Source organism: Oryctolagus cuniculus, chromosome 18 (assembly GCF_964237555.1).
Source record: "Oryctolagus cuniculus chromosome 18, mOryCun1.1, whole genome shotgun sequence".
Lineage (NCBI taxonomy): Eukaryota > Metazoa > Chordata > Mammalia > Lagomorpha > Leporidae > Oryctolagus > Oryctolagus cuniculus.
In genome coordinates this window covers 6,077,769-6,149,630 of record NC_091449.1, presented here as the reverse complement: position 1 = coordinate 6,149,630, position 71,862 = coordinate 6,077,769, and the positions used below count along the sequence as shown (strand labels likewise).

Here is a 71,862-nt window from a genome sequence, read left to right as displayed (position 1 = left end):
ACTTTAAAAATTTAACAAGATTTGTTAGTCACAGAATTTGCAAGCCAGGGCAATGCAGCCCTCACTGGAGATCAAAGAACCTCTCCCAAGAGAGGAAGGAATTCTCCTATTGAGGGAGATGTCCTGCTCAGGGTCTCATGGAGTCCTCCTGATGCAAATGAAGGATTTCAGCTTGCTCAGTTCTGACTGGCTTATGCACATGCCCTGTTGGGAACTGTTCAGTTTGACTGGTTGATCACAGACTGCATCAATTTGTCAACTTCAGCTTTTCAGAAGCAAGGATTGTATAAAGGTCAAGCACTTACTTATTGATTTTCATTCTATGTCCAAGAATAGTGCGTGTGACTGTCTCCCTTTGCCTCACTGTCACCCAGCATCTAACTTACTTTTGCCCTCAGTTAACTTGAGAGAATTCATTTTGTTTTGACAAGGTGAAATATCAAAGCTTTGTCAGAGCATTCTGCCGGCTTTGTGGGTAAGAAGTTACTCTGTGAAAATAGAGTTTTTATGATCTGAAATACCAGTTGTTGGCTACCCTTCTGTTGGCTTTGCTGGGGCTTTTAGTCTGGAGAGAGAAGCTAGACCAAAATTCAGAACCAAAAATACTTTTGTGTAGGGTTGCCAATTCACTGTCACTATCTATTAGAAGCCTTTTAATTAAGTGGTCTTTTCTTGGGCAGTGTCCTTTTTTGGCAGTAGGTAAACACTAGAACGTGTTCACAAAATAGGTCAGAATGGGGCATCTATCACAGATCCAAGATGTGGTGGATGCGGGTTAGTACTCAGGAAGTCCCTCCAATCTCTCCTGGGAGAAATAGATGTATGAGGGGCTTGTGTCATACATTTTGAATTTTTGAATTTGTTTCTTTGGACTAGGAAAACCAATGATCAATTAAAGAGCAAGCCCGATCAGAAGCCCAAGGCTATGAATCAGACGGCACGCCATTCAGTATGTCAGCCTCGAAGGCCCCTGAAGGACAATAACCCACAGAGAAGATCGGTGTGCCAGAGGGCTTCCCCACCAGATGGAGAGTTCAGCAAGGTAAGCGGAGGCTTGGGGCTTTCGAGAACAAAGGGGTCCATGAGGAGCTGGCTTAAACACGGGAATCTGTGTGTCCATCTTTCAGTTATTCCTCTTTTGCCAAGCCGGGCTGGTTTGCCTTCTCCTTACCTGGCTGATCGGCACATTCAGAGCCTGTGAGGAACAGCCACTATCATCTCCTTTAGATGTGAAAGTTCTACCTCCTTGGATTCCTGGATTCAATTGGCTCTGGGAGGATCATAATATCTTGAGTTTCTTGGCAAATAAAAATCCATGGGTCTATGACCTCCCACGAAAGAATATTTAATTTCCCTAATCTTCTTTATATCCACTTTTGAAAACTGCCTGTGATTGGTACCCGCTCACCTAATAACCACTTCCCCTACCCACAGGTGAAATGCAAGAACTGTGGAGCCTTTGGGCACTTGGCAAAAAGCAAGAGGTGCCCCATGAAGTCCTGGGGCGGGGCCGTTCCCTTACTGGCCTTGGGTCGCAATCAGGAGAAGGAGAACCTGAAACCCAAGAAACCTGACGAACTTCAGCCTGCAGAATCCTTGAGGAAGACTGAGAGACAAGAGGCAGGAACTCACAGGTAAGGATTCTGCAGGCACAGTCTGAGCCCTGAGCTTTGGCTACCAAGAAGATTGTGCCGTCCCTCTTCTTTCCCTGGAGCTGTCTCTAGGCATAGACAGACAACTGCAGAGAAACAGACAAGTGCTCCAGACCTTCCAGGGGTGCACACCGAGCTCATCCTATTCTAAGAACCACTAAAGGGAAGGGCTGTGGAATACCTTGGAATGCTGCTCCTGGCAGCCAGAACAGCCACAGACTAAATGAAAGTGCACAACACTGAAGTCACACTAGGGAACGCAGCACATCCTGGGGGTGGAGGGGCTTCCCAGACAAGAATTGAACCACTGGGGCCAAGTTCACAGGGGCTTCAGTGCCTGCCTCACTCCTAAACAAGGGCTAGCATGGGGCCCTGGGAGTGCTCTTGGTTTGGTTTGCTGTCCCTCTTAGAGACAGGTAGGAAAGGTACCTCAGACAGATAACAGGATTTGTTCTGCAGGCATGAAGGGCAGCAGAGGAAAGCTGGACCACAGGCAACACAGGGGAGGCCACAGAAGGAGCCGAAGAACTCTGAGGCAGCAACAGAACCATGTGCCTATCTGAGGGTGAGTCCTACTCCCGCTTCTGCAGTGTGATTTTTTCTCTGTGGCCTTTTATTTGCTTCATTCTATGCCCTTCTATGTGGGAATCATATTAAAACCAAGGCTGGCCCACAGAATCCTGTTTTATTTGTCTGTATCCCATGTTCCAGTTGCTTTATTTGAATTTTTATGTCACTATTTGCAAGTTGGCAAGTGAATGCTAGTGGAGGCATGTTGATGCATCCATGAATGATTTGATCATGTGCTGTCTTGTATCCATCCAAGGCATCCTTTACACTTTTATTAATCCCACGTTTCCTTTCCAAAAGATGTTTTTGATTTACACTCTCCATATTGGATAAAGAAAGGATTAGGTAGTTGACATGTGTGTTTCTTTTTAAGATTTTTTTAAAAATTTATTTGAAAGGCAGAGTCACAGAGGGGCAGAGGTACAGAGATAAAGAGAGGTGAGGGAGGGAGTTCTTCCATCCACTGGTTCACTCCCCAGATAGCTGCAACCACAAGCTGTGCAATCTGAAGCCAGGTGCCAGGGGGTTCTTTCTTGTCTCCCAGGTGGGTACAGGGGCCCAAGGACTTGGGCCATCTTCCACTGCTTTTCCAGGTCATAGGAGAGAGCTGCATCTGAAGTGGAGCAGCCTGGATGTGAACCGGTGCCCATATGGCTTGCTGGGACTGCAAGTGGTGGCTTTACCCACTATGCCACAGCACTGGCCCAAGAGAGTTTTCAAAGCTCATCACAGGGTAGTTGTCTTCTGCATTTAACTGCCCCTTAACAATATGATGGTGCTCCATCAGCAATCTACCAACATGCAATCAACCTTTAAAACCTGTAGGAAACATTTTCAAAGTCAGATACAGCTCAGTAGAATTCGCTTCCTATTTAAGTTTCACAACACACTGTGCAACACATGGATCGAAAACCGGAATGTGGTCAGCCCTTCTCACCCCAGCACCACATTCCACAGTGCAGCCACTCCCTTGATCTTAACAACAGACAAGATAATGATAGTCTTGTCCTATCTGCCACACACAAGAATCAGACTGATGTCGTATTCTTTTCCCCTCACTAACCTGAGTAGACAATCTCTGAAGATGTGACTGGATGATTTCAATATTTAGTTCTGTGAAATTTAATTTCACATGTACTGTCTCTTTATATTGGCTGCCTCGTCTCCTTTTGTGGTCCTGATTTAGATGCAATCTTGTATGTGCTACCTGTATGTGCTACTTTCTCTTCCTATTTATATTAGTAATCAATATCCTTTTTTGTTATTAACATGCTGATTTTCCATTTCTGTATGGTTGACTATGTGAGTTCTTCATCCATCTGAGGGGTCTAATGTGAACTTTCTTGCCACAGCATCCTACTAGACCGTTGCCTGTGCAAACATCCAAGAGGAAGTCGCCCCTCGGCTCTGCACTGCCATGTCCACTGCCTAGTGAGACACCTTATAGATCACGCTGCGCTACTGAGGCTCCAAACAAAACACCTCAGCTGAGCACTGATGGCCCAGCCCAAGCATCTGGGGTCAACTTTGCTGACTCCCCTCACCATGTTCTAAAGAAATTCACCCCAGGCCCAGCTGGCAGTGCCAAGCCAACAGCCAAAGGGCCTGATGTTTCCTCTCGTGACACTCTTCAACCTGCCAGGAAGACACCTACCCTGGGTCACAGGTCTAATCCACAGGTGCAGATCAAAGTTGCGGAGGTGGATTCAAAGTTGCCTCCACAGCCAGTCACAAAAAATTGTGTCCAGAACTCCAAACTCAGCACCCAGGCTCCAGGCAAGAGGTCTGCCCAGGACACCATCCAGACCAGCCAGAATCACCCCAAGAAGCCAAGACTCTTCGTTTCTCAACCTCTCTCCAGTACAAATGGACCTGCACACTCTCAGGCATCCGAAGGGTCCACAAAGACGCTAGTCCTGAAGCCAATTTCAAACCCTCAGCCTCCATCTAACTCACATTGTTCAAGCTCAGGCCAGAACTGCCCAATCTTCCAACCTCGAGTGTCCAGTGATGTTCCGTACATGACACAGAGAATCGGCCCCAAGAAACAGGACAGTGCCAGGTCCAGAACCCCTCCCGCATCCAATCCAGGGAAGTCTACAGCTGCTCGTCAGAACACTCATGTCTTAAAGGAGTCTGAGAGGCAGGGTCCCCAGGTCACAAGGAGTGTCCTCTATGAGGATCTTCTGGTCTCTTCCTCCTCTGATGACAGTGACTGAAAGGGAGAACTTGTGTGGGCCAGCATAACCAGCACAACAAAACAAATGGAAGCACAAAGATAACAACATATGTAAGCAACTTTTTGGGGCCTCTGATGGCACAGCTAATTTTCACAGAGCATTCTTGATTATCATCCTTCTTCAGGATGGGAGGATGTGACTTTCTTCTCCCAGGAACTCCACCTGCCAAGACTGGCCTTGATGTGTCTAAAGGCTGCCTACAAGACTCCCACCCCCACCCTGACTCTGGGTCACAGAGGATGGCCTCAGGTCTTCAGGACTGGGAAGTGACTGAGAGGCTTAGGTGGGGGAAGCATCAGGGAGCAGGTCTGCTTTGAGACTCAATGCTGTGATACAGGATCAAATGGTGGAGCCTAACACAATATTGGGGATCAACACAAGACACCACCTATTTAATGGTGTGAGATGGAGCTGCTTGAAATGGGACTTAGGAAACTGTCCTGAAAAGGCTTTTGTAAATTGGATCTAATTATGTGAGAAACTAACTGAACATGAGGAAATTATATGAGCCTCTACTGTCACTAGAAAGCTGTGAAATCCACCTGTCTGTGTGAAGAAAAGACTAGCACTTGTGTAGCTAGCTGTCAAAGGGCCCATATGTGGTTGTTAAAGGTCTATTTTTTAAAAGTCCCCTCTCCGGATCCTTGCATTGTTGAGGAAGAGTTTTAGTGGGAAATTCTTAGCTTTGACTCACTGGGAAAAACTGTCTTTCCTGAAGGAATTTGGTTTTATTGGTGAATTCATTCAAATCCCTCCACAGTGCATGCTCACGTGCTATGAATGGTTCCCAGGTATTAGAAAAGGAAACTGCACACTTTGTGAAGTTGATTGAACACTGACCTGATTGTAACTGCACACTTTCTGAAGATGACTGGACACTGACTTCCACTGTGATAAAGTATCTCAGCTCATCTGTAAAGGAGACATCCACAATACACCCAGGATCAGAGTTACTGAGAAGATTAAATACATTATGTAAAGTATGTAAATAATGAGAGACACATGATAAATTATTCATGCGTTTCTACTTTTTGATCACAAGTAAGCCACAGAGTAGCCTCAATTGTAAGGAACACTATATTTTGTTATTGAAAGTGATTGTAAAACTATGGTTTATTATCAATAAATGTATTGCTAATTTTACAGGTGTTTTGATTTTTATATCACTTCAGCCCAATTCCCTTTTTTTTTTTAACTTTTATTTAATGAATATAAATTTCCAAAGTACGATTTATGGATTACAATGGCTTCCCCCACATACGTCCCTCCCACCCACTACCCTCCCCTTTCCCACTCCCTCTCCCCTTCCATTCACATCAAGATTCATTTTCGATTATCTTAATATACAGAAGATCAGCTTAGTATACATTAAGTAAGGATTTCAACAGTTTGCTCACACAAAAACAAAAAGTGAAAAATAATAGATGATATTTTTAAAATGATGATGAAATCAGATCAGACCTATTGTCATGTTTAATCCCAGTTCCCTTTTTAAAAAAGATACACACACACAGCAGCCTATAATTCATGCACACAGCTGAATCTCACGCAGTGCTTTCATCGATTTTTGCGAAAATCTTGTATTTACTGCAACCTAGGCTGCTAAGGGAAACGTGACATCACACCCCTCTAGGATCCAAAGCTTGTTATTAAAATGAGGCAGGTCGCACACATCAGCGACCTGTGCGTTCGAACGGAACACGAATCCTGTGCATGTTTCCTCATGTTCAGAGGATTCCTCAGTCCTACAGGCGCAGCTGAGAACGGCACTCCCTTTCAACAACCCGCGCTACCTGCACACCCACAAGAGGGTTTTCTAAACCTGAGGGAGTCTTCCGGGCCTCTGCTCTGGTCAGTGTGAGAGAAGCACCTGTGGAAGCCGCTGCAGGGCCCCTGTGGTATCGGAGCCCCTCAAGCTCGGGCATCCACACAGCTCGGGGCCATGCGTGTCTGGGCAGCCATTACCTTGCAAGTAGCTGACCCTGACGACGCCGCCATTGGCGACACAGTCTTTTGGCACCCAGTTCCTCAGGGCTGGAACGCCCGCAAGGCGTGCTGGGAGATGTTGGAAGGTAACTGGAGCACGCCAATGTCCGGCCCTGCACATAGGCATGCGCACTGGTGGTGAGCAAGCCCGAAGGTAGCGTGAAGTCATGAGGACTGGCGAGGCCGTGAGCGGTCTGGGAACCTGCTGGAGGCTCTCCTGCCGCCCTTGCGCGTGCTCCTGGCGTCTCCGTGGCCATCCCTCCTGTCCCTAGTGCCCTGGGAAACGGCCCTGACGGTGTTGAGAAGCACAGAGCTTCCGTCCACTCACTGCACCCTGGGCACTGGGCTGCTCCCTGTGCTGCAGCTGAAGCCAAGCCTCCCGCTCTTAGGACAAGTGCCTGGCTCCTGGGATGGCAGCTCCTCCACACGGGTCCATCCTTCCAGAAATCGCCACGGCCTTCCTGCTTAGTCCATCTGAGGTCCATGGGAAAGCACCCTGGCCCCGAACCTGAGACCTGGGAAACCCTGAGGGATGGGGCCCCTCAGCGTTCCTAGGGTCATTCCTGAGGGCTTCACTGTACTTGGGAATTTATAGAAGAGATTTTTATAGAAGAACTCATCAATGGCTTTGGTTGAAAATGTGTTGCCTCCCTGATTCAAACGTGACAGTCTGAGCCACTTGAAGTCAAAATAGCAGGTAGAATAGGAAGAATTGTACGAGAAAGAAACACATCTGAAGTTGCTGAGGGGAACGAGTGCCCTCATCAACCCTGCAAAATGCAGTGACTGCTTGAACAGCATGCGAGGCTGCCCCTGATTAAAATAAGTCTTTGAGAACGGTCTCAAACTTTTTCTGTTTTTAGAGATAAGTCTCTACTTGTTCTTCCTGGTGACCTGGATCTTGTAGGATTGTGCTGATTTAGTTTTCTGGACCGCGACCCAGACCAGTTTCCAGAGCCTTGCAGAGAAAATAAGCCATTTGTTCAGAGTAATGGGAAGTTCATGTTACAGAGGACTGAAGCTGCTATCACTGGTTTATTCTCCGGGTGACCTCAAAGTGCAGGGCTAGGCCAGGCTGAAGCTGGGTGCTAGGACCTTGTACCTTGCAATGGGGTGAAAGTGCTCCTATGGGATGCTGGCACTGCACATGGCTTAACCCACTGCTCCACAGGCCCCCTCCTTATTGTTTTCAAAGGATTTTTATTTGCTCATTTACTTGAAAGGCTGAGTTTTCGGTGGGAGAGGAGAGAACATTTGCCATCTGCTGGTTCATTCCCCAAGTGGCTACAATGGCTGGTGTTGGTCCAGGCCAAAGATGGAATCTGCAAGTCATCCTGGTCTCTCAGCTAGTCAGCAGGGGCCCAAGCAGGTGGGCCATTTACTTCCCCAGGTGCATTAGCCGAGAGCTGGATTCCAACATGGGATGGTGGTAAGTACAGATGACAGACTAATTCGCAGCATCATTACACTGACCCTGAATTTACTGTTTTTTTTTCTAAACATGGATGTTATCTGGATGGTTCTGAAAATGAAATTAATGTCTCATGGAGTGTACTAGTTATATCTGACTATGGTAACAAATGACCTCATTGAGCATGTTAAAACTGTAAGTTCTCAATAAAATCAAACTTGTTTTTTAATGCATACCCCTGGATATTTCCCTGAAAATGTAACTAAAATAGTGACTAAAATAAGAAATGCATTCCATGTAATTAAATTGATTTGCTCTTAGGCATATGAGAGTACGTTAAAAGTGTTCACTGCAATATAGTTACAAGATAAGTGTGGTGCAACCAATTCTGAAATCCATGCATGATTTTCCATAACACACATTTTGCAATGAGCTTTTGAAGATTCTGCATAAGCATAGATTTCAGAAAAATTTTGGCCCAAGAATAAAATTAATTTTTAATTCACCTTCTACAAATTTTTGAAAATCAGAGTTACACAAAGAGCGAAGGAGAGGCAGAGAGAGAGAGAGAGAGAGAGAGAGAGAGAGAGAAGGGTCTTCCATCTTCTGTTTCAGTACTCAATTGGACACAATGACATAGCTGCGCTGATCCAAAGCCAGGAATCAGGAGCTTCTTCTGTGTCTCCCATCTGAGTGCAGGGGCCCAAAGACTTGGGCCACCTTCCACTGCTTTCCCTGGCCATAGCAGAGAGCTGGATCGGAGGTGGAGCAGCCGGGTCTCCAGCTGGAGCCCCTATGGGATGCCGGCCATGCAGGCATTTGGGGAGTGAACAGCAGATGGGAGCTCTCTGTGTGTCTGTGTCTACCTCTTAAATGAACAAGTCAGAGGACCACTTACAGGATGTGATTCACTGCTATGAAGATCATACATGTGATTGGTTTTTTCCACTAGGCTCTGAGACAGTGTCATGAGTGCCACAGGTCACCCAGCTCGACAAGCCTAATGCAATGTGTCAGAGCATGGGGAAGAATCGCACAGAATCATGACAGTCTTTTCAATAGGATGTATTGTTCAATACGCTCCATAATCTCCATAATATATATTCAGTGTGCACACTTACAGGCCAGTAGCACTCAGTGTACCATTAGTCCACAGGTCATAACACACATCTAGGGGTAAGACAATGTCTACACTATCCAGCAACAGGAACAAGTGTGAATCCTCCACCTGTGGTGCTGGCACACCGGGTTCTAGTTCCGGTTGGGGCACCAGAATCGGTCCCGGTGGCTCCTCTTCCAGTCCAGCTCTCAGCTGTGGCCCAGGAGTGCAGTGGAGGATGGCCCAGGTCCTTGGGCCATGCACCCACATGGTAAATCAGGGGAGGCACTTGACTCCTGGCTAGGGATCAGCGTGGTGCACTGGCTGCAGTGGCCATTGGAAAGTGAACCAACAGAAAAAAGGAAGACCTTTCTCTCTGTCTCTGTCTCTCTCTCTCGCATATCCTATTCTGCCTGTCCACTCTGCCCTGGTCCCCGAGGGGATGAAGGAAGAGTAGTTGTGAGGCTTGCCTTTTTATCTCCCTTCTAGAGTAGGTGGGCATTGAGTGTGTCCCAAGGTGTTAGCAATCAGAGGCTCATCTTTTTGGGTGTCACCATCCAGATGCTGATGTTTGGGTGTGACCAGTGGTGTGTTAGGGGTCTTCTGGGTGTGGCCAATTGTGGTGCAGTAGTGTGGGTGAAGTAATGTAGTAGAAAGCTGGTTGGCTGCTTCTTATGATGTAATGTCGCCCAGTCCTTATCTGGCTTCATCACCTGTGTCTGTTCTGACAGATGGTCTGGGCAGTTCTTGGTGCTTTGTAGCCTTAGCTTAAGAAACTTTCTTTTGGTTTTGTATTTTCTCTTTGTTTTTGGATTAGTGGTGCTCCTTAAGTCATTTGGCACTCCTGTGGGATTCCCCACAGACAGCTGTTAGTTTTCTTTTTAACAAAGATAGTGCATTTAACCACTATGCTATGCTGACAGATAGATTACCTGTATTGAAAACACACACACACACACAAACATGCACACACACACAAACACACACACACATTTTGGGTTTGTTCTCTGTCCCTTTATTTTAGTGTGGTAGGGCATTATTTTATGTTTGCTGGAACAAATTTTGTTTTCCATTTTGTGCAAAGTTTTATTGTCTAGGCCAATATCAAATGAATAAACATTTAGAGATGTTAGTAATAAAATACAAATGCATGGATTGTCGTTTCATATTATAGGAGCATGAATCCTGACAAGTTAGTTGGGTTTAATGAATGCAAGAATGATTCAGTGTTAGAAAATCAAAACTAACAGGCTGGCGCCATGGCTCAATAGGTTAATCCTCCACCTGCGGCACCAGCAACTGGGTTCTAGTCCCGGTCGGGGTGCCAGATTCTGTCATGGTGGCTCCTTTCCAGACCAGCTCTCAGCTATGGCCCGGGAGTGCAGTGGAGGGAGGCCCAAGTGCTTGGGTCTCTCTCAGTGTCCATGCTGCCTGTCAAAAATACAACCAAAAATAACTGTACTGTTTTTTATGCCAAACATGAAAGTGTAATGATAAATGTGACAATCATATGTCTTACTGTAAATGGTGAGACAGAGAGCTTTAAAATGGGATAAAACAGTGTGAGGTAAAAATTTAATCATTAGTCATTTTAGATTATATACTTAACTAACACGTGACTTAAATAATCTTTAAGAAATAGGAAAAGATCTGTTTTTAACTGAAATATGTAAAATAAGTAAATTGTAGACTCTTGAGTGTACATATACTTTTTGTTTTTTTTATTTTTATTTTTTGACAGGCAGAGTGGACAGTGAGAGAGAGAGAGAGAGAGAGAAAGGTCTTCCTTTTTCCTTTGGTTCACTCCCAATGTTTGCTGGGGCCGGTGTGCTGCAGCCAGTGCACAGAGCTGATCCATAGCCAGGATCCAGGTGTTTCTCCTGGTCTCCCTTGCTTGTACAAGGCCCAAGCACTTGGGCCATCCTTCACTGCACTCCCGGGCCATAGCAGAGTGCTGGACTAAAGAATAGCAACCAATACAAAATATGACCCTCCAACCAGGCCTAGAACCCATGTGCCAGTGCCACAGGTGAAGGATTAGCCTATTGAAACTCCTGTGTGTGCACAAATACTTTGAAATTTGGATTCAGACAGTTTAGGATTGTTTGAGAATTTTGTTATGCAGAGAAAATGTCACAGGACATTTGCAAGTGACAGTTGCTATCCTTTTGTATGATTCAAAGTTATAAGCATTTTGCTTTAAAATTTGTTTAACTGAATGGCAGAGAGAGAGAGAGAGAGAGAGAGAGAGCGTGAAACCTATCTTCTGGTTAACTCCCCCAGTGACTGCCATAGCCAGGGCTAGGCAGGCCAAAGCAAGGAGCCAAGAACTCAATCATGGCCTCTCATGTGGGTAGCCAGGCCTCAAGTTCTTGAGACCTCATCTGCTGCTTCTCAGAGCCTCCTGGAATGGACAGCAGAGCTGGGGATCAAACCCAGGCACTGTGATATGTGTGTGAGTTTCCCATGTGGTGGTTTAACTGCTGCTCCAACACTGGCACCATGACAGCTGTTATCTTAAACCCTTTGTTATATTGTCCCATTTTCATTAAATACATCTTCCCTAGCTATAAAAAGGAAAGGGTCTTGTCGGAATGAACAGATGAGAGTGTTTTCAGTAGAGATACAATCACTGTCTCTGGTGAGTCCTCTACACACCTAAGGATAGGGAAAACATTTCCAGCCCAGAAGTAATAGGGTTTAAAACTGAACCATGAAGTTTTGGAACATTTACTATACCCCAGAGAGCATTTACAATGCTTCACATGTGTGTGTGCAAAGATTATTCATGTCAACCTGTCCTCATTTTACAAGCGAGCCAGGCTTCACTCGAATAAGAATGGGAGGAAATAAAGTAGCTGAACCGCAACTCACTAGGCACAGACATCAGAGGCAGAGAAGAGAAACATGGGTTTTCAAGTTCTAAAAATGGTCACGGCTTGCAGCCATCACTCTAACATCAGTGTGGCCCCGGGCTCAAGGAGTGGAGTTGGGGGAGGATTGGCCTGTATTCCTGGTGCAAACACCAGCTTGACTGAGATTTTCTGCAAGTTAAGAAGGTACAAAAGCGATACACATGGAGCAGAAACCACATTTCCAGGTCGGAGTTTGATCTTTTCTCAGGCTGTGGTCCTTGGTACCAGAGTCTCTGGAGTGCCAGGCAGGGAGCCCAGCAACCCATCAGCCACACAATCCTGATGGTCCACAGCGATACTCTCCGGTGTCCCTCATTGGTAAGCTGTGAGGATCAGCAGGTTAGGTGCATTAAACATAATTTTGACCTCTAATATTTTCTAATTAGCATCAGCACATAGCCTCTCTCTAAAACAATGAGAACACTTCGAAGAGTTCATGAAAAATTGAATTACAAGTGAAGTTTATGTCAGTTACCATCATTTTCCAATCCATGCACATGAGGAGTCTTTCAAATGCTTATTGATAATGCCCAGTGTGAGAAAGCATGAATGGATTACATTTTTTTTTTTGCAACAGAAAGTCTTACTTTAAATCCAGTTTTGCATGAGTGGCTTATTTCTGTGAAAGGATTAGCAACAGTCTGAGAAGGAGAGAGAAAGAGGAAGGGAGGGTGAGGAAAGAGAGAGGGGGAGGGGGAGAGATCTTCCATCCACTGATTCACTCCCCAAATGTCTACAAGCCACGAATTCCATCTGGGTCTCTCCTGTGGCTGACCGGGGCCCATCCTCCAATACTTTCCCAGGCACAGTAGCAGGGAGCTGCTCAGAAGCAGAGCAGCATAGACTCCAACATGGGATACCAGTGATGCAGATGGCTTCAGCTTAATCTGCTTAACTTGCTGGGCAAGACCAACTCCTCCGGAAACCCGCCCTTCCCATGAACATTTTTAGGAGCTTTCATATAGTGCTAAAACACACTGTTACATACTAAATTTTTAAAAAATGTTGGGGACGGCACACACCAAACTACAATGTGTTGTTTAAATGCCCACGTATGCGTTGAAGTGAAAAGTGCTATAGGAGTAGCATTCAATAAAGTAGTGAACCAGATCAGAGGCCTGGGTGAAAATCCTCTCAATGTAATTGAGCTGTGGGGATTAGGGTGTGTCACGTGATCATCCTGGGGCTGTGGGACAGTATAAAGCCCAGCAGGACATGGCTCCTCCCCCTCAGTCTACCTCTTCACTGGTCATGCTGGAAGCTTCTGTCTCCAGCAGAATTGCCCTGTGCCCACACCTGAGCAACCTCAGAGCTCGAGAAAGACGACAGGTGAGTTTCCATGATTGTTTTGGTCCTTGGTGTATGAAATGGGAAAAATAGGAGGGTGGGGACAATCCATGGAAAGTGGTGTGAAGAGTTGAGGAAAGGATTAGTTAACTGCTTCATGCTTCCCAAGGTAGAGCCTGATTCAAACCATATTTCAGAAATGTTCATTATTAGATGAAGGCCAACATTTCCTCCTAACTTTCTGATTTAGATGGGGTGGCTAGTGAGCAGTAAAGGGGCCATTGCACCTTTGACTGAGGGCTTCCAAACAGAGTGTTATTCACTTATCTTTTCTTTCAATGTACTCAGTGCCTTGTTAGAAGCTAGTTGAAATTCAGGGCATAAGAATCCAGTGGCTTCCGTTTCTATTTCCCCAGGGAGGCAGATGCCCTTGGCCAGCACCATCCACAATGGACCCCAACACTCTTTCCATGGAACAGGGGAAGGAGCTGTTAAAGCAATGGGGGATCCCACAACAAGATGTGAGTATGGGAGATACTGGGTCAAGTGAGAAGTCGATGGAATGAGATGGCATCAAAGCTGAGGGTCAGTCCGAGGCAGGTACTCCTCCCATGATCAGCTGTAATAGTCAATGTTTAAAACTCTCTGTACATTGCACTGGCCAATTTCAAAGGACATTAGGAGAACACAGGCATATGCAATTGCTATGGATCTTACTTCCCTTCAGCTCACACCAGCATTTCCCCCAGACTCCACTTTCTGTTTTGAAACTTTATTGAAGTTACAAAAGTTTCATGCATTTCATCTAACAGATTTAGGAACATAGTGGCACTTCCCCCTTACCCTCCCTCTCAGATACCCACTCTTGCTTTTTACAGTGATCTATTGTCAGCAAACTTAGTGATCAGAGAGTGAGCCCTACTCTCAGTAAAAGAGTCAACAAATAGTACGAAGAGAATGGAAACAAAGCAAGACCCTGTACCTTCACCCATTGGTACTATTTGGAGGTCACCAGCAAGTTCATTGTTGGCTGTGGAATAACAAAAGTTTAAGGTGCTCCCTGCTGTAGGCATGTGTTGAAACACTTCAGTTGCCCCACAAAGGTTTTCCTTGGAGATTTACTTGTTTGAAATGCAGAGCCACAGAGAGATGGACACACCGACACACACAAACATACACACACACATACACACACACAGAGACTGATTGGTTGATTCCATCTGCTGGTTCACTGCTCAAATAGATGCAAAGGCCATCAGAAGGCAGGAGCAGAAGCCAGGAGCCTGGAACTTCATGCAGGTCTCTCATGTGGGGGCAGGGGTCCACATACTTGAGGCATCTTCTGGTGTTTCCCACAACAGACTAGCAAGGAGAAGGGTCAGAGATGGAGCAGCTAGGAATCAAACTGGTGCCTATATGGATTACCTCTGTGTCTCAAAACCGGCTCCTCCTAAAAGGCTTACAAATACTAACATGGTAATCAAAACATTTTATTATTTTATTTTTTATTTTTTGACAGGCAGAGTGGACAGTGAGAGAGAGAGACAGAGATAAAGGTCTTCCTTTTGCCATTGGTTCACCCTCCAATGGCCGCCCCGGCTGGCGCGCTGAGGCCAGCGCACCGCACTGATCCGATGGCAGGAGCCAGGAGCCAGGTGCTTTTCCTGGTCTCCCATGGGGTGCAGGGCCCAAGCACCTTGGCCATCCTCCACTGCACTCCCTGGCCACAGCAGAGAGCTGGCCTGGAAGAGGGGCAACCGGGGCAGAATCCGTGCCCCGACCGGGACTAGAACCCGGTGTGTGGCGCCGCTAGGCGAAGGATTAGCCTAGCGTGGCGCTGCACTGGCCTAATCAAAACATTTTAAACAGAAAGGAAAAGGGCTGGCACTGTGGTGAGGTGGGTCGTTCCGCTGCCTGCATGCCAGCATCCCATATGGATGCCGCTTTCTTCCTGGCTGCTCCTTTCCTTACACAGCTCTCTGCTATGGCTTGGGAAAGCAGATCACCCAGGTCCTTGGCCCTTTGCACTTGCACAGGTGATCCAGAAGAAGCTCATGGCTCCCAGCTTCAAATCGGCCCAGCTCCAGCCATTGTGGCCATTTGGGGAGTGAATCAGTGGATGCAAGGCTTCTCTTTCTCTCTGCCTCTGTCTCTCTGTAACTCTGCCTTTCAAATAAATTATAAATCTTACACATACTTAAACAAAAAGCCTTCTTTATAAGAAAAAGAAAATGCTCAAGTGACTGGGAGTTTATCTTCTCTTTTCCCAAAGTCACTTCCTGCTTGCAGACTGAAAGTTGAATCTTGATGCCTCTTTTCTCTTTATCAGATCGATTTGATGGTGGAGAAGTGGGTAGTTGTTGCCTCTGTTGAGGCCATGTTACGATTTCCCCTGAAGCCTGGAGAGGATCCCACAGCCCGCTGTGTCTCCCAAGGGAAATGTCAGCTTACGGTGGACCAGCCCCAAGCAACTTCCCAAAGACCAGATGACCCAAAGGACAGGTAAGGCAAATTTGGGGAGTGAGCCATGGGGCCAGGACCTGATTCCCCAAGGGCCCTCCATTTCTGCCTGAACAAGGCTGCAGGACACTCACCTCACAGGGCCTTGACTTTAAAAATTTAACAAGATTTGTTAATCACAGGGTTTGCAAGCCAGGGCAATGCAGCCCTCACTGGAGATCAAAGAACCTCTCCCAAGAGAGGAAGGAATTCTCCTATTGAGGGAGATGTCCTGCTCAAGGTCTCATGGAGTCCTCCTGATGCAAATGAAGGATTTCAGCTTGCTCAGTTCTGACTGGCTTATGCACATGCCCTGTTGGGAACTGTTCAGTTTGACTGGTTGATCACAGACTGCATCAATTTGTCAACTTCAGCTTTTCAGAAGCAAGGATTGTATAAAGGTCAAGCACTTACTTATCAATTTTCATTCTATGTCCAAGAATAGTGCGTGTGACTGTCTCCCTTTGCCTCACTGTCACCCAGCATCTAACTTACTTTTGCCCTCAGTTAACTTGAGAGAATTCATTTTGTTTTGACAAGGTGAAATATCAAAGCTTTGTCAGAGCATTCTGCCGGCTTTGTGGGTAAGAAGTTACTCTGTGAAAATAGAGAGTTTTTATGATCTGAAATACCAGTTGTTGGCTACCCTTCTGTTGGCTTTGCTGGGGCTTTTAGTCTGGAGAGAGAAGCTAGACCAACACTCAGAACCAAAAATACTTTTGTGTAGGGTTGCCAATTCACTATCACCATCTATTAGAAGCCTTTTAATTAAGTGGTCTTTTCTTGGGCAGTGTCCTTTTTTGGCAGTAGGTAAACACTACAACGAGTTCACAAAATAGGTCAGAATGGGGCATCTATCACAGATCCAAGATGTGGTGGATGCGGGTTAGTACTCAGGAAGTCCCTCCAATCTCTCCTGGGAGAAATAGACCTATAAGGGGCTTGTGTCATACATTTTGAATTTTTAAATTTGTTTCTTTGGACTAGGAAAACCAACGATCAATTAAAGAGCAAGCCTCATCAGAAGCCCAAGGCTATGAATCAGATGGCACGCCATTCAGTATGTCATCAGCCTCGAAGGCCCCTGAAGGACAATAACCCACAGAGAAGATCAGTGTGCCAGAGGGCTTCCCCACCAGACGGAGAGTACAGCAAGGTAAGCGGAGGCTTGGGGCTTTCGAGAACAAAGGGGTCCATGAGGAGTTGGTTTAAACGCGGGAATCTGTGTGTCCATCCTTCAGTTATTCCTCTTTAGTCAAGCTGGGCTGGTTTGCCTTCTCTTTACCTGGCTGATCGGCACATTCAGAGCCTGTGGGGAACAGCCACTATCATCTCCTTTAGATGTGAAAGTTCTACCTCCTTGGATTCCTGGATTGAATTAGCTCTGGGAGGATCATAATATCTTGAGTTTCTTGGCAAATAAAAATCCATGGGTCTATGACCTCCCACGAAATAATATTTAATTTCCCTAATCTTCTTTATATCCACTTTTGAAAACTGCCTGTGATTGGTACCCGCTCACCTAATAACCACTTCCCCTACCCACAGGTGAAATGCAAGAACTGTGGAGCCTTTGGGCACTTGGCAAAAAGCAAGAGGTGCCCCATGAAGTCCTGGGGTGGGGCCATTCCCTTACTGGCCTTGGGTCGCAATCAGGAGAAGGAGAACCTGAAACCCAAGAAACCTGACGGACTTCAGCCTGCAGAATCCTTGAGGAAGACTGAGAGACAAGAGGCAGGAACTCACAGGTAAGGATTCTGCAGGCACAGTCTGAGCCCTGAGCTTTGGCTACCAAGAAGATTGTGCCATCCCCTCTTCTTTCCCTGGAGCTGTCTCTAGGCATAGACAGACAACTGCAGAGAAACAGACAAGTGCTCCAGACCTTCCAGGGGTGCACCCCGAGCTCATCCTATTCTAAGAACCACTAAAGGGAAGGGCTGTGGAATACCTTGGAATGCTGCTCCTGGCAGCCAGAACAGCCACAGACCAAATGAAAGTGCACAACACTGAAGTCACACTAGGGAACGCAGCACATCCTGGGGGTGGAGGGGCTTCCCAGACAAGAATTGAACCACTGGGGCCAAGTTCACAGGGGCATCAGTGACTGCCTCACTCCTAAACAAGGGCTAGCATGGGGCCCTGGGAGTGCTCTTAGTTTGGTTTGCTGTCCCTCTTGGAGACAGGCAGGAAAGGTACCTCAGACAGATAACAGGATTTGTTCTGCAGGCATGAAGGGCAGCAGAGGAAAGCTGGACCACAGGCAACACAGGGGAGGCCACAGAAGGAGCCGAAGAACTCTGAGGCAGCAACAGAACCATGTGCCTATCTGAGGGTGAGTCCTACTCCCGCTTCTGCAGTGTGATTTTTTCTCTGTGGCCTTTTATTTGCTTCATTGTATGCCATTCTATGTGGGAATTATATTTAAACCAAGGCTGGCCCACAGAATCCTGTTTTATTTGTCTGTATCCCATGTTCCAGTTGCTTTATTTGAATTTTTATGTCACTATTTGCAAGTTGGCAAGTGAATGCTAGTGGAGGCATGTTGATGCATCCATGAATGATTTGATCATGTGCTGTCTTGTATCCATCCAAGGCATCTTTTACACTTTTATTAATTTCACGTTTCCTTTCCAAAAGTTGTTTTTGATTTACACTCTCCATATTGGATAAAAAAAGGATTAGGTAGTTGACATGTGTTTTTTTTTTTAAGATTTTTAAAATTTATTTGAAAGGCAGAGTCACAGAGGGGCAGAGGTACAGAGATAAAGAGAGGTGTGGGAGGGAGTTCTTCCATCCACTGGTTCACTCCCCAGATGGCTGTAACCACAAGCTGTGCAATCTGAAGCCAGGTGCCAGGAGGTTCTTTCTTGTCTCCCACGTGGGTACAGGGGCCCAAGGACTTGGGCCATCTTCCACTGCTTTTCCAGGTCATAGGAGAGAGCTGCATCTGAAGTGAAGCAGCCTGGAAGTGAACCGGTGCCCATATGGCTTGCTGGGACTGCTGGCGGTGGCTTTACCCACTATGCCACAGCACTGGCCCAAGAGAGTTTTCAAAGCTCATCACAGGGTAGTTGTCTTCTGCATTTAACTGCCCCTTAACAATATGATGGTACTCCATCAGCAATCTACCAACATGCAATCAACCTTTAAAACCTGTAGGAAACATTTTCAAAGTCAGATACAGCTTCGTAGAATTCGCTTCCTATTTAAGTTTCACAACACACTGTGTAACACATGGATCGAAAACCGGAATGTGGTCAGCCCTTCTCACCCCAGCACCACATTCCACAGTGCAGCCACTCCCTTGACCTTAACAACAGACAAGGTAATGATAGTCTTGTCCTATCTGCCACAAACAAGAATCAGACTGATGTCGTATTCTTTTCCCCTCACTAACCTGAGTATACAATCTCTGAAGATTTGACTGGATGATTTCAATATTTAGTTCTGTGAAATTTAATTTCACATGTACTGTCTCTTTATATTGGCTGCCTCATCCCTTTTTGTGGTTCTGATTGAGATGCAATCTTGTATGTGCTACCTGTATGTGCTACTTTCTCTTCCTATTTATATTAGTAATCAATATCCTTTTTCGTTACTAACATGCTGATTTTCCATTTTTGTATGGTTGAATATGTGAGTTCTTCATCCATCTGAGGGGTCTAATGTGAACTTTCTTGCCACAGCATCCTACTAGACCATTGCCTGTGCAAACATCCAAGAGGAAGTCGCCCCTCGGCTCTGCACTGCCATGTCCACTGCCTAGTGAGACACCTTATAGATCACGCTGCGCTACTGAGGCTCCAAACAAAACACCTCAGCTGAGCACTGATGGCCCAGCCCAAGGATCTGGGGTCAACTTTGCTGACTCCCCTCACCATGTTCTAAAGAAATTCACCCCAGGCCCAGCTGGCAGTGCCAAGCCAACAGTCAAAGGGCCTGATGTTTCCTCTCATGACACTCTTCAACCTGCCAGGAAGACACCTACCCTGGGTCACAGGTCTAATCCACAGGTGCAGATCAAAGTTGCGGAGGTGGATTCAAAGTTGCCTCCACAGCCAGTCACAGAAAATTGTGTCCAGAACTCCAAACTCAGCACCCAGGCTCCAGGCAAGAGGTCTGCCCAAGACTCCATCCAGACCAGCCAGAACTGCCCCAAGAAGCCAAGACTCCTGGTTTCCCAACCTCTCTCCAGTACAAGTGGACCTGCACACTCTCGGGCACCCCAAGGGTCCACAAAGATGCCAGTCCTGAAGCCAATTTCTGACCCTCAGCCTCCATCTAACTCACGTTGCTCAAGCTCAGGCCAGAACTGCCCAATCTTCCAACTTCGAGTGTCCAGTCGTGTTCCAGACACGACACAGAGAATCGGCCCCAAGAAACAGGACAGTGCCAGGTCCAGAACCCCTCCCACATCCAATCCAGGGAAGTCTACAGCTGCTCGTCAGAACACTCACGTCTTAAAGGAGTCTGAGAGGCAGGGTCCCCAGGTCACAAGGAGTGTCCTCTATGAGGATCTTCTGGTCTCTTCCTCCTCTGATGACAGTGACTGAAAGGGAGAACTTGTGCGGGCCAGCCACACCAGTGGAACAGAACCTAAGGGAGGGGGGGGACTGAAAAGAGGGACAAGAGATGGCAGAGAATGGAGCCCAGAGAACAAGGCTGATCAAGGCTCGTTTCTTCCAATGGCTCGGTGGTATTTATGCATAACCAGCACAACGAAGCGAATGAAGCACAAAGATAACAACATACGTAAAGCAACTTTTTGGGGCCTCTGACAGCACAGCTAATTTTCACAGAGCGTTCTTGATTATCATCCTCCTTCAGGATGGGAGGATGTGACTTTCTTCTCCCAGGAACTCCACCTGCCAAGACTGGCCTTGATGTGTCTAAAGGCTGCCTACAAGACTCCCACCCCCACCCTGACTCTGGGTCAGAGAGGATGGCCTCAGGTCTTCAGGACTGGGAAGTGACTGAGAGGCGTAGGTGGGGGAAGCATCAGGGAGCAGGTCTGCTTTGAGACTCAATGCTGTGATACAGGATCAAAGGGTGGAGCCTAACACAATATTGGGGATCAACACAAGACACCACCTATTTAATGGTGTGAGATGGAGCTGCTTGAAATGGGACTTAAGAAACTGTCCTGAAAAGGCTTTTGTAAATTGGATCTAATTATGTGAGAAACTAACTGAACTCATGTTCAGTGATATGAGCCCCTACTGTCACTAGAAAGCTGTGAAATCCACCTGTCTGTGTGAAGAAAAGACTAGCCCTTGTGTAGCTAGCTGTCAAAGGGCCCATATGTGGTTGTTAAAGGTCTATTTTTTAAAAGTACCCTCCCGGATCCTTGCATTGTTGAGGAAGAGTTTTAGTGGGAAATTCTTGGCTTTGTCTCACTGGGAAAAACTGTCTTTCACGAAGGAATTTGGTTTTATTGGTGAATTCATTCAAATCCCTCCACAGTGCATGCTCACGTGCTATGAATGGTTCCCAGGTCTTAGAAAAGGAAACTGCACACTTTGTGAAGTTGATTGAACACTGACCTGATTGAAACTGCACACTTTGTGAAGGTGATTGGACACTGACTTCCACTGTGATAAAGTATCTCAGCTCATCTGTAAAGGAGACATCCACAATACACCCAGGATCAGAGTTACTGAGAAGATTAAATACATTATGTGAAGTATGTAAATAATGAGAGACACATGATAAATTATTCATGCGTTTCTACTCTTTGATCACAAGTAAGCCACAGAGTAGCCTCAATTGGAAGGAACACTACATTTGGTATTGAAAGTGATTGTAAAACTATGGTTTATTATCAATAAATGTATTGCTAAGTTTCATAGGTGTTTTGATTTTTATATCACTTCAGCCCAATTTCCTTTTCAAAAAAGAGACACACACATAGCATCCTATATTTCATGCACACAGCTGAGTCTCACGCAGTGCTTTCATCGATTTTTGGGAAAATCTTGTATTTACTGCAACCTAGGCTGCTAAGGGAAATGTGACATCACACCCCTCTAGGATCCAAAGCTTGTTATTAAAATGAGGCAGGTCGCACACATCAGCGACCTGTGCGTTTGAAAGGAACACGAATCCTATGCATGTTTCCTTATTTGGGGGGATTCCACAGTCCAATAGGCACAGCTGAGAACAGCACTCCCTTTCAACAACCCGCACTACATGCACACCCACAAGAGGGTTTTCTAAACCTGAGGGAGTCTTCCCGGCCTCTGCCCTGGTCAGTTTGAGAGAAGCACCTGCGGAAGCCGCTGCAGGGCCCCTGCGATATCAGAGCCCCTCAAGCTCAGGCATCCACACAGATCGGGGACGTGCAGGTCTGGACAGCCATTACCTTGCAAGTAGCAGACTCTGAGGACGCCGCCATTGGCGACACAGTCTTATGGCACCCAGTTCCTCAGGGCCGGAATGCCCGCAAGGCATGCTGGGAGATGTTGGAAGGTAACTGGAGCCCGCCAATGTCCAGCCCTGCTCATAGGCATGCGCACTGGCAGTGAGCAAGCCCGAAGGTAGCGTGAAGTCATGAGGACTGGTGAGACCGTGAGCGGGCTGGGAACCTGCTGGAGGCTCTCCTGCTGCCCTTGCGCGTGCTCCTGGCGTCTCCGTGGCCATCCCTCCTGTCCCGTAGTGCCCTGGGAAATGGCCCTGACGGTGTTGAGAAGCACAGAGCTTCCATCCACGTATTGAGCCCTGGGCACTGGGCCGCTCCCTGTGCTGCACCTGAAGCCAAGCCTCCCGCTGCTATGCCAAGCGCCTGGCTCCTGGGGAATGCAGCTCCTCCACACGGGTCCATCTTTCCAGAAATGCCACGGCCTTCCTGCTTAGTCCATCTGAGGTCCACGGGAAAGCACCCTGGGCCCGAACCTGAGACCTGGGAAACCCTGAGGGATGGGGCCCCTCTGCGTTCCTAGGGGCATTCCTGAGGGATTCACTGTACTTGGGAATTTATAGAAGAGATTTTTATAAAAGAACTCATCAATGGCTTTGGTTGAAAATGTGTTGCCTCCCTGATTCAAACGTGACAGTCTGAGCCACTTGAAGTCAAGATAGAAGGTAGAATAGGAAGAATTATTTAATTTTATCGAATGCTTTCTCTGCATCTATTGAGATAATCATATGGTTTTTCTTCTGCAGTCTGTTAATGTGGTGAATCACATTGATTGTTTTGCGAATGTTGAACCATCCCTGCATACCAGGGATAAATCCCACTTGGTCTGGGTGAATAATTTTTCTGATGTGTTGTTGTTTTCTATTGGTGAGAATTTTATTGAGGATTTTTGCGTCTATGTTCTTCAGGGATATTGGTCTATAATTTTCTTTCAGTGCTGCATCTTTCTCTGGCTTAGGGATTAAGGTGATGCTGGCTTCATAGAAAGAATTTGGGAGGATTCCCTCTTTTTCGATTGTTCTGAATAGTTTGAGATAAATGGAATTAGTTCTTCTTTAAATGTCTGGTAGAATTCAGCAGTGAATCCATGTGGTCCTGGGCTTTTCTTTGTTGGGAGGGCCTTTATTACTGTTTCAATTTCTGTTCAGTTATGGGTCTATTTAGGTTTTCTATGTCTTCATGGTTCAATTTAGGTAGATTGCATGTGTCCAGGAATCTATCCATTTCTGATAGGTTTCCCTGTTTGCTGGCATACAAGTCCTTGTAGTAATTTCTGATGATTCTTTTTATTTCTGTGGTGTCTGTTGTTACATTTCCTTTTTCTTCTCTGATTTTATTGATTTGGGTCTTTTCTTTTTTTAGTTAGTTGGGCCAATGGGGTGTCAATTTTGTTTATTTTTTCAAAAAACCAGCTCTTCGCTTGGCTGATTTTTTGTAATTTTTTTTTGATTCAATCCTGTTAATTTCTTCTCTGGTTTGAATTATTTCTCTTCTCCTACTAGATTTGGGTTTGGTTTGCTGCAGTTTTTCTAGGTCCTTGAGATGCACTGAAAGCTCATTTATTTGGTGCCATTCCAATTTCTTGGTATAGGCCCCTATTGCAGGAGCATGTTGTTCAGTCTCCATGTGTTTGCATACTTTCTGGGGTTTCCTGAGTTGCTAATTTCCAGCTTCATTCCACTGTGGTCTGAGAAGCTGCATGGTATGATTCTAATTCTTTTAAATTTTCTGAGACTTGCTTTATGACCTAGTATGTGATCAATCCTAGAGAAGGTTCCATGCATTGCTGAGAAGAATGTAAAGTCTTTAGATGTAGGATTGAATGTTCTGTAGATATCTGTTAGATCCATTTGGGCAATAGTGTCGATTAAATATGCTGTTTCCTTATTGATCTTCTGTCCGGATGATCTGCATACATGTCACACACACACACAGAGACACACACACACACACGCACACTCACACACACAGAGAGAAACTTTCCTCTGCTGGTTTATTTCCCTGAGAGCTGCAACAGGCAGATCTGGACCAGGCTGAAAGCAGGAGCCAGGAACTCCATCCTGGTCTCCCACAAGGGTGGCAGCAAACCAACCACTTGAGCCATCTTTTGCTGCTTTCCCAGGCTCATTATCAGGGAGCTGAATCAGAAGCGGAGCAGCAAGGACTCGAGTCACTACTTTAATGTGGGGTGTTGGTGTCTCAAGCAGTGGCCTAACCCACGGTACCAAGAGGCTGGCCCCTGCTTCTCATTTTCCAAGGGATTAAAGTGATCTCTATGGGTCACACTTGCAGTGCCAAGGAGCTGAAAGACTGAGGAAATAATTATTGCCGGATTTTCTTAGAGAAGTAACAGGCTTTAAACTGAACCATGAAGTTTGGAACATTTACTATACCCCAGAGAGCATTTACAATGCTTCACATGTGTGTGTGCAAAGATCATTCATGTTGACCTGTCCTCACTTTACAAGCGATCCAGGCTTCACTCGAATAAGAATGGGAGGAAATAAAGTAGCTGAACAGCAACTCACTAGGCACAGACATCAGAGGCAGAGAAGAGAAACATGGGTTTTCAAGTTCTAAAAATGGTCATGGCTTGCAGCCATCACTCTAACATCAGTGTGGCCCCAGGCTCAAGGAGTGGAGTTGGGGGAGGATTGGCCTGTATTCCTGGTGCAAACACCAGCTTGACTGAGATTTTCTGCAAGTTAAGAAGGTGCAAAAGCGATACACATGGAGCAGAAACCGCATTTCCAGGTCGGAGTTTGATCTTTTCTCAGGCTGTGGTCCTTGGTGCCAGAGTCTCTGGAAGTGCCAGGCAGGGAGCCCGGCAGCCCATCAGCCACACAATCCCGAGGGTCCACAGCGTTACTCTCCAGTGTCCCTCATTGCTAAGCTGTGAGGATCAGCAGGTTAGGTGCATTAAACATAATTTTGACCTCTAATATTTTCTAATTAGCGTCAGCACATAGCCTCTCTCTAAAACAATGAGAAGACTTTGAAGAGTTCATGAAAATTTGAATTACAAGAGAAGTTTATGTCAGTGTACCATCATTTTCCAATCCATGCACATGAGGAGTTTTCAAATGCTTATTGATAATGCCAGTGTGAGAAAGCATGAGTGGATTACATTTTTTTTTTTTGCAACATAACAGAAAGTCTTACTTTGAATCCAGTTTTGCATGAGTGGCTTATTTCTGTGAAAGGATTAGCAACAGTCTGAGAAGGAGAGAGGCCAAGCTCCTTCTGCTGCTTTCCCACACACATTAGCAGGGACCTGGATCAGAATGGAATCTAACTGGCATCCACTCTGGATGCTAGCATGGCAGGTGGCAGCTTAACCTGCTATGCTACAGTGCCAGCCCCCTCTACCTTATTTTTTTTAATGTAAACTTCCTCTATCCAGCCCACTCTTCTCATTCTCTAGTAATCACTATTTGTGCTCAGATTTAGGTTTTTTTTTTCCTTACATGTATCAGGGAGAACATGTAGTATTTGTGTTTGTGTGGCTGGCTCATTTCACTTAACATGATATTTTTCAATTCCATCCATTTTTGCTGCAAATGATAGAAGTTCATTCTTTATTTATGGATGAATGTTATTACATTGTGTATATATACCACATTTTCTTTATCCATTCATTTGATGATGGCTACCCTGGTTGATTTCAAATCTTGGCTATGGTGAACAGTCCTGCTATAAAATGTTGGAGCAGGTGTCTCTTTAATACCATATTTTCAGGTCTTTTGGATATATAACCAGTAGTGGATTGGTAAATCATATGGCAGTTCTACTTTTTAAAGACATTTCTAAATTGTTTTCCATAGTGGTTGTATTGATCTATGTTCCCACCAACAGTATACAAGAGTTCTCCTTTCTCTACATCCTCATCAGCATTTGTGACTTTCTTTTTGATAATAGCTTTTCTAACAGGGGTGAGGTAACAGCTCATTGTGGTTTTATTTCCATTTCCTTGATGGCTAGTAGAGCATTTTTCTTGTAATTTTTGGCCATTTGTAGTTCTTCTTTTGAGAAATGTCTGTTCAGGTCCTTTGCACATTTCTTAACTTGACTGGTTGTTTTTTGTTAAGTTTTTTGCGTTACTGATATTCTGGATATTAGTCCTTCAGATAAGTAGCTTGCAGATATGTTCTCCCATCTTGTTGGATAGCTCTTCACTCTATTGATTATCTCTTTTGCTGTCAGAACCTTCTGAGTTTGAAATAATCCCATTTGTCTAGTTTTGCTTTTGTTGCCTGCACCTTTGGGGTCTTATCCTAGACATCATTGCTTGCACCAGTATCTTCAAGTGTTTCCCTAGGTTTTATTCAAGTGATTCCATATTGACATCAAATGTTTTACTTTGTACTTACCAAGTTAAAAATCCTTGAGTAGTTTGAGTGATTCTGTGTTTTCTGCACCCAAATGCAATAATGATAGCATTCCAGGGTCTAACAATTAACAATGAATTAGACTGAGGGTAGAAGGAATTCTCATGGAAGCAGAGATCCAATGAGATAGGTGATCTTCTGTCAGGCCTTCCTGGCTCAGTCCTCAGCATTTCCTGTTCATTCCATGGGAGACCCTGTCTGCCCATGGGAACAAGGGAAAAAGGAAGAGTCTTTCTCAAACACTCCAGTGGTCTCTTTGGATATGCTCATGAGAATCTTCCAATAGATTGTGGGAATTAAAAAGTTTTCAGAACTACTGTCAGCTCCCTGAGTGTGAGCTGGCACTGTGGCTACAGGTGAAATGGTAATTGTGGTTCTGTGGGGAGATGAGGTCACAGAATGACATACCCTCTTCTCAGGCCCTGCCTTATTCCCTCGCATGCAGCCTTAGGTTGTTAAAAGTATCACACTGAGCTCACAGAAGGAGGAGTCTAGCATTTTTCTTTCAGTCTTAGAGACACAGTCTGCAAGGAAAGGAGGTATATCAGAAGTTTGGGTAGGTGTGCATGTGTGGCAAATAAATTCTGTCAGAGTAGAAACTGTTCCATTGGCAAAACTACACATGAAGGATGAGTAATTTCTGAGACATGAGCTGAGCTTGTGGAGAGAGACTGGGAGTCTGGGACCCTAGATCACACATGACTGTTGCTAATGTAATTTAATGAAATTCTTATTGAAGGGATTCTTGGTGTTTGAGCTAAGTGTTATCTAAGTCTGAAGTTTTATGTGCTTCAATATTGTAATTTCCAAATTAATCTGTTGAATATGATATGCAAAATATCACAGAGATATTTCCAGGAGTAGCATAGTTATGTCTGTAAAAGATGTGTGCAAAGAATGATGAATGTGATGGAGCTAGCTGAATGATTTATTCTCAGCAGAAACTGTGACTCAATAGCAATTGCTGAAATACAGTTATTTTTCTGTAATTTAGGTGTGATATGCCTAATGGAGACAGTCAATTTGACTCTACTGAAAATTACTATGATCTGTTAATCATGGAGGAATATTCTGCTTTCTGAAAGTAGGGAAGATCTATCCTGAAATTAAGAAAATTTAACATCATAATAGAGGGTTTCAGATAGCAAACAATGAAGGACTTTACTTTTAAATTATACTTTAATTTTAAAGAAAAAATTAATTTTACATATAATCCCAGAAAAAAGAAGTTTTAAGGCTTACATGTTCCTCATTATATTTTCTCTGGTTAAAATATTTCAGTGTTACTCTCAAGGTATCACTTTCTCTTTTCAATTGATTAAATGCACAAGGTTCCATGCCTCTAAATTACATTTTGCAGATTTTTGCTGCATTTAAATAGCTTTTCCAAATAAAATGTTAGTTCAAATTTCAATTAATTTCTCCAAAATAGTGAACATATAGTAACATAATCTGCAAAGATGATTAATTTATCTTTTACTCTAAAATACTTTGTAGGTTGTTTATGTTTCTTGTGTCAGATCCTAGGGCACAAACTAATTGTGCACTTTAATATCTGTGATGGATGCTATTCTATTTTTTGTCTGGGCAAAATTGAAATGAATTTTTCTATTGCCTCCTAACATTTATCCACATTAAATAAATCAAGTTTGGTCACAAAAATTATTCAGTAAATATTCATTCATAACTTACATTGATATGAAGAATAGATACATACAGAAAAATAGGAAATTATCAAGCAAAATTTATAAAGAAAAATAAATTTGAAGTATGATCATATCAGTATATACCTATGTGTATGTTCATGTGTATATACACACATAGACATGGAAGTCCTTCCAAGAGTTCACTAAAAGACAAAATTAAAAGAGAAAAATGGAAAGCATAAGTTTTATTTCTCAACAGATGCCCAATCAAGTGCAAGACACTTTTCATATAGCAATGCACTAAATATTAATGTCATTGCTGTCAAGCTACTCAGATTGGAATCCTTATTCTACTGATATTCATATGAGTCATTTAATCTTCTTGTGGTTTAATTTTCCTAGATGCTGAAAAGAGGATGATATTAGATGAACTCAAAGAGTTGTGAATATTACATATTAGAGTAGGTAAATCAGCAACAATAAGGGCTGACACTATCGTAAGTGGTATCCTAATGAGCAACACATGAAACTTGGAAAATCTACTAACAACAAAATGTATTTTAGCTATTAATACTCGGGGCAGGAATGCTAAGTGTCCACTTTATTTTCTATGCAAATATATTCCACAATTCATGTTTCCATGCAGAATCCTGTGCTTAAGAATTTGAATACTGCATCCTGGAAAATGGCAGAATGACCTCTGTGGATTTAAAAGTAGGAATGTTCTTTCTATTCCAGATGGTTATTGGAATACTGGGGAATTTCTCACTTCTGTGTCATTATATGTCCCTTTATTTCAGCGGATGCAGGCTGAGACCCATGGATTTGATTCTCAGGCACCTGACTGTAGCCAACTCCTTGGTCATTCTCTCCAGAGGAATCCCAGCGACCATGGCAGCTATTGGCTTAAAACATTTCACCAGTAGTTATGGGTGCAAAGTTCTTTTATATGTTCACAGAGTAGCCAGGGGTGTGTCCATTGCTACCACCTGCCTCTCGAGTGTCTTCCAGGTTATCATAATCAACCCTAGGAATTCCAGGTGGGCCATGATTAAAACAAAAGCCACAAGGTACACTGGATCCTCTAATATCCTATGCTGGGTCTTCCACATGCTGGTGAATATCACTTTTCCTATTTATATGACTGACAAACAGACCAGTGAAAACATCACACAGAACAAATATTCAGCATATTGTCGTGCTCCACTTCATGACAACGTCATAGGCTCAGTATATGCAGCACTGACATCTTCCCATGATGTTTTGTGTTTGGGACTTATGACCTGGGCCAGCGGCTCCATGGTTTTCATCCTGTACAGGCACAAGCAGCAGGTCCAACACATACATGGGATCCATTTCTCCCCTAGATCCCCCCCTGAGGCCAGAGCCACCCAAAGCATCCTTGTCTTGGTGAGTACCTTTGTATTATTTTACGCCCTTTCTTCTATCAGTTATGTTTACTTAGCTGTTTTTGGTTATTCCAATGGGTGGCTGGTGAACATCGCTGCACTAATCACTGCAGGTTTTCCAACAATTAGCCCCTTTGTTCTCATGTGTCGTGAGCGCGGCTCATCCAGGCTCTGCTTTGCCTGCTGTGGAAGAAACATGTAAGTTCCTCATTTCATCAGAAAAATACAAGTTGTCTATCTTGCATCATGTTCAGCTATTGATGACTCAGATAAGTAAATTTCATTTCAGAGTGAGTGATGAACAAGACAAACTGAGACTGGCTCAATATAAAATAGCAAATGATCCTAGCCATAGTCAATGAAATTTGATGCAATTAAAATGTAAGGACTTATACAGTCATATTTGTGTGACTTACATCCTGAAGTACTATAAGGATATTGGAAATATCTTTGAATGTGCAACTTTAAATCTAAGATGTTAAAATTTCCTAAGATGAACCTGAACTTGGAATTGAAAGGACAGCTGCATAACAAGGGTTTAGCTTCATCAAGCATGGAGCAGTAGATGAGTCTCAACTTGGAGCCAAAATACATGATCCTGTTTTGATCATGAGAAATTTTGTTGATTTTAAGATACCAGAAGAGCAAAATGGGCAACTTCAAAAGTAAAAAAGATTTTTAACTCAAACTTACAAAATAGATTAAAAATTGTTTTTGAAATTTTTCAAAAATATGTCAAAAATTGGAACAGAGAGTTCAAAAATATCTCTCACTTGGTATCTATAATGTTAACATCATGTCATGGCACAAGTGTCAAGACTAGAGAGCCAATATTGGTACACTATTATTCAAAAACTCCAGATTTTATTTACAATTTGCCTGTTTTAATAGTTTTTTCTCTATCAGGATCCAGGCCAAAATACCACATTGCATTTAGTCATCTTGTCTCCCCAGTATGTACTGCACTGTGTTTTTGCTGTTTTTTCATGACCTTGATAGGTTTGAGGAGTCCTAGTTTAGTACTTATTAGAATGTTCCTAAAATTGAATTTGGTGCTTTTCTCATGGGTATAATGGTTTTATGGGTTTTGGGGAATAATGTCACATTTTCTGACAACATATATCATCAAAAGTTTTGTGCAATCAGTATGAGTTATCTATCATGGTGATAATCTTGATCAGTTAAGGCAGCCTTTTTCAGGTTTAGCCACTGTGAAGTTACTGTTTTCCCTCTTACACATATTCTTGGAAGGGATTTTCCTGTGTGTGTGTGTGTGTGTGTGTGTGTGTGTAGGGGAGCATCTGAATTAAGCTGTACTTACCATATGGCTAGGTATTCCCATATATTATTTGCTATTCTTCTATAGGGTGGACTGGTCTTTCTTCCCCTCATTTATTTGTCTATTGAATTATGTATTCATATCAGCATAAATTCATTTATAATTACTCTGTACTTTGTGTTATAATTCAACATTATACAATCTGTTTTGTTACTTAAGTTGTTACAGCTTTGGTCAGTGTGAGCTTTGGTATAATAAAAATACGTATCTGGTCTTTGTTTCTGGTTCTGTCAAAAAGCCTCAAAACCCACTGGAATTGCCTAAATGATAATAACTTTTTATACCAATGAGACACCCCATGGCACTAGCTGTGAGCATTCCTTATATAGCTGTAGGATGGAAGCTGGTCAACAGAAAGACTCACGGTATAATTAAAGGGTTAGAACATTCGGACTCCAAAAACTCTGGGGAGGGCAGGGAAGTTGGAGGTTACTTTAAATCACTCAGTCATTGATTCAATCAGTAATTCCTTGGTAATAGAACTCGCTAGGACCTTTCCAGACCTTGCCTTATGTACTTCTTGATCTGGCTGCTTCTTGATATCCTATGTAATGAAATGGTGATCATTAGTATAGCACTTTCCTGAGTTCAAAGAGCCGTTCTAGCAAATTACTGAACCACAGGAGGCTGTGGAAGCCCTGAATGTATAGTTGGCCTGGTAGGAGTGAGATTGCCCTGGGGATGCCTAAAACTTGCAACTGGCATCTGAAGTGAAGGAGTTTGCCCTGAACTTGTGCAGTCAATGTTGGTACCAGGTAGTGTCAGACTTGTTATACATGCTATAATGCCATATGGTCCACATAGATCTTTTCTTGGTGAAATTTTTATGTGTAAACAGTTAAGATATTCTGAAAAGCATATGCTTTGTAGATTAAATTTACCCTTTTTTTAAAGATTTATTTTATTTATTTGAAAGACAGAGTTACAGAGAGAGGTAGAGACAGAGAGAGAGGTCTTCCATCCACTGGTTTATTTCCCAGATGGCTGCAACTGCTGGAGCTTGGCCGATCAAAGGCAGGAGCCAGGTGCTTCTTCCTGGTCTCCCACATGGGTGCAGGGGCTCAATGACTTGGGCCATCCTCTACTGCTTTCCCAGGCCATAGCAGAGAGCTGTATGGGAAGTGGAGCAGCCGGGACTAGAATTGGCGTCCATATGGGTTGCTGGCGTTTCAGGCCAGGGATTTAAGCTGCTGAGCCACAGCGCTGGCCCCTTAAATTTACTCTTTAGAATGAAATTTTAGATTCCATCTGAAACAAGTTCACAATTTTAGAAATTTTTTTAAAATTTACACAAAATGAAAAAGGGGTGACTACTGATATATCATAAAACCCCATAATTCTCAGGAAAAAATCACAGCAATAAGCACCTGCCAAGACAAGAGAATGGTGATGCAGGGCACCTAGCTGGTATTAGAGAACAAGTGACAGAATGTAGCCAGCCTTTCAGGTTGTTCCCTGTGTCCATTTGATATGAGCCCAATGTTCTTTTTGGTAACATTTCCCTGTTGATTTTTGCCTTTGTCAGATCCCTCAGACTCATATTTTCTCTACCCCTTCCTTGCAATCAATCACTTCTCCAAACAGCCTTTTATGACAGGGGGGCATCTTAAATCAAGATGGGTGTGATGGTATTCTTGTTGCTGTTAGAGTATCATCGCAAGTAGACCCTTGCCGCAGGTACATCTATGAAATACTTGCTTAGATGCACATCTACATTTTTTTATATCCAACTACTATCCCATGTATAGTTGAATTTCAGTGTGAACTCACACTGATGCCCCTGGCTCTCATCCAGTACCACAGGGTGATTTTTCTGTACTTTCCTGTAGTTTTTCAAATATTATGGCATTGTAGACCTTTAAGGGGTCTTGGAAACTCATCAAAGTTGTTCTTTTTTTTAAACTTTTATTTAATGAATATAAATTTCCAAAGTACGACTTTTGGATTACAATGGCTTCCCGCCCATACCGTCCTTCCCACCCACAACCCTCCCCTTTCCCACTCCCTCTCCCCTTCCATTCACATCAAGATTCATTTTCGATTATCTTAATATACAGAAGATCAGCTTAGTATACATTAAGTATGGATTTCAACAGTTTGCTCCCACACAGAAACATAAAGTGAAAAATAATAGATGATTTTTTTAAAATGATGATGAAATCAGAGCAGACCTATTGTCATGTTTAATCCCAGTGAGAGTCAAGTTGGGAATTGATAATTTCTTTTTTTTTTTTTTTTACAGAGGATCAGTTTAGTATGCATTAAGTAAGGATTTCAACAGTTTGCACCCCCATAGAAACACAACGTGAAATATATTGTTTGAGTACTCGTTATAGCATTAAATCTCAATGTACAGCACATTAAGGATAGAGATCCTACATGAGGAGTAAGTGCACAGTGACTCCTGTTGTTGACTTTACAAATTGACACTCCTGTCTATGGCATCAGTAATCTCCCTATGCTCCAGTCAAGAGTTTCCAAGGCTATGGAAGCCCTCTGAGTTCTCCGACTCTTATCTTGTTTAGACAAGGTCATAGTCAAAGTGGAGGTTCTCTCCTCCCTTCAGAGAAAGGTACCTCCTTCTTTGAAGACCTGTTCTTTCCACTGGGATCTCACTCGCAGAGATCTTTTGCCAGAGTGTCTTGGCTTTCCATGCCTGAAATACTCTCATGGGCTTTTCAGCAAGCTCCGAATGCCTTTAGGGCTGATTCTGAGGCCAGAGTGCTATTTAGGACATCTGCCATTCTATGAGTCTGCTGAGTATCTCACTTCCCATGTTGGATCACTCTCCCCTTTATTTACTCCATCGGTTAGCGTTAACAGGTACTAGACTTGTCTATGTGCTCCCTTTGACTCCCAGTCCCTCCACCATGACCAACTGTGGACCGAAATTGATCACCTGGAACAGTGAGATGGCATTGGTACATGCCACCTCGATGGAATTGAATTGGAATCCCCTGGTATGCTTCCAACTCCACCACTTGGGGCAAGTCAGCCTGAGCATGTCCCAAATTATACATCTCTTCCCTCTCCCATTCCAACTCCCATGTTCAACAGGGATCACATTTCAGTTAATTTTCAACACTTAAGAATAACTGTGCATCAATTACAGAACTAAACCAGTCATATTAAGTAGAACAGATAAAAAAAACTACTAAGAGGGATAATGTATTAAGTTGTTCATTAACAGTCAGGGCTATGCTGATCAAGCCACCATTTCCCATAGTGTCCACCTCACTCCAACAGGTTTCCCTCTTGGTGTTCAGTCAGTCATCACCGATCAGGGAGAACATATGGTATTTGTCCCTTTGGTACTGGCTTATTTCACTCAGCATGATGTGTTCCAGATTCCTCCATTTTGTTGCAAATGACTGGATTTCGTTGTTTCTTACTGCGGTATAGTATTCTAAAGAGTACATATCCCATAATTTCTTTATCCAGTCTATCGTTGATGGGCATTTAGGTTGGTTCCAGGTCTTAACTATTGTGAATTGAGCTGCAATAAACATTAGGGTGCAGACCTCTTTTTTGTTTGCCAATTTAAATTCCTTTGGGTAAATTCCAAGGAGTGGGATGGCTGGGTCGAATGGTAGGGTTATCTTCAGGTTTCTGAGGAATCTCCAGACTGACTTCCATAGTGGCTTGACCAGTTTGCATTCCCACCAACAGTGGGTTAGTGTCCCTTTTTCCCCACATCCTCGCCAGCATCTGTTGTTGGTAGATTTCTGCATGTGAGCCATTCTAACCGGGGTGAGGTGAAACCTCATTGTGGCTTTGATTTGCATTTCCCTGATTGCTAATGACCTTGAACATTTTTTCATGTGCCTGTTGGCCATTTGGATTTCCTCTTTTGAAAAATGTCTATTGAGGTCCTTGGCCCATCTCTTAAGTGGGTTGTTGGTTTTGTTTTTGTGGAGTTTCTTGATCTCTTTGTAGATTCTGGTTATTAACCCTTTATCTGTTGCATAGTTTGCAAATATTTTTTCCCATTCTATCGGTTGTCTCTTCACTCTCCTGACTGTTTCTTTTGCAGTACAGAAACTTCTCAATTTGATGCAATCCCAATAGTTGATTTTGGCTTTGACTGCCTGTGCCTCCCGGGTCTTTTCCAGAAATTCTTTGCCTGTGCCAATATCTTGAAGGGTTTCTCCAATGTTCTCTAGTAACTTGATGGTTTCAGGTCGTAGATTTAGGTCTTTAATCCATGTTGAGTGGATTTTTGTGTAAGGTGTAAGGTAGGGGTCTTGCTTCATGATTCTGCACGTGGAAATCCAATTTTCCCAGCACCATTTATTGAATAGACTGTCCTTGCTCCAGGAATTAGTTTTAGATCCTTGATCAAATATAAGTTGGCTGTAGATGTTTGGATTGATTTCTGGTGTTTCAATTCTGTTCCATTGGTCTATCCGTCTGTTTCTGTACCAGTACCATGCTGTTTTGATTACAACTGCCCTGTAGTATGTCCTGAAATCTGGTATTGTGATGCCTCCGGCTTTGTTTTTGTTGTACAAGATTGCTTTAGCTATTCGAGGTCTCTTGTGCCTCCATATAAATTTCAGCACCAATTTTTCCAGATCTGAGAAGAAGGTCTTCGGTATCTTGATTGGTATTGCATTGAATCTGTAAATTGCTTTTGGGAGAATGGACATTTTGATGATAATTGATTCTTCCAATCCATGAGCATGGAAGATTTTTCCATTTCTTGGTATCCTCTTCTATTTCTTTCTTTAAGGTTTTGTAATTTTCATCGTAGAGATCTTTAACATCCTTGGTTAAGTTTATTCCAAGGTATTTGATTGTTTTTGTAGCTATTGTGAATGGGATTGATCTTAGAAGTTCTTCCTCAGCCATGGCATTGTCTGTGTATACAAAGGCTGTTGATTTTTGTGCATTGATTTTATACCCTGCTACTTTGCCAAACTCTTCTATGAGTTCCAATAGTCTCTTAGTAGAGTTCTTTGGGTCCCCTAAATACAGAATCATGTCATCTGCAAAGAGGGATAGTTTGAGTTCTTCCTTCCCAATTTGTATCCCTTTAATTTCTTTTTCTTGCCTAATAGCTCTGGCTAGAACCTCCAGAACTATATTGAATAGCAGTGGTGAGAGTGGGCGTCCCTGTCTGGTACCAGATCTCAGTGGAAATGCTTCCAACTTTCCCCCATTCAATAGGATGTTGGCTGTGGGTTTTTCATAGATTGCTTTGATTGTATTGAGGAATGTTCCTTCCAAACCCAGTTTGCTTAGAGTTGTCATCATGAATGGGTGTTGTATTTTATCAAATGCTTTCTCGGCATCTATTGAGATAATCATATGGTTTTTCTTCTGCAGTCTGTTAATGTGGTGTATCACATTGATTGTCTTGCGCACATTAAACCATCCCTGCATACCAGGGATAAATCCCACTTGGTCTGGGTGGATGATCTTTCTGATGTGTTGTTGCATTCTATTGGCGAGAATTTTATTGAGGATTTTTGCATCTATGTTCAACAGGGATATTGGTCTGTAATTCTCTTTCAGTGCTGCATCTTTCTTTGGCTTAGGAATTAAGGTGATGCTGGCTTCATAGAAAGAATTTGGAAGGAATCCCTCTTCTTCGATTGTTCTGAATAGTTTGAGAAGAATTGGAGTTACTTCTTCTTTAAACGTCTGGTAGAATTCAGCAGTGAATCCATCTGGTCCTGGGCTTTTCTTTGTTGGGAGGGCCTTTATTACTGTTTCAATTTCTGTCTCAGTTATGGGTCTGTTTAGGTTTTCGATGTCTTCCTGGTTCAATTTAGGCAGGTTGCATGTGTCCAGGAATCTATCCATTTCTGATAGGTTTCCCTGTTTGCTGGCATACAAGTCCTTGTAGTAATTTCTGATGATTCTTTTTATTTCTGTGGTGTCTGTTGTTACATTTCCTTTTTCATCTCTGATTTTATTGATTTGGGTCTTTTCTCTTCTTTTTTTAGTTAGTTGGGCCAATGGGGTGTCAATTTTGTTTATTTTTTCAAAAAACCAGCTCTTCGTTTGGCTGATTTTTTGTAATGTTTTTCTTGATTCAATCCTGTTGATTTCTTCTCTGATTTTAATTATTTCTCTTCTCCTACTAGATTTGGGTCTGGTTTGCTGTAGGTTTTCTAGATCTTTGAGATGAATTGAAAGCTCATCTATTTGGTGCCTTTCCAATTTCTTGATGTAGGCACCTATTGATATAAACTTTCCTCTTAACACTGCTTTTGCTGCGTCCCATAAGTTTTGGTATGTTGTGCTGTTATCCTCATTTACTTCCAGAAAGTTTTTGATTTCTCTTTTGATTTCTTCTATGACCATTGTTCATTCAGGAGCATGTTGTTCAATCTCCATGTGTTTGCGTATGCTCTAGGGATTCCTGAGTTGCTAAATTCCAGCTTCATTCCACTGTGGTCTGAGAAGCTGCATGGTATGATTCTAATTCTTTTGAATTTGCTGAGACTTGCTTTATGGCCTAGTATGTGGTCAATCCTAGAGAAGGTTCCATGTACTGCTGAGAAGAATGCAAAATATTTAGCTGTAGGATTGAAAGTTCTGTATATATCTGTTAGATCCATTTGGGCTATAGTGTCATTTAAATCTACTGTATCCTTGTTGATCTTCTGACCGGATGATCTGTCTATTTCTGAGAGTGGAGTATTGAAGTCCCGCAGTACTACTGTATTGGGGTCTAAGTCTCCCTTTAAGTCCGTTAATAAATCTTTTAGATAAACTGGTGCCCTGTAGTTAGGTGCATATACATTGATAATTGTTATATCTTCCTGTTGAATTGATCCCTTAATCATGATATAGTGTCCCTCTTTGTCTCTCTTAACAGTTTTTGTGGTAAAGTTTATGTTGTCTGATATTAAGATGGCTACGCCCGCTCTTTTTTCATTTCTGTTGGCATGGTATATCTTTTTCCAGCCTTTCACTTTCAGTCTGTATGGATCTTTGTTGGAAAGATGTGTTTCTTGTAAGCAGCAAATAGATGGGTTTTGTTCCTTAACCCAATCAGCCAATCGGTGTCTTTTAACTGGACAGTTCAGACCATTCACGTTCAAAGTGACTAATGATAAGTGGTAACTTTGCCCTGCCATTTGCCAAAGATAAGTTCTAATATATGCTTTGAATTCCCTGTGATCTTTTGCTGTGAGGTTTCCTTCCTTGGTTTCCTTCCTTTACCTTCTTTCATATTGATGACCGTGTTTCTTTGTTTCTGTGTGTAACACATCTTTAAGCATCTTTTGCAGGGCTGGACGAGTGGCAACAAATACTTTCAATTTGCTATGAAAAGTCTTTATTTCACCTTCATTCACAAATGATAGCTTTGCAGGATATAATATCCTGGGCTGGCAGTTGTTCTCTCTTAGTACCTGGGCTATATCTCGCCATTCCCTCCTAGCTTGTAGAGTTTCTGATGAGAAGTCAGCTGTGAGTCTGATTGGAGATCCTCTGAGAGTAATCTGACGTTTCTCTCTTGCACATTTTAGGATCTTTTCTTTATGTTTCACTGTGGAGAGTTTAATTACAACGTGTTGTGGTGAGGATCTCTTTTGGTTGTGTTTATTAGGGGTTCTGTGAGCTTCCTGTACTAGGATTTCTCTGTCCTTCTCCAAACCTGGGAAATTTTCTGCTAATATCTCACTAAAAAGGCCTTCTAATCCTTTCTCCCTCTCCATGCCTTCAGGAACTCCTAGAACCCGAATGTTTGGTTTTTTAATAGTATCCTGAAGATTCCCAACAATATGTTTTAGATTTCTAATTTCCTCTTCTTTTCTTTGGTCTGACTGTATCCTTTCCTGTTCTCTGTCTTCTAAGTCTGATATTCTCTCTTCTGCTTCACCCATTCTGTTTGTAAGGCTCTCTATTGTGTTTTTCATTTGATCTATTGAATTCTTCACTTCAGTCACTATCACAGTTTCCTGTTGTACTAGTTGTTTCGTTTCATTTTGATTCCTCCTTAATATTTCATTTTCACGAGAGAGATTTTCTATCTTGTCCATTAAGGATTTGTGTAGTTCCAGAATTTGTTTTTGAGAACTTCTTAATGTTCTTATCAATTTTTTGAGATCTGCTTCTTGCATTTCTTCTATGTCATCATCTTCATAATCTTGAATTGGGGTGTCTTTTTCATTTGAGGGCGTCATGGTGACTTCCTTGTTTTTATTACCTTGGTTTTTGCATTTGTTATTTGGCATATTGGAGATATTTGGTTTCTTCACTGTGGTGCTTTTTCTTGTTATACTATGACTCTAGATTAAGTGGACTATCTGTTTTTGATGGAGCCTTAGGGCTTGAGATGGGTGTGGCCTGAGAGCTCTGTTTGGTGTGCCAAAGGTGACACTCCCAGGTTAGGCGTGGTAAATCTCTCTCTCTCTCTTTCTTTTCTTTTTTTTTTTTTTTTGATTCAAAAGGGAAGTTATTCTGCACAGCTGAACGAAGTTGGAGGTAGTTAGCAGGCAAATGATATACCCACAGGAGCCAGAGATCGGAAGCTCTTTCCCAAGAACCCCACAGGGAATCTGTTTGGCCCTCAGAGTGGGCTCAAATTCTCCTTCAGCCTCCCACTGGGTTGCCAAAGTTACAGAATTGTAGCGTCTCTGGAGAGTGCTCACGTGAATTCCGTGAGTTCTCTCCCCCACCGTCTCTTTTTTCACAGTCTCAGTTCAGTAGCACCACAAATTTATTAGGTCCTAATCTCCTGTTAATTCGCCCCGCCCAGAGTCAGGTTTTTCTGCTAGGCTCAGGGCCGGTGCAGACCTGAGGTCGCTCTGCTTATGACGTATGTCCAAGATGGCACCTGCTCTTTGTCTTGCTTGCCCTTGAGAGGTGAGCGGAGAGAGAGAAACCCGTGTCCGTACCAGTCACCTTTTTTTTTCCCCTCTCTCTCTCTTCCAGTTAGCTTGGTGAAGTCCCCCCCCCCGGGGGTCGTTCCCTCTAGTCTCCTCTCTCCGCTTGCCTGCCGGTGTCTCGGGTTATTGAGGTTCGGCTCACCTCGCGTTCCAGCGCTGGTGTGTTGAGTCTGCCGCTGGTGTCCCGAACTGTGGGCTCCCACGCTCTCCACGCAGGTCTGTTCCCCTTCCAGCGCCGATGTGTGGACTCGGAGCCCTGGACGTCCCAAGTCTCCCCGCTGTTGCACTCCCCTTCGAGCACTTGCGCGCAGACCCTGCAGCTTGCGCAGCTCAGTCCCGCGCTCCGCTTCTGCAGCTCGGTCCCGCGGCTCGGTCCTGCGGCTCGGCTTTCGCGCGCGGTGGGCGACCTTGTTCTCCCAGTAGGTCCTCCGATTTACGCCCACTGGATCCAGAAGAGTTTTGTCTGCAATATTTTCCTGGTTCTTTTTTCTGAGGCTACCGTAACTCCCCTTTTATTAAACTAAATTTTCCCGGACTATCGGTGCGCGCCCTCACTATTCTGCCATCTTGGCTCCGCCTCCCCACAGGTGTAATTTTCAGACACCTGACAATAGCCAACTCCTTGGTCATCCTCTCTAAAGGAGTACTCCAAACAATGGCAGCTTTTGGGATGAATTTTTCCCTCAGTGATGTTGAGTGCAAACTTGTTTTCTATGTCCACAGAGTGGGCAGGGGTGTCTCCATCAACACCACCTCCCTTTTGAGTGTCTTCCAGGTGATCATAATCAATCCCAGGAACTCCAGGTATGCAGAGTTTAAAGCAAAAGCTCTGAAGTACATGGACCTCTCCAATATCCTCTGCTGGATCCTGCACATGATGCTAAATATTATGGTGCCGATGAAAATGACTGGTCAATGGAGCAATAAAAACATCACAAGGAGAGATTATGGATTCTGTTATGCTGAAGATCATAACAATGTCATAGAATACTTACTGTATACAATTTTGTTATTATTTCCTGATGTTTTCTGCCTGGTGCTTATGTTGTGGGCCAGTAGCTCCATGATATTTATCTTGCACAGGCACAGACAGCAGGTCCAACACATTCACAGGACCAGTGTTTCATGCAAATCAGCTCCTGAGACCAGAGCCACTCAAAACACCCTCGTTCTGGTGAGCACTTTTGTGTCTTTTTACACTCTTTCCTCCTGGCTTTGGATGGATGGGCACAGCTCTGGAAGATGTGGCCATATGGGGAGTGAACTAGAAGATGAAAGACCTCTCTCTCTCTCTCTCTATATATATATATATCATATATCATATGTCTTATATCATATATCCCCGCCTGTACCTCTCTGTAACTCTGTTTTTCAAATAAATCTTTTTTAAAAATTTTAAAAATGAGCTATGTATCATGTAATTCCCTTTATATGACAGTGTACTCAAAGAACTGAACAAAAGGTATGAATTTTGCTTTCTATAAATTATATCCCAACAAAACATACTTAAACAAAACTTGATTTGTCATGTAATAAATATACGTAACACTTCTATAATAAATATAATTCATAGAATTAATGACATAGAACCAGGACAACTATGGTTTTCCACAACTAAAGTAAACAATCTCTTCTTTAATGGACATTTGCACATCCCAGTTCATCACATTTAAAATACTATTATTTATTTATTTATTTTTAACTTTTATTTAGTGGGTATAAATCTCCAAAGTACAGCTTATGGATTACAATGGCTCCCCCCCATATCTTCCCTCCAACCCACAACCCTCCCCTTTCCCTCTCCCTCCCCCCTTCCATTCACATCAAGATTCACTTTCAATTCTCTTTATACACAGAAGATAAGTTTAGCATATATTAAGTAAAGATTTGAACAGTTTGTACCCACATAGAAACACAAAGTGAAAAATACTGTTTGAGTACTAGTTATAGCCTTAAATCACAATGTACAGCACATTAAGGACAGAGATCCTACATGAGGCGTAAGTGCATAGTGACTCCTGTTGTTGACTTAACAAATTGACACTCTTGTTTATGGCATCAGTAATCACCCTAGGCTCTTGTCATGAGTCGCCAAGGCTATGGAAGCCTTTTGAGTTCACCAACTCTGATCATATGTAGACAAGGTCGTAGTCAGAGTGGAAGTTCTCTCCTCCCTTCAGAGAAAGGTACCTCCTTCTTTGATGACCTGTTCTTTTTACTGGGCTCTCACTCGCGGAGATCTTTCGTGTAGGGTGGTTGGTTTTTTTTAATTTTTTTTTTTGCCAGAGTGTTTTGCCTTTCCATGCCTGTGATACTCTCATGGGCTTTTTTAAAAAATACTATTATTTATAAGACATATTTTATGTTTCCTTCTGTTACTCAAGATCCTGTGAGGGAAATAAAATACACTCTGGGTGTCACTCAAAGGGAAAGTTGAGGCAAGAAGAGATTGATTAGGCTGGAAGCTGTTCTCAGCCCCAGGGCTGGAAGGTGGTAGGGAAGGTGGTGGAGTCCCTGGAGCCCACAGCCAGGGTCACCAGCAGGAGTTAAGAGAGAGCCCCACAGAGAGGGCACCTGAGGCCCAGCAGCAGAGAGACAGCATCCTGGCCTTTTCTCTGCCCTTGTGGTCTCTGTCAGTGCCTCCCAGTGCTTGAACCAATGCAGAGGCCAGCAGGCTGGGAGACTGAAGGATACCCAAACCTGTGTTCCTAGCACATCAGGTAACAGGCAGTGATGGGTCTGCCAGCTCTCAGGCAAATGAAGGCCAGAGAGTCTAAGTGGATAAAACTGCTGTCAATGGAAGCATCCAGATGGACAGTTTTCATTTTCTAGTAAATGAAAATAATCAATGTTCAATAAATCACAAGGATGCGGTGTAGTGATGTCGCTCATCGGAGTGAAAAAGATGAAAATTTCTCAACACAGAGTCCTCAAGGGATGAGGCATGGGAGTGTGAAGAGCTCCTGTCTTTTCAGACTCCAAGGGAAAGGATATAAATATATGTAAATTTGACTGTGCCCTAGAGTAAGACACATGTGTGAGCAATTCAAACCCAGTATTCTGATCTTGAAGAAATACACGACTGTCACCAGACATTCAAAAGACTTCAAAGGTCTGACTTAGAATTTAGTATTTGCTTATTATCTTAATGTTATTCCTCAAGGAAATCCACAGTTCACCACTCTGAGTATATTTTCAACGGTCTTTTTTCTATGATTTTCCCAGATTCTGTGATTTTTTTTTAAGCACAAGGTTTTTGAAATCTACACAGCTCCTCTGAAAGAATCTGAGGAATGGTGTGAAGTTAGTCCACTCCAACAGCTGTGTCCTCTGCTGAGTAGGGTCCAGGTGCCCTGGTTTAGTGTCATCCTAACCCAAGCATGCTCTAACTATCTCCCCTCTGGAGAAGGTACTTCCTTTCCACGGATGAGGAGGTCTTGTTCATCTTGGTCTGGGTGCTGGGAACTGGGTAGTGGGGTTGGGAGGAGCTAGCCTTTAGCAGGGAAGACATGCCTGCTTGTGTGGCCATGGGTAGAAGGTCTGCACTGCGGGGCACAGAGATCTCAGAGCTGTGCTAGTGTCAACAGCTGCTCCCAGGTCAGAGGGAATGTGCCTGCTCACTCCATACCTGGGCCAGGTCCTGAGAAAAGGCCTTGGACTAAGTATACAGGGAGGGTGTGGACTTTTCCAACGGGGCAGTGGCTGCCTCTTAGGAACTCCAACTGGGGCACCTGCTACCCTCAGTAGCAACCTTGGGGCCCCTCTGGAAGTCACTTTCCTTTCTCCTTTCCTCACTTCCCACCACACTAAGTACCATCAGGAGTACCTACAAAAGGAGCCTGTGGATGAAAGACTGTCCTGACTACTTCCAATGGGCCCCACATTCCCTAGACCCCACCCAATGCCTTCTTCTGAAGCCCACCTGTCTGCCCCTCCTTTCTGTCTGCCTCACTGTCCAGCATAAGGTCCTGCTCTGGGTCACCAAATAGTACCTGGATTCTGGCATGTCCAAACCCCTCTCTGCCACTGAGCACCTCCTTCCCTACCTCCACCTTGTAAGAAACTCCTGCTTACCTGCCTAGCCCCTTCAACATGGCAGATCATACCTGCTGAGCTGCAGCAGCTGACCTGGGGCTGACTTCTGTCTTCCTAGAGCTGGGGTCTGATTCTGTAAAAGAAGGCAATGTTGAAGTGGGTCAGAATCTCCAAGGCCCTGGCTACCACTGAACTCCCAGCTCCTGGTGAGGGGAGATGGAGCTGCCCTATCTACTGTCCTTCATGACAGAGAAGCAAAGTCTTCCCCAACCCGGGGATGCAGGTGTTCTCATTTCTGATCTTAGTCACCTTAAATTTCTCCTCATTTGAGCTCTGCTCCTACCTTGTGGAGAAGCAATTTGGGTAGCCCCTCCTACTAAAAGGGACCCTAGTCTATTCCACATATCCCAGGAGCCAAGGTTGCCCTCAAATCTAGGTACCCAGCTGCTCCCCTAAACCTAAGAGCTACAGATCCTTGGGTGCCAATGAACTCCCTCTTCCCTGTCCAGGGCTGAGTTACCTAAGACCACATCCTTTCTATTGCACAAGAATAAAGACACCTGGTTTACAGACACCCCTGCCTCTGGTTCTGACCCTGTGGATAAAGACAGAATTTAGGTGACTTGTCCACCCCTGCCCCATATTTGAAGGCCACTCTCTCAACAGAAGCAGGTCTGCCTAATTCCAGGCTGAATGGGAGGAATCAAACATGTAGCTATCTTTTTAGGTGGTTTTAATAACCCCCCTGGTTTCCTGTTTTTTTTTTCTTTTATTTTTAAAGATTTATTAATTTGAAAGGTAGAGTTACAGAGAGAGGTAGAGACTGAGAGAGACACAGAGGGCTTCCATCCACGGATTCACTCCCCAAATGGCTGCAAACACCGTGGTTGGGCCTGGCTGAAGCCATGAGCCTGAAACTCCATCCAAGTATTCCACATGGGTACAGGGGCCCAAGCACTTGGGCCATCCTCTGCTGTTTTCCCAGACACATTATGCGGGAGCTGGATGGTCAGTGGAGCAGCCGGGACCCGACTAGCACCCATAAGGGATGCTGGCACTGCAGGCAGCGGCTTTACCTGCTATGCCACAGTGCCACCTTTGAAACTATTTCTTTAAGGATGTGGCACTTTGACTAGAACCTGGGGTGGTGCTGGTGTTGTGGGAAGCACACTCATTTTTGGGTCTGACTGTGAGAGCAGGGTGGGTCGTGCTGGCGACCTATGCACATACCTGCTGTGGCTGAAGGCACAGTGGACAGGAGGGCTTGTCAATCAGGGCTTATCTCCTGGGAAGCCTCCACATCCCCTGTGCCCCACCTGGGGATGATGCAAACAGGCTCTGTGAAAGTGAAAAGTGGAGGTATGTGAGCACACAATCGGTGGGATACTACAGTTCGCAGGTATTCGCAAGATGTGTTCATTACCCACCCATAGGGACAATGTGCAACCAAAATGGTGCAGAAATCCAAGCTCCAAGGTAATCCACGTGTGCTCAGTGAGCATGACTGATGATTCACACTCCATGATGTGCATGATAACCAGACAGATACACTCAGTTCTGGTATTGAACAGGAGTGGTTCTGTAGAAATGGTACACTCAAAATCACTATGCAACATCCTGATGCTGCATGGACTGCCAAGACATACATCTACTAGTGTTGAAAACTTCTCCAAAAACCACTATTTGAGGGGAAATCCATTTTACTGAGCAGTAATAAAGATATTAAAATATTTATGGAGATATTGAACCAAGAACAGAGTATGTATAATCTATTGTTTAAATATTTCATTACTAAATTGGTTTCTGTTTCTTTGTTTTCTATGTCTGTCTTGAAATAGGTAAAGCATGTCCCATCTTTCAGACAACCAGCGGTCAGGAGTTACTACTTTTCTTCCACACATAACAGCATTGTCAAGGTGCATATATGGGTTCTGATTATGAATACAATTTTTATGAATGGGATTAGGCATATGCCAGTATGTGTGACTACATTTAATAGTGAGTGTATTTAAATATGAGTGTGTGATTGTATTTGGTGAGGAGATGAGTGTGATTTAAGTATACAAATGTGTGCAATTAAGTGAGTTCATATGTTTGTATTTGAGTGCATGTTGTGCACACATTTGCATTGTAGTATAAATATGTGTATTTGTATGTGTGTAGTAAAGTGTATCTATTCACCATCATGTCTCTAATCACTGACTTGGATATGGGATGTACAAGTTAGTGGGGAAGTGTCACTCCCTTGTACGCAAAGGAACGACACTTCTCCCAGCTGATCGGTCTTCAGTAGACTTTTATTTAAACAGGATAGAAAAAGAAACCCCTGAGGAAGGGGAGCCCCGAAAGAAAGGGGAAGCTCCCGTTACTATTTCACGAACAGCTTATATAGTATATTATTGCAGAAGCATGTAATGCAAGCTTAGTCCATGCTACAGTCCATGCGGTGGTGCTCCAATAGGGTGCCTGATCACACACAGTCCATGCGCTCCTTGTCCAACCATAAAGGTGATCACATGTCTTCGTCCAATCAAGCTCCTGGTCACGTAGCAGGCAACTTGGGTGCTAACAACAAGCTTCCACCTGGTGTTTTCTCAGCCTTGGTCAGTGGGAAAAGAAGTACGGGAAGCCCCAAGGCCATAGTTGTTTTGACTCTAGCCTGGGGTTATGAAACGGTCCCCATATCACAGCTCAACAGAAACCATAAACATCCACACAGCAGTAACTAATGCCAATGGTCAGCAAGCCAGGCCTTAGCATGTGGGCCAATGGCCAGCTCATGGGTCCGCACAGGAAGGATCAAGCTGTATATGTTTTTTTACAGGGGAAAAGATTAAGTTGAACTGAATTTTTATGTATCTTGATTAGTTAGAAAAGAAGTCAGTACACATTACTGAAAACTCAGCTATAGTTAGGTGTAGAAAAATGACTATTCAGCTGCCTTGACCTGAGGAAGTAACTGGTTTATCTGATGGTTAAAGGAATTCTAGAAACTGCTGGTTTATCTGTGCCTGGTGACTATTTGTAAAGGGCTTATATAACTTCCCTCTCGTGGATATTGTTCTCTTTAGATTCCTGTTGCTCAATATTGAGAAAGTATATTTTCTTAATAATTTTAAACATCATCTAGACCTCCCAATCCATTAGCATTGAATGGAGCAAAAGAGTCCCATGGTTCCTATGTAAATTATTGTCATCGAGATCTTCTCCTTAATTGTACCCTGTGGAAAGTCCTTGTCAAGGGTGTTGATACTCATAACTTAAACGATGGGTTATCTCAGTGGTCTGAAAATTGGAAGGAACTGGGGAGAACTTCTCAGGAGATCAGAGAACCCAGTGAGCCTCAGGTGCTCCACCAGCAGCTGCTCAACTGCCAGGTAACAGGACATGCCGACTTCTGTGTCAGCCCCAGTCTCCCACCAGGGATCCAGGAAGAAACAATCCCATCCCAAGCACTCAAGCGGTCTCTTGAGAGATACTCACTTGGAATTCATGATTGTTTCTGGTGACTAGCATCAAACAAAACATTGTTGATGAATATTCTCTGCATCCCACACTTGCATTCTCATTGCTGCTATAGGAGAAATGATAATTGCAAATCTGAGGGGAAGGTGAGGTCATAGAATCACAGGAACATATCTCGGGGCCTGATTGCCTCTCTCCCACATGAAGCTGGCTATTGTGACCACCACACTCGGCGACTGTCCTCCCACTGAGGAGTCAGGTCAGTTTTCTGTTTTTGTCTGCGAGGAAGGAAAACCGATTAACAGTGTGGGTAAATGATCACAAGGAGCAAAAATTCTTCTGGGCTTGATTATAAAGTAAATTGAAGTGTGTCATAAAAATTAAAACAGGAAAGGAAGGAAGAGGGAGGGAGGGTACAGTGGAAAGTATCACTATGCTTTTTTTTAAAAAAAGAGTTATTTATTTATTTGAAAGGCAGAGTTACAGGGAGGCAGAGAGAGACAGAGAGAAAGGTCTTCCATCCACTGGTTTATTCCCCAAATGACCACAAAAGCCTGAACTGCACCAATCTGAAGACAGGAGCCAGGGAGCTTCTTCTGTGTCTCCCATGCAGGTGCAGAGACCCAAGCACTTGGGACATCTTCCACTGCTTTGCAAGGCCATAGCAGGGAGCTGAATCGGAAGTGGAGCAGGGGGAACTTGAATCGGTGCCCACATGGGAAAACAGAACTTTATAACAATGGGTGTGAGGACAACAGCTGTTAGGCTCAAATGTATCCTGTGATATTTCCCCTACTTTAAAATATTCTAATATTGATCTCAGACTCTATAATTTCAATTTATAAAGTATTCACCAGTTCTGTTGTGCATGTGTCTATATTTTAATATATTTCATAAGTGTTTCCCAATGGCTACCAATTTACTTATTCAGGTGTTCATGGATAAGTATAGATTCGAAAATTAGAACTAACAATTTTTATCCTACAATGTTTTATCCCACATTAATGTTTAATGTCCCACAGTTAATATCCAATAATTTCTGTAATATATGCTATTTTATTCTTGGCATAAAAAACTGAGTTCTTCTATAGCCATTCTTTTTCTTTCTTTCTTTTTTTTATTACTTTTTTATTTTTTTGACACGGAGAGTGGACAGTGAGAGAGAGAGACAGAGATAAAGGTCTTCCTTTGCCATTGGTTCACCCCCCAGTGGCCGCCGCAGCCAGCGCGCTGTGGCCGGTGCACCGTGCTGATCCGATGGCAGGAGCCAGGAGCCAGGTGCTTTTCCTAGTCTCCCATGAGGTGCAGGGCCCAAGCACCTGGGCCATCCTCCACTGCACTCCCTGGCCACAGCAGAGAGCTGGCCTGGAAGAGGGGCAACCGGGACAGAATCCGGCGCCCCGACCGAGACTAGAACCCAGTGTGCCGGCGCCGCTAGGCGGAGGATTAGCCTAGTGAGCCGCGGCGCCGGCCTCTATAGCCATGCTTTTCTGTTTGTTTCATTGGGGTTATTGATCATATTTCCAGAACTCATTATATAAATCTTTCAAAATAACAAGATACTACAAGAATAGTTTATAAATTAGCTCTGGATGCACAAATACTTGACACAGGAAACCATTTTATAAATACATAAGTTTTATCATGAGAATAATAGAGAAAATAAGTCTCTGTGTCTTACAGCCAATTTCATGCCATTTTTGGTATTCTACTACAGCGTGTTTGCCACATTCAATAAAGCAAAAGACAATCCACTGCCACTTCTCTTCTCCAATTCTACTGAGATGCACACTGGTGAGGTTTTATGATTGATTTGATCGTTTTTCCTGGCTTGAAAGAATTCACATACTCAGGGCTAGAAGAGGTAATTTAAGCTTTCCTTCTTTACAGAAGCTGTATCAGGTTAATGCCTGTGTTAGGTGAAAGGCAGGGTGGACCAGCTAACACTTTTGGCCCTGCAGTATCATGCAGCCATTCTAATATCAGATGAATTATGCATTCATGTGACTCCAGCTTCTCCTGTAGCACATTCATGCATTCATCTGTATTTTACTAAGAGCTCTAATGCTTTCTTCAGAATTGATAATGGTCTAAAAATACATTAAAAATAGCTACAACTATGATCATAAAACAAAATGACCCCAATCTCAAAAAAAGACAATGTATGAAAATAACTAAATAAATATAAAATTAGTTAGAAAGCAGCTAACTAGCTTTGTTCTATAGCATGATATTTAAATGCATGCCATTTTTTCAGTTGTACTTCCAGGTTCAAGTCCTTACTTTACCCTGAAACATGGTATGAACATTAACTCTTCTCTGCCTAAGTGCTTCTCCCCTTTGAATTAATATTACGGTAGTACCAAACTCACAGGATAATGAAGAATAATGGAATAGCTACAGGTGTATCCTCAGTGATTTGTACATTATAAGTATTCTTTAAAGTCTACCCATATGTTCAATTCTTGGCAGCCCACTAATGAAAAAAAAAACACATTATTTCGAAGTGGGAACTAGTGTAAATGGAGAATATTGAATTTAAGTTGACATGATACATGTAGCCCATGCCTCGCTTTTCTATACAGATTCCTCTGGCTTTGAAAAAAAAATTCCAGTCACTCAAACTTACAGAATGTTCTCCAGAGATTTTATAGTAGGAATGGTCTACTTATTACAGACTGCTGTTGGAATTCTGGGAAATTTCTATCTTCTCTACCATTATCTCTTCCTTTACCTCACTGGGTATAGGGTAAGGTCCACGGGTGTAATTTTCAGACACCTGACAATAGCCAACTCCTTGGTCATCCTCTCTAAAGGAGTGCTCCAAACGATGGCAGCTTTTGGGATGAATTTTTCCCTCAGTGATGTTGAGTGCAAACTTGTTTTCTATGTCCACAGAGTGGGCAGGGGTGTCTCCATCAACACCACCTCCCTTTTGAGTGTCTTCCAGGTGATCATAATCAATCCCAGGAACTCCAGGTATGCAGAGTTTAAAGCAAAAGCTCTGAAGTACATGGACCTCTCCAATATCCTCTGCTGGATCCTGCACATGATGCTAAATATTATGGTGCCGATGAAAATGACTGGTCAATGGAGCAATAAAAACATCACAAGGAGAGATTATGGATTCTGTTATGCTGAAGATCATAACAATGTCATAGAATACTTACTGTATACAATTTTGTTATTATTTCCTGATGTTTTCTGCCTGGTGCTTATGTTGTGGGCCAGTAGCTCCATGATATTTATCTTGCACAGGCACAGACAGCAGGTCCAACACATTCACAGGACCAGTGTTTCTTGCAAATCAGCTCCTGAGACCAGAGCCACTCAAAACACCCTCATTCTGGTGAGCACTTTTGTGTCTTTTTACACTCTTTCCTCTGTCTTTCATGGGTGTTTTGCTTTCTTAAATAAGCCAAATTTTTGGCTGGTGAAGGCCTCTACACTCATTGCTGCATGTTTCCCAATGGTCAGCCACTTTATCCTCATGAGCCAGGACTCCAGTGCATCTAGGTTCTCCCTTGCCTGGATAAGGAATATAAAATTACCCAAACTTAAGAGAAATACTTAAATTGTGTGTATCTGCATATTCTACGTGTGTTATTCATAGTGCCCTCAGTAGAGAAATGTGGAGTCTATATAATAATAAAACAAGATGAGTTAAAGCAATCTACAGATGTTGAGAAGATTCACTTGATAAGACATTGAGTTACATGCTGGGGGCTGACACTGTGGCATAGCAGGTTGAACTGCCACCTGTAGGGCAACCAGTTCAAGTCCTGTCTCTGTGATGTAGCAGGTTAAGCCATTGCCTTGAGCACAGGCATCCCTCATGGGTGCTGGTCTGAGTTCCTGCCACTCCACTTCTGATTCAGCTCCCTGCTAATGCACCCGGGAAGGCAACAGAGGATGGCCCAAGTGCTTGGGCCCCTGTACCCATGTGGGAGACCCAGATGAAGCTCCTGGCTCCTGGTCTGAGCCTGGCCAAGCCCTGGCCATTTTGGCCATTGGGGAGTGAACCAGCAGATGGAAGACCTCTCTCTGCCTCTCCCTCTCCCTCTCTGTAACTCTGCCTTTCAAATAAATAATCAATCAATCTTGAAAAAATTACATTCCCTCCTTCTCTTCCCCTCACACCTTTCTTCTTTCTCCCTTTCTTTTTAGTTTTTGAAATATTTTAAAATAAAATTACAGTAAAAAGGCTTAATTCACAGAATAAGTTTAACAAGTTTAGTTTAACAAGAATAAGTTTAACTAGCTTAGTGGGAATACAGACAATGGCTATAAACAACAACTGAATGGAAAAATGATCATTTCACCCATATGCAGTAAATTTTTTTGTGAGAGGTAAAGTTACAGAAAGAGAAAGGAAGAGAGAGAGAGAGAGAGGTTTTTTATCCATTTCCAAAATGGCTGCAATGGCTGGATCTGGGTTGATCCAAAGCCAGGACCCAGGAAATTCTTCTGGGTCTTTCATGTAGGTGCAGGGGCCCACTTACCTGGGCCATCTTCCACTGCTTTCCCAGGCATATTAGCAGGGAGCTGGATTGGAAGTGGAGTAGCCAGGACTCCAATCCATAGAAGTCCAAGCACAGGTCAAACAGCTCTATCATGTTCAATAGTCCCAGATCTGGAGTCTGACCACTGAACAGAGCAATCCTGTCTGCTCTCAGTTCTGGGTGGCGGAGACCAAGGTGAGGCTTCCAGACCAGCCTAGTTTTAACTATTAGGATACAGTTTAGCTGAACCATCAGTGAACCAAGGACATGAATTCTGGGGACTCTTGGAGAATTGAGGGCCTCATATAGCTGGCAGCTTTGCTTCATACAGCATAATGGACCACCAAAGTCACAACCAACAGAGAAGAGTTTTAACTTACTCTTGCTGAGCCAAGATTTGCTTCAGCTAGCCAGCATTCATTCTTAAATATGTGATTTCTACTTGGCAAACAAGACTTTTGGGGCCCTTTGTTTCTTGCTAGCTGTGGAGCCCAGGGTGACCATATCAGAATGGGAAAGTCAGACTGGACAGCCCCCAGGCCTGTATGGGTCAGACATCATTTTCAAAAGTACCTCAGTACCCAGCTAATCCATACTTCTAAAAAGCAATTTACATGCTAGCTGGGTCCAACACAAGCCAAAGCCCAAAGGGGTTTCCAGGAAGAGGCCAATCACCCTTTGACTCCAAATGGAAAAATTCAATCACAGGGACTTGTATCATCATCAAAACCTTTGGAGCCCAGTAAGGGCCTTGGGCTTCCTCTTTGGCAACTGAGAGTGAGAGAAACAGGAATTTTTTTTGCTGTTAGATGGATTTTTGAGCATTGTACACAACCCCAATGAACCTTCAGTGGAAAACAAACTTTAAATTTTTTTAGGTTTTATCTGCCAGCTTTATTACACTGAGATGATTGCATCTCAGGGCTTCTGAGGCTGAGGTTTCCAGCTCACCAGCAAATGGAGTGTTAAGCTAAAAAAAAGAAGCTAATAAAAACAGCTAAAAATCAGCCAAGGGAATGTTAATACATAGTGAAAACTTAGAAAACCTAGAAGTTGGTGGGACTTATGCTAACTCCCACCCTGCTATCTAGTTGCAAGTGGCAGTGGAGTTTGTCTACCTAACATTTATCAAGCTAGACTTTGGGATAATTCCCTCTGCTACTTATTAAATGGAGAAGCATAAGAGTATAAAATATTCATCAGTATATACTATGTTGTAAGAATTCTAGCAAGTTGGTGAATCCATTAAGAATCATGAAACACCCCCCCCCCACACACACACATACACATGGTCACATTAGCTTTCCTTTCCCCAATGCTAGCAGTTGTCATGTATCTGTCAGCATCACAATGGTCAACAAGGTTGCCCTGCAATGTGAGGCACTGTAGATTTTACCCCATTTCCCAAGTCAACAAGTCTGCCTGTCTGTTTCCTGTGTGGGGGCTGAGAAAGATGTTCTTTGTGGCATGATCAACTCAAGAGCTTCATGGGCACATCTGCTTCCCTTGCTCCACCAAGTTCCATGGAAGTGATGCAAAGAGGCCCCAGCAGATGATGCACATGGTAGATTTGGATCATGGCTGAAAAGCTTGGAGCCTAAGAAACTCATAGTCTTCAATAGTGGGTTGTAATTAGACCTGCACAGTCTTAGTCTCAGAGGAGGCATTCTCTTTCCTACACTGGTCAGGTCATTAATATGCCCATTGCTTTGGTGAGCAGATCTATTATATCTTCCAAATCTCTTGTTATTGAAACAAGCAAGCAGCTTGAAAAGGTAGCCTGGAACAGAAGTTTATACAGGGTGTTGGGGGAAAAAAAGCTTGAGAAAACTATGGAGGGTTTTCTCCTAGCACCGTTGTGTTACTCCCTTTGAAATATGGGCATAAGTGATCCCAGGATCAGAAAGGACCACTGGGGGCCGGGGTTCTGGCATAGTGGGTTAAGCTGCTGTCTGCAATGCCAGCATCCCATATGGGCCCTGGTTTGAATCCTGGCTGCTCCACTTCCAATCCAGGTCCCTGCTCATGGCCTGGGAAAGTAGCAGAGAGTGGCCCAAGTGCTTGGGCCCCTGCACCAAGGTGGTAGACCTGGGAGAAGCTCCTGGATCCTGGCTTCAGCCTCCACCAGCCCTGGACTTTGCAGCCATTTGGGGAGTGAATCAGTGGATGGAAGATTCTCTCTGTCTCTCACACTCTCTCTCTGCAACTCTGCCCTTCAATCAATCAATAAATCTGAAGAAAGGTCCATAGAAATTAATACTGATATTGGTGTGTGGAACATGATTGCTTAATAGTGAGCGAGGCAGGAATTAGCACAGGGAATGGCTAGAGACTTTGTGGAAAAATCAACTCCAGAAATGAGATGTTGATAACATGGGTGAGGCAGGAGTCGCTGAGAGAAACTGAGAGAAAGTATAACCTGACACTTCCAGCATCAGTGGAAGTTTCTTAGCTTGATGGAAAAGGTAGGAACCACAACCCACGGAAAAATTGTCTCTAAATGTAGTGATAATAAAATGTAACTGGTAATGATGTTTAGCAACAAGGGATGATAGTATTTCTTTGGCCTTAGGATAGAAAAAGATTGCTTAGAGACATCAAAAATCATGGGCTGTGAAGGCACACATGAAAGAAACTAAGATTGCATTAAAAGTAAAAATTTTTGAGAGAGGGAGAGAACAAAAAAGGTTTCATATTCTGCATCGAGAATTCAAAAAGAAACAGCCCACAGACAGCCCACATGATAGGAAATAAAGGCGGCATTGTGGACTAATGGCTACTTAAAAAAAGGACTTATCAAGTGCATTTGTCAGCTTTTTATTGCCATAGCAAAATAACTGAGAAAGCTACACTCATAAGCAAAGATGTTTATTTAGCTCACAGTTTTGTAGGCTGAAACCCCAAACAGTAAATCACAGGTTTGGTGAGGGCTGTCCCTTGGCTGCAACGCCCCATGAAGCAAGGCAATGGCAGGAGTGTGTGCAGAACTGAGCACCTCACATCCCAATGCAGGAGGCAGAAAGAGGGAGAGGGAGCAGGCATATTCCTTTTATGGATGCCCACCCATGAGAACTACAAAGGGGTCACATGAGAACTACCTCAAGCCTTCAATGACTTAAGGGTCTCCCACTAAGCCTCACCTCTTAAAGCTTTCATTGTACCTGTCAACACCACCATGCTGAGGACCACACTTCCAATGACAATGGACACCCACGTCACATCCAAAACACAGCACCCAATGTCTACTAAACAAGGGAAAGGATGCACAACTTCCTTAGTAATCAGAGAAATACAAGCAAAACAACTAACCAGTATCAGCACCCACTACCCAGAAGGCTAAAATGAAAATGATGGAATATACCAAGTGTTGACAAAGATGTGAATAAACCAATGATCTAATGCATGGCTGAGGCTTGTAAAATCAGCACAAACCCTTTGGAAACTGTTTTATATTTTAAAAGAATTCTTCACCAACATAAACCTATGTCCAAACTATTCACTACTCTACACACACATGCACACACACATACAAATTCATACTTGTATCACTAAAACATAGGTCTAGAATTTACATACCAGTACTGTTCATAATAGCCCCAAGCTGAAAACTACTCACATGGACATCAAGAATGGAATTATTACCATATATTTATAAAATGGAATACTATACAGCATTGCTAATGACCCACAGTGACGTGTAATACTGCAGATACATTCACAAACATATAGAAAAGGAAAGCAGAAGAGTTCATGTTGTATGGTTGCTTTTATATAAAGTGCAAAACCGATGACAGTGATTTATGCTGTTCGTTGTCTGAATAACAGAGACTGGGAGCAGGCACATGGATGGAAGCATCGAACAGTAGTCTGCTTTTTATCTAAAAGCTGTTGTCAGAGGTATGTTGAGTTTGTGAAATTCCATAGAGAGTGCATGTGTATGCATCTTTTTTTTATTTTATTTTTTTTGACAGGCAGAGTGGACAGTGAGAGAGAGAGAGACAGAGAGAAAGGTCTTCCTTTGCCATTGGTTCACCCTCCAATGGCCGCCGCGGCCAGCGCACCGCGCTGATCCGATGGCAGGAGCCAGGAGCCAAGTGCTTTTCCTGGTCTCCCATGGGGTGCAGGGCCCAAGCACCTGCGCCATCCTCCACTGCACTTCCTGGCCACAGCAGAGAGCTGGCCTGGAAGAGGGGCAACTGGGACAGAATCCGGCGCCCCAACCGGGACTAGAACCCGGTGTGCCGGCACCGCTAGGCGGAGGATTACCGTAGTGAGCCGCGGCGCCGGCCCTGCATCTTGAAAATATTCTGAAATCCATGTCATCAATTAAAAAACAGAAAGATCAATGGATTAGTAGTGTTGTGATATCCTTGTATCCTCAAGATAAAAGTTAAAGGTATTCAGCAACTTTGTACTGTCATTAGCTTAAAAAGTAATTTTAAGGTGAAAAGTCGAGATGGTGTGTATGAAACTGTCAAAATAAAAATGCAGACATTTAAAAATATCTTAAGAGTGTATGAGAAGATAGAATCAGAAAAATAGGGAGATGTAAAGACAATCACACAATACACTGGCAAATTGAATCCCAATTACATACATTTTTATACTAGTCATAATTAGACTAATCATTTCTGTTTCAGTAATATTGTCTGATTATATTTCATGCTTAGGATATATGCATATGGCTAAAATATTAGGAATAATGTTTCATAATGAAAAACACATTGAGATTTAATGCTATAACTAGTACTCACACAGTATTTTTCACTTTATGTTTCTGTGTGGGAGCAAACTGTTGAAATCTTTACTTAATGTATGCGAAACTGATCTTCTGTATATAAAGAGAATTGAAAATGAATCTTGATGTGAATGGAAGGGGAGAGGGAGTGGATAAGGGGAGGGTTGTGGGTTGGAGGGACGTTATGGGGGGGAAGCCATTGGAATCAATATTCTGTACTTTGGAAATTTATATTCATTAAATAAAAGTTAAAAAAAAGAGAAAAACACATTCTAGGTAATTTTGACCAACTGCATAGCCAGCATTGTTATATAAATATGATAAACTTTAAAATAGTTTGCTATGACTGTAATAAGTATTATTTTTGTATTTCCAAATGTAAAAGCTTCTAATATTGCTTGATAGCAAATATAATGTCACTGATTAAAATATTTTTCATCTTGCTTTGTGATCTAATATCTGATTAATATTTCTTCGTGCCTTTTATCAACTAAAATATGTTGTTATTTTTATGTATAAATTATTTTAATTGTATAAATTTATGGGGTAACTTGTAATAATTTGATGTCTACATTCCATGGGTAATGATCAAATAAGGTTAGTGTTTCTATCTCATTAAAATGTGTAAAGATACATTTTGACTAGCACTTATAAATTGTACATACTTATGGGGAACTGTGCTTATTTTAATAAATGTGTACAATGAGTAGTAAGTAAATCAGGGTAATTTACACTTTTTTCAACTCTTATGTTCTTCATATGCCCATTATGTCAAACTAATTCTTTTGTTTTTTGAAAAAATATAGAAACTATAATAAGTATAATATGTAGAAACTATAATAACTATAGCAAAATGTTGCATCAGCTTTAATGCAAATACAGGCATAATGTATGAAAATGTCATCTAAAACTGGAAAATAATCATTTTGCTTCTTTGGAAATCTATCTGTCATCATCTCCAGATAAAGAGAATGAATTAATAACTCTTCACCTCCAAATGGCTATTTCTCCACCATTTCAAGTAAATTTCATAAAAGTGAAGTTTTCTCTGTTTTCTCAAATGGTCATCTCACATATGGTTACTGTCTCCTTTTCAACAATTCCAAGCTGAGTTCATTTCTGCATATTGCAAACTTTCATTTCAATATTCCATATTGAAAACTATGCAAAAATTTCACTATAATCTACAGGATGGAATTTTTTTATTGGATAGAATTCAAACCACAGTACTACAGGCATTCATGAAGTTGCAATGATATAGACATTTACATAATAATTTCCATCATAGTTTATTTACAACTGCTCTTATGAGTTATTGATTATTGGGACAAAGTTCACTCTGTCTTGTTCGTCACTCGTGCATACTATGATTGTTGCATATTGAGCCTTTCAGCACTGTAGGGATGTATCCATCGATGACTGAACAAAAATGGGCAAACATAGACAATTTACATATTCATGATTAATTTAGGAAATTCTGAAATCCTCATTCAGAAAGGGCAAAAGCCGAGTACACAGGAGTCACAGTCATGTGAACAACGGGGCAGGCAGCTGGGAAACAGGCACTGAGTAAGTGTGACGTGTTCATCAGCAAACTCCTGGGATTATCAAGAAGAGTAATCCAAACTTGAAAAATGCAGGGTTTGGTGTAAGGATGTTGTGGGTATCTCTGGAAACAGGGAAGGATTTAGGGGAGAGACTCCTATGGATATGTTGGACTCACCACTTGTGCTTGTACAGAATGAAAACCATGAAGCCCAAACACAGAACATCAGAAAGTGACAGCAAGGCTGCATGGAGAAACACTGCCTACCCTAGAACAGTACTGCATGTCCTGTGCCATTGTGATATTTGTGTTTGGCCATCTGCCAGTACACACGTAGGAAAAATGACTTTTACCAGTATATAGAGTCCAACAGAGGAGAACAGCGAAACCAGTTTACTTGGGACTGGCATTTTAAGCTTTGTCCAGCTGGAGCTTATGGGGCTGATGGAGATTGCCTGGAAGATACTTAAGAGGTGGGTTGTACCAATGGACACACCCTGGCCTGACCTGTGAATGTGGAAAATAAATTTGCATCCAGCATCACTGAGGAAAGGCCTCAACCCCAAAGCCATCATTGTCTGGAGGATTCCTTCAGAGTTGCCTACTGTCAGGTGGTTTGCGATGGCAGCTTCCCATATCAGGGTGCTGGTTTGAGTCCCAGCTGCTCTGCTTCCAATCCAGCTCCCTAATAAATGCACCTGGGAAAGCAACAGACTTGGATCTCTGCACCCATGTGGGAGACACAGAGTTCCTTGCTGCTGGTTTGAGCTGATCCAGTCCTGGCTGTTGCAGCCACTTGGGGGGTGAATCAGTGTATAGGATCTCAATCTCTCATTCTCTTTTCCTCTATCTCCCTCACTTTTACTTGCCCTCATCCATGTTGCTCTTTCAAATAAATAAATCTCTCACAAAAGAAAGAAAGTCTCCCCAGTTCACCCTGTTGGAGGACGATGGGCTCAGGATGAAGGTTCCAGCAGGCAGCATCATGGGGAGGGTGAGAACCAGATGCCAGGATCCCCGTTTTTGAGTCAATCACTTCCCTCCCCTCAGAGCCACCATCATCATATCACCAACAGAGGTCAGGACCATGTGGCTCTGGGAAGCTGAGAACTCTTTTTTTTCCAAATCATTTTTTTTTTTTTTTTTTTTTTTTTGCTAATTACCAAGAATGACGAAATGCTTCTAGCTATGTCCCTCAAGAGAATTCAGTGGTGGGCCAGTGCTGGCTGCTCCACTGTGATCCAGCTCTCTGCAGTAGCCTTGGGAAAGCAGCAGAATATGGTCCAAGTCATTGAACATCTGCACCCATGTGGGAGACCATCAAGAAGCTCCCGGCTCCTGGCTTTGGTTCAGCTTAGCTCCAGCCATTGCAGCCACCTGGGGAGAGAACCATTGGATGGAAGATCTCCCTCTCTGTCTCTCTCTGCTTCTCCTTCTCTCCCTTTAACTCTTTCAAATAAATAAAAAATCTTTACAAAAGAAAGAGACTGCAGAGTGTTTTGCAGAGGCTCTTTCTTTTCATTGACCCTGGAGACAAACAGGGCTCACACAGAGGGGAGCAGAAAATGCCCAGCCTGTTATGAGGGGCTGGCAAGGAGGCCATGTGTCTGCTAGATGCTAGGCTGTGCTGGCAGCTCATACCAAGATAGAGAGATCTCTCCTAGTCCTCTTCCCACTGAGCTGCACCACATTAACTAGGTGTGCATGAGGGGGATTTCCAAAAGATACAAGTGAAAGCACAGTGGTGAATCAAGGTGCCTAGTGCCAGTGTTTCTGAGATGCTGTGCATCAGATGCCTGGCAGGTCTATCCTCCACCTGTCTAGAGAATCAGACCCTGCCTTCTGCATTTGAGAATCCTGGAGGGTCCCCACAGCCCTCTAATTTTTCCTGAGTTTTCAGTAATAAGCCCTGTTGCCTTTATATTCACTTAAGAAATATAAGTTCTGATTAATTCTTTAAGTTTCCCAACAGACTAATCTACATAATATATTGTCCTGCTATTCAAAGCTCCTAAATTTCTTTTAAAAAGTATTTAATTGAAAGACTGTGTTTCTGTGTGTGCATACATGTCACACACACACACGCATAAAGACACAGACACAGAGAAACTTTCCTCTGCTGGTTTATTTGCCTGAGAGCTGCAACAGGCAGATCTGGACCAGGCTGAAAGCAGGAGCCAGGAACTCCATCCTGGTCTCCCACAAGGGTGGCAGCAAACCAACCACTTGAGCCATCTTTTGCTGCTTTCCCAGCCTCATTAACAGGGAGCTGAATCAGAAGTGAGGCAGCAAGGACTCAAATCACTACTTTAATTTGGGGTGTTGGTGTCTCAAGCAGTGTCCTAACCCATGACACCAAGAGGCTGATCCCTGCTTCTCATTTTCCAAGGGATTAAAGCGAACTATATGGGTCACACTTGCAGTGAGAAGGAGCTGAAAGACTGAGGAAATAATTATTGCCAGATTTTCTTAGAGAAGTAACAGGGTTTAAAACTGAACCATGAAGTTTTGGAACATTTACTATACCCCAGAGAGCATTCACAACGCTTCACATGTGTGTGTGCAAACATCATTCATGTTGACCTGTCCTCATTTTACAAGCGAGCCAGGCTTCACTCAAATAAGAATGGGAGGAAATAAAGTAGCTGAACAGCAACTCACTAGGCACAGATATCAGAGGCAGAGAAAAGAAACATGGGTTTTCAAGTTCTAAAAATGGTCACGGCTTGCAGCCATCACTCTAACATCAGTGTGGCCCCAGGCTCAAGGAGTGGAGTTGGGGGAGGGTTGGCCTGTATTCCTGGCACAAACACCAGCTTGACTGAGATTTTCTGCAAGTTAAGAAGGTGCAAAAGCGATACACATGGAGCAGAAACCTCATTTCCAGGTTGGAGTTTGATCTTTTCTCAGACTGTGGTCCTTGGTACCAGAGTCTCTGGAAGTGCCAGGCAGGGAGCCCGGAAACCCATCAGCCACACAATCCCGAGGGTTCATAGCGTTATTCTCCAGTGTCCCTCATTGCTAAGCTGTGAGGATGAGCAGGTTAGGTGCATTAAACATAATTTTGACCTCTAATATTTTCTAATTAGCGTCAGCACATAGCCTCTCTCTAAAACAATGAGAACACTTTGAAGAGTTCATGAAAATTGAATTACAAGAGAAGTTTATGCCAGTGTACCATCATTTTTGATTCCATGCACATGAGGAGTCTTTCAAATGCTTATTGATAATGCCCAGTGTGAGAAAGCATGAATGGATTACATTTTTTTTTTTGCACCAGAAAGTCTTACTTTGAATCCAGTTTTGCATGAGTGGCTTATTCCTGTGAAAGGATTAGCAACAGTCTGAGAAGGAGGAAGGGAGGGTGAGGAAAGAGAGAGGGGGAGGGGGAGAGATCTTCCATCCACTGGTTCACTCACCAAATGTCTTCAAACCATGAATTCCATCTGGGTCCCTCCTGTGGCTGACCGGGGCCATTCCTCCAACAGTTTCTGAGGCACAGTAGCAGGGATCTGCTCAGAAGCAGAGCAGCATAGACTCCAACAGGGGATACCAGTGATGCACATGGCTTCAGCTTAATCTGCTTAACTTGCTGGGCAAGACCATCTCCTCCCTTAACCCTGCCCTTCCCATGAACATTTTTAGGAGCTTTCATATAGTGTTAAAACACACTGTTACATACTTAATTTTTTAAAAATGTTGGGGACGGCAAACACCAAGCTACAATGTGTTGTTTAAATGCCCACGTATGCGTTGAAATGAAAAGTGCTATAGGAGTAGCATTCAATAAAGTAGTGAACCAGATCAGAGGCCTGGGTGAAAATCCTCTCAATGTAATTGAGTTGTGGGGATTAGGGTGTGTCACGTGATCATCCTGGGGCTGTGGGACAGTATAAAGCTACAGGACATGGTCTCCTCCCCCTCAGCCTATGTCTCCACTGGTTGTGCTGGAAGCTTCTGTCTCCAGCTGAATTGCCCCTGTGCCTGCACCTGAACAAACTCAGAGCTCGAGAAAGACCACAGGTGAGTTTCCATTATTGTTTTGGGCCTTGGTGTATTAAATAGGAAAAATAGGAGGGTGGGGACAATCCATGGAAGGTGGTGTTAAGAGTTGAGGAAAGGATTAATTAACTGCTTCATACTTCCCAAGATAGAGCCTGATTCAAACCATATTTCTGAAATGTTCATTATTAGATAAAGGGCACCATTTCCCCCTAACTTTCTGATTTAGATGGGGTGGCTAGTGAGCAGTAAAGGGGCCATTGCACCTTTGACTGAGGGCTTCCAAACAGAGTGTTATTCACTTATCTTTTCTTTCAATGTACTCAGTGCCTTGTTAGAAGCTAGTTGAAATTCAGGGCATAAGAATCCAGTGGCTTCCGTTTCTCTTTCCCCAGGGAGGCAGATGCCCTTGGCCAGCACCATCCACAATGGACCCCAACACTCTTTCCATGGAACAGGGGAAGGAGCTGTTAAAGCAATGGGGGATCCCACAACAAGATGTGAGTATGGGAGATACTGGGTCAAGTGAGAAGTAGATGGAATGAGATGGCATCAAAGCTGAGGGTCAGTCCGAGGCAGGTACTCCTCCCATGATCAGCTGTAATAGTCAGTGTTTAAAACTCTCTGTACATTGCACTGGCCAATTTCAAAGGACGTTAGGAGAACACAGGCATATGCAATTGCTATGGATCTTACTTCCCTTCAGCTCACACCAGCATTTCCCCCACACTCCACTTTCTGTTTTTGAAACTTTATTGAAGTTACAAAAGTTTCATGCATTTCATCTAACAGATTTAGGAACATAGTGGCACTTCCCCCCTTACCCTCCCTCTCAGATACCCACTCTTGCTTTTTACAGTGATCTATTGTCAGCAAACTTAGTGATCAGAGAGTGAGCCCTACTCTAAGTAAAAGAGTCAACAAATAGTATGAAGAGAATGGAAACAAAGCAAGACCCTGTTCCTTCACCCATTGGTACTATTTGGAGGTCACCAGCAAGTTCACTGTTGGCTGTGGAATAACGAAAGTTTAAGGTGCTCACTGCTGTAAGCATGTGTTGAAACACTGCAGTTGCCCCACAAAGGTTTTCCTTGGAGATTTACTTGTTTGAAATGCAGAGCTACAGAGAGATGGACACACCGACACACACAAACATACACACACACACACACACACAGACTGATTGGTTGATTCCATCTGCTGGTTCACTGCTCAAATAGATGCAAAGGCCATCAGAAGCCAGGAGGCTGGAACTTCATGCAGGTCTCTCATGTGGGGGCAGGGGTCCACATACTTGAGGCATCTTTTGGTGCTTTCCCACAACAGACTAGCAAGGAGAAGGGTCAGAGATGGAGCAGCTAGGAATCAAACTGGTGCCTATATGGATTACCTCTGTGTCTCAAAACCGGCTCCTCCTAAAAGGCTTACAAATACTAACATGGTAATCAAAACATTTTATTTTTTTTATTTTTTATTTTTTGACCGGCAGAGTGGACAGTGAGAGAGAGAGACAGAGATAAAGATCTTCCTTTTGCCGTTGGTTCACCCTCCAATGGCCGCCCCGGCTGGCGCGCTGTGGCCGGCGCACCGCGCTGATCTGATGGCAGGAGCCAGGAGCCAGGTGCTTTTCCTGGTCTCCCATGGGGTGCAGGGCCCAAGCACCTGGGCCATCCTCCACTGCACTCCCTGGCCATAGCAGAGAGCTCCCCTGGAAGAGGGGCAACCGGGACAGAATCCGTGCCCCGACCGGGACTAGAACCCGGTGTGCCGGCGCCGCTAGGCGAAGGATTAGCCTAGTGAGCCGCGGCGCTGGCCTAATCAAAACATTTTAAACAGAAAGGAAAAAGGCTGGCACTGTGGTGAGGTGGGTCATTCTGCTGCCTGCATGCCGGCCTCCCATATGGATGCCGCTTTCTTCCTGGCTGCTCCTTTCCCTACACAGCTCTCTGCTATGGCTTGGGAAAGCAGATCACCCAGGTCCTTGGCCCTTTGCACCTCATGGGAGATCCAGAAGAAGCTCATGGCTCCCAGCTTCAAATCGGCCCAGGTCCAGCCATTGTGGCCATTTGGGGAGTGAATCAGTGGATGCAAGGCTTCTCTTTCTCTCTCTCTGCCTCTGTCTCTCTGTAACTCTGCCTTTCAAATAAATTATAAATCTTACACATACTTAAACACAAAGCCTTCTGTATAAGAAAAAGAAAATGCTCAAGTGACTGGGAGTTTATCTTCTCTTTTCCCAAAGTCACTTCCTGCTTGCAGGCTGAAAGTTGAATCTTGATGCCTTTTTTCTCTTTATCAGATCGATTTGATGGTGGAGAAGTGGGTAGTTGTTGCCTCTGTTGAGGCCATGTTACGATTTCCCTTGAAGCCTGGAGAGGATCCCACAGCCCGCTGTGTCTCCCAAGGGAAATGTCAGCTTACGGTGGACCAGCCCCAAGCAACTTCCCAAAGACCAGATGACCCAAAGGACAGGTAAGGCCAATTTGGGGAGTGAGCCATGGGGCCAGGACCTGATTCCCCAAGGGCCCTCCATTTCTGCCTGAACAAGGCTGCAGGACACTCACTTCACAGGAGCTTGACTTTAAAAATTTAACAAGATTTGTTAATCACAGGGTTTGCAAGCCAGGGCAATGCAGCCCTCACTGGAGATCAAAGAACCTCTCCCAAGAGAGGAAGGAATTCTCCTATTGAGGGAGATGTCCTGCTCAGGGTCTCATGGAGTCCTCCTGATGCAAATGAAGGATTTCAGCTTGCTCAGTTCTGACTGGCTTATGCACATGCCCTGTTGGGAACTGTTCAGTTTGACTGGTTGATCACAGACCGCATCAATTTGTCAACTTCAGCTTTTCAGAAGGAAGGATTGTATAAAGGTCAAGCACTTACTTATCGATTTTCATTCTATGTCCAAGAATAGTGCGTGTGACTGTCTCCCTTTGCCTCACTGTCACCCAGCATCTAACTTACTTTTGCCCTCAGTTAACTTGAGAGAATTCATTTTGTTTTGACAAGGTGAAATATCAAAGCTTTGTCAGAGCATTCTGCCGGCTTTGTGGGTAAGAAGTTACTCTGTGAAAATAGAGAGTTTTTATGATCTGAAATACCAGTTGTTGGCCACCCTTCTGTTGGCTTTGCTGGGGCTTTTAGTCTGGAGAGAGAAGCTAGACCAACACTCAGAACCAAAAATACTTTTGTGTAGGGTTGCCAATTCACTATCACCATCTATTAGAAGCCTTTTAATTAAGTGGTCTTTTCTTGGGCAGTTTCCTTTTTTGGCAGTAGGTAAACACTACAATGAGTTCACAAAATAGGTCAGAATGGGGCATCTATCACAGATCCAAGATGTGGTGGATGCGGGTTAGTACTCAGGAAGTCCCTCCAATCTCTCCTGGGAGAAATAGACGTATGAGGGGCTTGTGTCATACATTTTGAATTTTTAAATTTGTTTCTTTGGACTAGGAAAACCAATGATCAATTAAAGAGCAAGCCCGATCAGAAGCCCAAGGCTATGCATCAGATGGCACGCCATTCAGTATGTCATCAGCCTCGAAGGCCCCTGAAGGACAATAAGCCACAGAGAAGATCGGTGTGCCAGAGGGCTTCCCCACCAGATGGAGAGTACAGCAAGGTAAGCGGAGCCTTGGGGCTTTCGAGAACAAAGGAGTCCATGAGGAGTTGGTTTAAACACGGGAATCTGTGTGTCCATCCTTCAGTTATTCCTCCTTAGCCAAGCCGGACTGGTTTGCCTTCTCTTTACCTGGCTGATCGGCACATTCAGAGCCTGTGGGGAACAGCCACTATCATCTCCTTTAGATGTGAAAGTTCTACCTCCTTGGATTCCTGGATTCAATTGGCTCTGGGAGGATCATAATATCTTGAGTTTCTTGGCAAATAAAAATCCATGGGTCTATGATCTCCCACCAAAGAATATTGAATTTCCCTAATCTTTATATCCACCTTTGAAAACTGCCTGTGATTGGTACCCTCTCATGTAATAACCACTTCCCCTACCCACAGGTGAAATGCAAGAACTGTGGAGCCTTTGGGCACTTGGCAAAAAGCAAGAGGTGCCCCATGAAGTCCTGGGGCGGGGCCGTTCCCTTACTGGCCTTGGGTCGCAATCAGGAGAAGGAGAACCTGAAACCCAAGAAACCTGACGAACTTCAGCCTGCAGAATCCTTGAGGAAGACTGAGAGACAAGAGGCAGGAACTCACAGGTAAGGATTCTGCAGGCACAGTCTGAGCCCTGAGCTTTGGCTACCAAGAAGATTGTGCCACCCCCTCTTCTTTCCCTGGAGCTGTCTCTAGGCATAGACAGACAACTGCAGAGAAACAGACAAGTGCTCCAGACCTTCCAGGGGTGCACACCGAGCTCATCCTATTCTAAGAACCACTAAAGGGAAGGGCTGTGGAATACCTTGGAATGCTGCTCCTGGCAGCCAGAACAGCCACAGACTAAATGAAAGTGCACAACACTGAAGTCACACTAGGGAACGCAGCACATCCTGGGGGTGGAGGGGCTTCCCAGACAAGAATTGAACCGCTGGAGCCAAGTTCACAGGGGCTTCAGTGCCTGCCTCACTCCTAAACAAGGGCTAGCATGGGGCCCTGGGAGTGCTCTTGGTTTGGTTTGCTGTCCCTCTTGGAGACAGGTAGGAAAGGTACCTCAGACAGATAACAGGATTTGTTCTGCAGGCATGAAGGGCAGCAGAGGAAAGCTGGACCACAGGCAACACAGGGGAGGCCACAGAAGGAGCCGAAGAACTCTGAGGCAGCAACAGAACCATGTGCCTATCTGAGGGTGAGTCCTACTCCCGCTTCTGCAGTGTGATTTTTTCTCTGCGTACTTTTATTTGCTTCATTCTATGCCCTTCTATGTGGGAATCATATTAAAACCAAGGCTGGCCCACAGAATCCTGTTTTATTTGTCTGTATCCCATGTTCCAGTTGCTTTATTTGAATTTTTATGTCACTATTTGCAAGTTGGCCAGTGAATGCTAGTGGAGGCATGTTGATGCATCCATGAATGATTTGATCATGTGCTGTCTTGTATCCATCCAAGGCATCTTTTACACTTTTATTAATCCTATGTTTCCTTTCCAAAAGATGTTTCTCATTTACACTCTCCATATTGGATAAAGAAAGGATTAGGTAGTTGACATGTGTGTTCTTTTTAAGATTCTTAAATTTATTTGAAAGGCAGAGTCACAGAGGGGCAGAGGTACAGAGATAAAGAGAGGTGTGGGAGGGAGTTCTTCCATCCACTGGTTCACTCCCCAGATAGCTGCAACCACAAGCTGTGCAATCTGAAGCCAGGTGCCAGGGGGTTCTTTCTTGTCTCCCAGGTGGGTACAGGGGCCCAAGGACTTGGGCCATCTTCCACTGCTTTTCCAGGTCATAGGAGAGAGCTGCATCTGAAGTGAAGCAGCCTGGATGTGAACCAGTGCCCATATGGCTTGCTGGGACTGCTGGCGGTGGCTTTACCCACTATGCCACAGCACTGGCCCAAGAGAGTTTTCAAAGCTCATCACAGGGTAGTTGTCTTCTGCATTTAACTGCCCCTTAACAATATGATGGTGCTCCATCAGCAATCTACCAACATGCAATCAACCTTTAAAACCTGTAGGAAACATTTTCAAAGTCAGATACAGCTTCGTAGAATTCGCTTCCTATTTAAATTTCACAACACTCTCTGTGCAACACATGGATCGAAAACCGGAATGTGGTCAGCCCTTCTCACCCCAGCACCACATTCCACAGTGCAGCCACTCCCTTGACCTTAACAACAGACAAGGTAATGATAGTCTTGTCCTATCTGCCACACACAAGAATCAGACTGATGTCATACTCTTTTCCCCTCACTAACCTGAGTAGACAATCTCTGAAGATGTGACTGGATGATTTCATTATTTAGTTCTGTGAAATTTAATTTCACATGTACTGTCTCTTTATATTGGCTGCCTCGTCCCCTTTTGTGGTCCTGATTTAGTTGCAATCTTGTATGTGCTACCTGTATGTGCTACTTTCTCTTCCTATTTATATTAGTAATCAATATCCTTTTTTGTTACTAACATGCTGATTTTCCATTTCTGTATGGTTGACTATGTGAGTTCTTCATCCATCTGAGGGGTCTAATGTGAACTTTCTTGCCACAGCATCCTACTAGACCGTTGCCTGTGCAAACATCCAAGAGGAAGTCGCCCCTCGGCTCTGCACTGCCATGTCCACTGCCTAGTGAGACACCTTATAGATCACGCTGGGCTACCCAGGCTCCAAACAAAACACCTCAGCTGAGCACTGACGGCCCAGCCCAGGTATCTGGGGTCAACTTTGCTGACTCCCCTCACCATGTTCTAAAGAAATTCACCCCAGGCCCAGCTGGCAGTGCCAAGCTAACAGCCAAAGGGCCTGATGTTTCCTCTTGTGACACTCTTCAACCTGCCAGGAAGACACCTACCCTGGGTCACAGGTCTAATCCACAGGCACAGATCAAAGTTGCGGAGGTGGATTCAAAGTTGCCTCCACAGCCAGTCACAAAAAATTGTGTCCAGAACTCCAAACTCAGCACCCAGGCTCCAGGCAAGAGGTCTGCCCAGGACACCATCCAGACAAGCCAGAATCACACCAAGAAGACAAGACTCTTCGTTTCTCAACCTCTCTCCAGTACAAGTGGACCTGCACACTCTCGGGCATCCGAAGTGTCCACAAGGACGCTAGTCCTGAAGCCAATTTCTGACCCTCAGCCTCCATCTAACTCACATTGCTCAAGCTCAGGCCAGAACTGCCCAATCTTCCAACCTCGAGTGTCCAGTGGTGTTCCAGACATGACACAGAGAATCGGCCCCAAGAAACAGGACAGTGCCAGGTCCAGAACCCCTCCCGCATCCAATCCAGAGAAGTCTACAGCTGCTTGTCAGAACACTCACGTCTTAAAGGAGTCTGAGAGGCAGGGTCCCCAGGTCACAAGGAGTGTCCTCTATGAAGATCTTCTGGTCTCTTCCTCCTCTGATGACAGTGACTGAAAGGGAGAACTTGTGTGGGCCAGCATAACCAGCACAACAAAACAAATGGAAGCACAAAGATAACAACATACGTAAGCAACTTTTTGGGGCCTCTGATGGCACAGCTAATTTTCCCAGAGCGTTCTTGATTATCATCCTTCTTCAGGATGGGAGGATGTGACTTTCTTCTCCTAGGAAATCCACCTGCCAAGACTGGCCTTGATGTGTCTAAAGGCTGCCTACAAGACTCCCACCCCCACCCTGACTCTGGGTCAGAGAAGATGGCCTCAGGTCTTCAGGACTTGGAAGTGACTGAGAGCCTTAGGTGGGGGAAGCATCAGGGAGCAGGTCTGCTTTGAGACTCAATGCTGTGATACAGGATCAAAGGGTGGAGCCTAACACAATATTGGGGATCATCACTTGACACCACCTATTTAATGGTGTGAGATGGAGCTGCTTGAAATGGGACTTAGGAAACTGTCCTGAACAGGCTTTTGTAAATTGGATCTCATTATGTGAGAAACTTACTGAACACATGTTCAGTTATATGAGCCTCTACTGTCACTAGAAAGCTGTGAAATCCACCTGTCTGTGTGAAGAAAAGACTAGCCCTTGTGTAGCTAGCTGTCAAAGGGCCCATATGTGGTTGTTAAAGGTCTATTTTTTAAAAGTACCCTCTCCGGATCCTTGCATTGTTGAGGAAGAGTTTTAGTGGGAAATTCTTGGCTTTGACTCACTGGGAAAAACTGTCTTTCCTGAAGGAGTTTGGTTTTATTGGTGAATTCATTCAAATCCCTCCACAGTGCATGCTCACATGCTATGAATGGTTTCCAGGTATTAGAAAAGGAAACTGCACACTTTGTGAAGTTGATTGAACACTGACCTGATTGAAACTGCACACTTTCTGAATGTGATTGGACACTGACTTCCACTGTGATAAAGTATCTCAGCTCATCTGTAAAGGAGACATCCACAATACACCCAGGATCAGAGTTACTGAGAAGATTAAATACATTATGTAAAGTATGTAAATAATGAGAGACACATGATAAATTCCACATGCATTTCTATCCTTTGATCACAAGTAAGCCACAGAGTAGCCTCAATTGTAAGGAACACTACATTTTGTTATTGAAAGTGATTATAAAACTATGGTTTATTATCAATAAATGTATTGCTAAGTTTACAGGTGTTTTGATTTTTATATCACTTCAGCCCAATTCCCTTTTTTAAAAAGATACACACACACAGCAGCCTATAATTCATGCACACAGCTGAATCTCACGCAGTGCTTTCATCGATTTTTGCGAAAATCTTGTATTTACTGCAACCTAGGCTGCTAAGGGAAACGTGACATCACACCCCTCTAGGATCCAAAGCTTGTTATTAAAATGAGGCAGGTCGCACACATCAGCGACCTGTGCGTTCGAACGGAACACGAATCCTGTGCATATTTCCTCATGTTCAGAGGATTCCTCAGTCCTACAGGCGCAGCTGAGAACGGCACTCCCTTTCAACAACCCGCGCTATCTGCACACCCACAAGAGGGTTTTCTAAACCTGAGGGAGTCTTCCGGGCCTCTGCTCTGGTCAGTGTGAGAGAAGCACCTGTGGAAGCCGCTGCAGGGCCCCTGTGGTATCGGAGCCCCTCAAGCTCGGGCATCCACACAGCTCGGGGCCATGCGTGTCTGGGCAGCCATTACGTTGCAAGTAGCAGACTCTGACGACGCCGCCATTGGCGACACAGTCTTTTGGCACCCAGTTCCTCAGGGCTGGAATGCCCGCAAGGCATGCTGGGAGATGTTGGAAGGTAACTGGAGCACGCCAATGTCCGGCCCTGCACATAGGCATGCGCACTGGTGGTGAGCAAGCCCGAAGGTAGCGTGAAGTCATGAGGACTGGCGAGGCCGTGAGCGGTCTGGGAACCTGCTGGAGGCTCTCCTGCCGCCCTTGCGCGTGCTCCTGGCGTCTCCGTGGCCATCCCTCCTGTCTCTAGTGCCCTGGGAAACGGCCCTGACGGTGTTGAGAAGCACAGAGCTTCCGTCCACGCACTGCACCCTGGGCACTAGGCTGCTCCCTGTGCTGCAGCTGAAGCCAAGCCTCCCGCTCTTAGGACAAGTGCCTGGCTCCTGGGATGGCAGCTCCTCCACACGGGTCCATCCTTCCAGAAATGCCACGGCCTTCCTGCTTAGTCCATCTGAGGTCCATGGGAAAGCACCCTGGCCCCGAACCTGAGACCTGGGAAACCCTGAGGGATGGGGACCCTCAGCGTTCCTAGGGTCATTCCTGAGGGCTTCACTGTACTTGGGAATTTATAGAAGAGATTTTTATAGAAGAACTCATCAATGGCTTTGGTTGAAAATGTGTTGCCTCCCTGATTCAAACGTGACAGTCTGAGCCACTTGAAGTCAAAATAGCAGGTAGAATAGGAAGAATTGTACGAGAAAGAAACACATCTGAAGTTGCTGAGGGGAACGAGTGCCCTCATCAACCCTGCAAAATGCAGTGACTGCTTGAACAGCATGCGAGGCTGCCCCTGATTAAAATAAGTCTTTGAGAACGGTCTCAAACTTTTTCTGTTTTTAGAGATAAGTCTCTACTTGTTCTTCCTGGTGACCTGGATCTTGTAGGATTGTGCTGATTTAGTTTTCTGGACCGCGACCCAGACCTGTTTCCAGAGCCTTGCAGAGAAAATAAGCAATTTGTTCAGAGTAATGGGAAGTTCATGTTACAGAGGACTGAAGCTGCTATCACTGGTTTATTCTCCGGGTGACCTCAAAGTGCAGGGCTAGGCCAGGCTGAAGCTGGGTGCTAGGACCTTGTACCTTGCAATGGGGTGAAAGTGATCCTATGGGATGCTGGCACTGCACATGGC

At 43.9% G+C, this 71,862-nt stretch overlaps 3 protein-coding genes and 2 pseudogenes across 3 annotated transcripts; 4 read left to right on the top strand and 1 right to left on the bottom strand.

The window, feature by feature from the left end:
• The first annotated feature begins 28,801 nt into the window (after window positions 1-28,801).
• Window positions 28,802-29,719, top strand: ORYCUNV1R1579 (vomeronasal 1 receptor oryCunV1R1579). The gene has a single exon (NM_001167266.1). The coding sequence runs from the start codon at window positions 28,802-28,804 to the stop codon at window positions 29,717-29,719; it is 918 nt and encodes a 305-aa protein (NP_001160738.1).
• Window positions 40,283-40,948, top strand: ORYCUNV1R-PS1507 (vomeronasal 1 receptor oryCunV1R-ps1507 pseudogene; annotated as a pseudogene).
• Window positions 49,835-50,776, top strand: ORYCUNV1R1615 (vomeronasal 1 receptor oryCunV1R1615). Its single transcript, NM_001167302.1, is given in 1 exon segment — window positions 49,835-50,776. A coding segment is annotated over 1 exon segment (942 nt).
• On the bottom strand, window positions 57,933-58,758 carry ORYCUNV1R-PS1599 (vomeronasal 1 receptor oryCunV1R-ps1599 pseudogene; annotated as a pseudogene).
• Window positions 62,419-69,009, top strand: LOC100358133 (protein FAM90A27P-like). Its single transcript, XM_002722361.3, has 6 exons — window positions 62,419-62,490; window positions 64,290-64,462; window positions 65,447-65,615; window positions 66,005-66,204; window positions 66,683-66,788; window positions 68,143-69,009. The coding sequence occupies exons 1-6, from the start codon at window positions 62,419-62,421 to the stop codon at window positions 69,007-69,009; spliced, it is 1,587 nt and encodes a 528-aa protein (XP_002722407.3).
• Window positions 69,010-71,862: the final 2,853 nt, after the last annotated feature.

Excerpts from the sequence above, each read along its gene's own strand:
- ORYCUNV1R1579 (NM_001167266.1), top strand. The coding sequence starts at position 28,802 with ATGACCTCTGTGGATTTAAAAGTAGGAATGTTCTTTCTATTCCAGATG.
- LOC100358133 (XM_002722361.3), top strand. The coding sequence starts at position 62,419 with ATGGACCCCAACACTCTTTCCATGGAACAGGGGAAGGAGCTGTTAAAG. Across the intron at positions 64,463-65,446 it reads CCAGATGACCCAAAGGACAG|GAAAACCAATGATCAATTAA; the intron begins GTAAGGCCAATT and ends TCTTTGGACTAG. Across the intron at positions 66,789-68,142 it reads AACCATGTGCCTATCTGAGG|CATCCTACTAGACCGTTGCC; the intron begins GTGAGTCCTACT and ends TTCTTGCCACAG.